The 70,631-nt window shown below is 48.8% G+C and overlaps 10 protein-coding genes across 10 annotated transcripts; 3 read left to right on the top strand and 7 right to left on the bottom strand.

Annotated features, from left to right (window-relative positions):
* Positions 1–10,238: 10,238 nt before the first annotated feature.
* Positions 10,239–11,950, bottom strand: UCRPA7_8420 (putative allantoate permease protein; the record flags this gene model as incomplete). The annotated part of the gene is made up of 10 exons (XM_007920933.1): positions 10,239–10,244; positions 10,304–10,408; positions 10,949–11,048; positions 11,104–11,216; positions 11,335–11,438; positions 11,489–11,509; positions 11,572–11,590; positions 11,643–11,707; positions 11,756–11,828; positions 11,885–11,950. The coding sequence occupies 10 exons, from the start codon at positions 11,948–11,950 to the stop codon at positions 10,239–10,241; spliced, it is 672 nt and encodes a 223-aa protein (XP_007919124.1).
* Positions 11,951–16,440: 4,490 nt separating this feature from the next.
* UCRPA7_8419 (putative beta-lactamase family protein) lies at positions 16,441–17,400 on the top strand (the record flags this gene model as incomplete). The annotated part of the gene is made up of 1 exon (XM_007920932.1): positions 16,441–17,400. One exon carries the CDS (start codon positions 16,441–16,443, stop codon positions 17,398–17,400), a length of 960 nt encoding a protein of 319 aa, XP_007919123.1.
* A 2,739-nt stretch (positions 17,401–20,139) lies between these two features.
* On the bottom strand, positions 20,140–20,451 carry UCRPA7_8418 (putative mfs alpha-glucoside protein; the record flags this gene model as incomplete). The annotated part of the gene is made up of 2 exons (XM_007920931.1): positions 20,140–20,330; positions 20,382–20,451. The coding sequence occupies 2 exons, from the start codon at positions 20,449–20,451 to the stop codon at positions 20,140–20,142; spliced, it is 261 nt and encodes an 86-aa protein (XP_007919122.1).
* Positions 20,452–20,991: 540 nt separating this feature from the next.
* UCRPA7_8417 (putative sugar transporter protein) lies at positions 20,992–22,130 on the bottom strand (the record flags this gene model as incomplete). The annotated part of the gene is made up of 4 exons (XM_007920930.1): positions 20,992–21,363; positions 21,419–21,520; positions 21,570–21,739; positions 21,794–22,130. The coding sequence occupies 4 exons, from the start codon at positions 22,128–22,130 to the stop codon at positions 20,992–20,994; spliced, it is 981 nt and encodes a 326-aa protein (XP_007919121.1).
* A 15,936-nt stretch (positions 22,131–38,066) lies between these two features.
* UCRPA7_8416 (putative fungal specific transcription factor protein) lies at positions 38,067–39,056 on the bottom strand (the record flags this gene model as incomplete). Its single annotated transcript, XM_007920929.1, has 1 exon — positions 38,067–39,056. One exon carries the CDS (start codon positions 39,054–39,056, stop codon positions 38,067–38,069), a length of 990 nt encoding a protein of 329 aa, XP_007919120.1.
* Positions 39,057–39,701: 645 nt separating this feature from the next.
* UCRPA7_8415 (putative kar3 protein) lies at positions 39,702–41,796 on the bottom strand (the record flags this gene model as incomplete). Its single annotated transcript, XM_007920928.1, has 3 exons — positions 39,702–39,755; positions 39,815–41,490; positions 41,550–41,796. The coding sequence occupies 3 exons, from the start codon at positions 41,794–41,796 to the stop codon at positions 39,702–39,704; spliced, it is 1,977 nt and encodes a 658-aa protein (XP_007919119.1).
* A 3,109-nt stretch (positions 41,797–44,905) lies between these two features.
* Positions 44,906–45,964, top strand: UCRPA7_8414 (putative acyltransferase-like protein; the record flags this gene model as incomplete). Its single annotated transcript, XM_007920927.1, has 2 exons — positions 44,906–44,936; positions 45,018–45,964. 2 exons carry the CDS (start codon positions 44,906–44,908, stop codon positions 45,962–45,964), a joined length of 978 nt encoding a protein of 325 aa, XP_007919118.1.
* Positions 45,965–46,338: 374 nt separating this feature from the next.
* Positions 46,339–48,212, bottom strand: UCRPA7_8413 (putative dihydroxy-acid dehydratase protein; the record flags this gene model as incomplete). The annotated part of the gene is made up of 2 exons (XM_007920926.1): positions 46,339–48,067; positions 48,133–48,212. The coding sequence occupies 2 exons, from the start codon at positions 48,210–48,212 to the stop codon at positions 46,339–46,341; spliced, it is 1,809 nt and encodes a 602-aa protein (XP_007919117.1).
* A 622-nt stretch (positions 48,213–48,834) lies between these two features.
* Positions 48,835–49,305, bottom strand: UCRPA7_8412 (putative atp-dependent clp protease proteolytic subunit protein; the record flags this gene model as incomplete). The annotated part of the gene is made up of 1 exon (XM_007920925.1): positions 48,835–49,305. The coding sequence occupies one exon, from the start codon at positions 49,303–49,305 to the stop codon at positions 48,835–48,837; it is 471 nt and encodes a 156-aa protein (XP_007919116.1).
* A 17,609-nt stretch (positions 49,306–66,914) lies between these two features.
* UCRPA7_8411 (putative dna primase large subunit protein) lies at positions 66,915–68,610 on the top strand (the record flags this gene model as incomplete). Its single annotated transcript, XM_007920924.1, has 4 exons — positions 66,915–67,104; positions 67,165–67,712; positions 67,771–68,381; positions 68,445–68,610. 4 exons carry the CDS (start codon positions 66,915–66,917, stop codon positions 68,608–68,610), a joined length of 1,515 nt encoding a protein of 504 aa, XP_007919115.1.
* Positions 68,611–70,631: the final 2,021 nt, after the last annotated feature.

Here is a 70,631-nt window from a genome sequence, read left to right as displayed (position 1 = left end):
GTGGCAAGTAACAAGCTGATTGTTTGGGTCATCGTAGTGGAGCTTCTACTTCTTATCGCCTCTTCGTCTCGTCGTTGTCGTCGTCGTTGATCTCCCTGTTACCCTATTCGGGCTCTATTTCTTTTATTCTTTGCTGTTCCACTCAATGCTCTTGCTGATAATCTTCTCTAATCCTGCTGCGGCTGCTCGGCTTTGTCACGAGATACTCAAGACACGAACTCCCTCGGAGGATCCTGGAGGCTGAGTATCAGCCCGATTCCGAGTACGATTCTGCACTTGACGGTCTTGACCTGTGTGAACAGAACGGTACGACGTGCGAATTCGACCGTTGCTTTGACTGAGGCTGAACGAAATATCGAACAGCTTCTTCGCATCCGAATAATGACAAGTATACCTATGTTTAGGCGGTTGAAGCAATAAATCAGCCTGAAATTGTCTTCTCAATCGACCCCCGATCTGCTCACAGTCACTTCCGATCTCAACAGTTCCTCCACAGGCTTCATAATTCAACATTCAACAATCAAGGAACTTAGTCGTCCCTATTTCTCTCAACCACACACCTCGAGTCATTCGAATTTCCTGTAACAGCCATGACGCCTACCAAGCATATGAACCGGACCATTCCGGTCATCACCCTCGCCGACTGCAATTCTCACATTGACGAGATTACACAGCAAATCTGCCAAAGAAGTTGGCTTATTCTGCGTCATCGATTCGGCACACCGTCATCCTCCATTAGCGAGATGTTCACCTGGTTATCTGCTTCTTCCTGCTCCCAGACTTTGTCAAAGCTATAATCCCTTTTCTCTCAATCTATGATACCGGCTGGGAGAAGAGTACCTTGATTTGACCTTCTACGGGCTGCTGATCAAAAGAAAAATCATATTAATTGCAGTTCAGCGCCAACATGGATGGGGAATGCCATTCCGCCTGGCCACCAACCCTCTGCGCTCAAGTTCATGCATCAGGCCCATACCGTCTCAGAGAGGCTCATGACCTGCTTTGCACACGGCTTAGGCTTGATATCAACTACTTCGTTCTCTCAGATGTCAGGCCAAGGGGATTTGGAGCCATCCGTAAAATAGTCTCTACTCCAGCAGACAGCTTTGGAGACATGCCTTAAGACTGTCTAAGATATCTACGCCTTTGTTAGTTCAGCTGTCAATATCGGGAGATAAAACCTAAGCTCCGGGCTGTGTCGCGACTCCACACCAGGCTCACCCTAGCACAGGTTAAAGCAGCGCCAGCTCAGGTCAGTGCACGATAAAGGCAAATGCTCAGGGCGACTTTCGGGATACGAATAGATCTGTAATAGGTAAGTACCTCGGTATCTGAGGCTGACTGGGTATTTTCTCTCGGTAGTGGGGGTGGGGTAGATTGAAGTATCTCGTACTAACTCTTATTAATTAGGCATATAACCTTCCCCACCTGGGGTAGTTGTGTTTTGAAAAAGCTACGGGAAGGTGGGAAACGTCCGAGCATTTTCAAGCCCACCCCCCGTTGAACAAAAGAAAAAAGTGACCCCCAAGCAGACCATGATCATCTGTGAAACCGGCGTTGCTTCAAGAAATATCGAACCCAACCTATAGAAGAGGACTGCCGTTCCAAAACGATCGTAGAGGCTACCACCTTAATTGTCCGTTGAACTTGCACTTCGCCGCGCTATCGCCTCCGGGCGTACCCCATCAACTATCGTTCGGGACTCTTCGGTCACCCACAAGCGGGGGAAGCTATGGACAAATGATGTGGGGTGACCTGGTTTGCCGCAATGAATGCTCTTGGCTCTGTTCTTCTTGTAGGTGCTTCTCGTAATACCCCACAAAGGATGTGCTACTGACTCTCTGACTCTCGAGAACCCCCGCCCCCACCACTCCTTCTCTTCGCCCCTGAACCCTCGTTTTAGGAAATTGGTCTACATCCACCCTACACTGACAATTCCAATTCAGAAGAAAGCGAACACCTTTATATTCTGGAGCATAGCAAGAGAAGCGGAACAATCAACATAACGATTTCTAGAATTCCGAGGCCACAAATTTATCATGGCCTTTGAGACGTTCGAATATGTTGGAGAACGGTGCCAGGTTCTGTTTGGCGATGGCACACTCAAGAACCTCCCACAGCTACTTGAGAAACTAGATATGAAGAATATCTTGGTGTTGTCAACGCCAGAACAGCTTTCAGTTGCTGAAAAAGTCCAGGATATCATCAGTGAATTACAGGTCAAGATATTCAGCGAGGCTACAATGCATACACCAACCCATATCACAGAGAAAGCCCTTAGAGTCATTGAAGAAACATCGGCAGATGGCATCGTCTCCGTTGGGGGAGGAAGTACGATTGGTTTGGGCAAAGCACTAGCAACACGTACCGGAGTGTTACATGTTTGTATACCCACTACTTATGCAGGTAGCGAGATGACACCGATTCTTGGGGAAACTGAGGCTGGGCGTAAGGTCACAAGACGTGACAGGAGTATTCTCCCGACTGCAGTACTATACGATGTGTCTCTGACGATGACACTTCCTGTTAAGTTAAGTGTGTATAGCGGCATCAATGCGATTGCTCACTCAGGTCAGTATTCGAGTGGACAGAATCGTGTCGCATTTCTTACCATAGAGCACCTTCTCAAGGAACCTTTTTCGGTCCATCCCAAACAACTACTAGCTAAGACTAATAACGACATAGTTGAGGCGCTGTATGCAACGAACAAGAACCCGATAATCGAGCTTATGGCGTGTGAAGGGATACGTGCCCTTTGCGAATCACTTCCAAAATTGAAAGAAGAGCCGGAGAATTTTCAGGCACGATACAATGCCCTCTACGGCGCGTGGCTGTGTGGTTTGTGTCTTGGAAGTGTGAATATGGGGATTCATCACAAACTCTGCCATACCATTGGCGGGTCGTTCAATTTGCCACATGCAGAGACCCATGTTGTCGTTCTACCGCACGCAGTGGCATACAATGCCCCAGCAACGCCAGCAGCGATGAAAAAACTGGCCTCTGTCTTACCAGATGCTAATGGAGATGCAGTACATGGATTGAATGTTTTATATCAACGCCTGGGAATTGATTGTAGTCTCAAGAAGCTTGGTATGCCAGAGGATGGGATTAGCGCCGCAGCAAAGAGTGCTATGGCTAATCCATATACCAGCTGGCGTTCTCTTGAAGAACCTGCCATTCGAGAGCTGATTCGTAGAGCTTGGGCCGGTCAACCCGCAAAGGCTGACTTTTAAAGAAATCATAATTTTTATTTTAAAACTGATGTCTTGGCTGGCGATTAGCACTTTTGCTTTTATTTTCTTCTCAAGCCTTTTACTTTATTTGCTCACTTGTATCAATATGAGCAAAGACTCACTTTACTCGTATTCTTGTGATATTTGATATTCCAAAATAGTTCATCCTGTCTTACTAATATTTGAGTTACCATTAGAGAGAAATATTTTTGGCTTTGAGATCTTTCGCTTCCTTACGACGCACAAAGTGGACAAAGTTTTTCTTTGGAAACTACTGAGACTAGATCCGAGGAATTGAGTTGTTTCGTTGACAGGGAGTAGTAGCTGTCTCCTATTGTTTAGCATTTGAATAACCCTATCTTCGGGCTTCATAGGCTGTCTATTATTATCAGGAATCTGGCTCGAAATGGAATGTACAATCTCGTGCTTGAATTGATTTGTGATAGAATTGCTATTTGGATTTGTATGGTATTGCAGCTTGTACTGAGATGGGTAGACTAAAATGCCAAAGATATCAGATGAGTTACCGGTGCTGTATCGCAGTCTTAGGCTATCTCCTTAGCATTTGCCATCCCCAGACCTGAGTATCGCACGGGTTGGCAGCCTTTGCATATCAATCCTTATGATATCACTTGAGGGTAACCGTCGGCAACAGGAGCAAGTGGATTTGCAGTACACTCACACGTAGCTCTCATCCAAATGTGGGTCGGAAATAAAGTCCTGACCCATGAGGAAGATTGGCTCCCCAGGAATAAATCTGGGGGTGTATCGCGATGGTCCTTCTCGGTGGGTTGATCTCACCATCCCTGTTGGCTTTAGTTTCGAACACTGTGCGCCCAGGACGCGGTGCATGTAAGCTACTTGCCAGTCCCATCGGTCGAGCTTCGGCTAGACGCTTGGGATCTTCTGGAAACAGCGGAAAGTCATATAATTCAAAAATTCTTGCTACATAATTAGATATATTTCATCGTGGGAGATTTCTTTCGTATTATGCCAAGCATCATCTTCTAATTATAGGTGAATGACCACTCAAGTTTCAGGTGCATATAATTTCAACTATAAGTGATATCAATACGCACCAGCGTGCTTATACCATCAGGGGGGTGATGAATCCTGGCAGATAAGCAACAATTAGGTCTACGATCTTAAGATTTGTTGCCGTTGATCAGAATTCCTGGTCGCCCTTATTTCAGTCAACTGGCCAATCAAACCAGAAACCATCATACACTAAATCCAGGAGGATGCGAGGGGCTGTGCAAATGTAAGCAAGACCCAATACGCTCTGCTTATGAAGTTTCCTACAGTAGTGAATAAAACCCACATTGGCGCACCGTCAATTCTTCTACCAAAGACAACAGCCATTTTCCACTTCTGATCTCGAAAGTCGCACGCGAGTTTTCATATCGTACACTAGCCGAGATTTTATTCCCTATCAGTACGATACTGGCCATTAGAAAGACAAGAATGGCGCCCGCAGCCACTCCCCAATTGAGACTGCCGCTGGCTTACAGCCTCTGGTTTACCTGGATCGACCCTGCACTTTCCCTCATCGGTGCATACGGTGGCCTCTTGGAACCCAACCTCCTCCTCATCTCCTACATCCCAGCTACAATTCCGAATCCAGCTGCGGCAGACAAACCATTACCCAATCCGGACGCTGTTGTGAATCCCGCGCACACAATGATCTTTAACCAGCTCGCCGGCTTCTTCATACTGACCTTCCTTTTGAGCGCTTTCATGCTGCGTTCTACCAACGACCTGACCATTTGGAAGTTCTATCAGGGTGCCATCTCTGTGGTTGATATTATCATTCTCGTGGCGACGGGCTTAGAGTACTCTCAACAGGGCCGTCTCGTGCCACTCACCTGGAGACCGGAAGATTGGTTCTCTGTGTTGGTCACCGCTGGATGCGCGATCCTGCGGGTTAGCTTTGTCATAGGCATTGGTCTTGATAAAAAGCGTAAGATGAACTAAGGTGTGAAGGGGGTATAAGCAGTTTTATGATGGTTATGCAAGAGGAAAGCTAGAATTACCAGGGTCGCATAACAAGTATCCGTTCGATGACCTTATTGAAAGGATAAATACTGTATCTTCGCAGTAGTTGAAGCTATTGGAAGCTGCATGTCTATCAAATCATATATCTAAAAACTTTGGGATGATTCTCAAATGAGAAGCGACCTACGGATTTGGTTTGAATGAGAAGGCTAAAGGTGATGAAGGGTCGCTCGATGACGCCTTGGTTACATGTAGTTCAAATTACAAATACAAATGGAGTGATGTCATGAAAGGATTCATTCATTATCAAAGACTAGATCTGGTCACACAGGGGGTTTGAGGTGTCCGAAGTAACTATTCTAGCCAAACAGGTCGAATGCGTGCTAGGTCAGTCACACAGATGGTTATGCTCATAATTCGATGAAGTCGCCCTTAGTATGCACAGAGAAAGCTAAGCTATTTTGAACTAATCTTGATATATCAATCCAATTATTCGTAATGGTTTTGAACCTTTAAGCCCTTGAATTCAAATGCTGTTCCAGCACGCTTGTCCAGTACGGTCTTGAAGTGAACATCCTTTACTCTGGCACGAACATACTCAGTACCAGTAACTATTGGCTTATTGGGGTCCTTGTCCTCTTCTGAGATTAGCCCCAATCTGTCAAGAAGAGGAGAGGGGACAGTTTTCATCAATGTTGAATCGCCTGGGCGGCTGAAATAAAGAAGACCAAGCCGCGGAATGCTGATCTGGTCCTGTGGTGGCTTGACTACGCGATGGACCGTGGATTTGATAAACCCTATAAATGTGATGAGTAACATATTTGAGGCATTTGTTAAGAATACCATTTGAGGGAAATATTTACCATTTGTAAGGAAGGATAAGGTGTCTGCGGCGTTGCAAGTGATTCCTCCATCGACTGGCCGAACATACTTCCATTGACCTTCCGGTGTACGAATTTGAAGTCCTGCAATATGTTGAGAAAATAGAAGTGTTAGGCTTCCGAAGTCAGTATGTCCTCCCTTGTTGTATGCCTGTGCTTTGTCCCATTCTTCGTTACTTCGTACATTGTAAATCATGTACCGAAGGTGATCATCTGAGACTTTGTCGTAGTCATGTGCGTCGGCCAGGTAATTCTCTGGCAGCTCGAGGATTATAGAAATAAGGACAAAAAGTTTTCGGATAACTTTCTCCCACACATCCCTGTGAAAAGTAGATATTTCTTGCCAATTCTCCTCCACAATTTTATGTCGGCCTACACCATCCCACGCCGGTATAGCCTTGGGTATATTCAACTGCATACATTGTTAACGTCATTCATACTTGAAATCTTATGTAAAACTAGTGCCACACACCATCTCAATGTTTTCTTTCACGCCGGTATCACCGACCCAGCGGGAGTTTTCGCGATACCCGAAATACTCGCCTTCCGCAAAATTGCAAGGGTAGGTACGCTTTTCTTCGAGAGGTTCCTTGAAGAATGTATGGCCAATACTGAATTGCCGAAGAACGCGCTTATCGTCGAGGCCAGTGTTGACAACAGACCAAAATCCAACTCTTGTGAGAGCATCGAACAGCTGGTCTGCCAATTCTTGCTTGCCACCTGGTTCATCAAATCGCGAAAGGTCTAATTTGGGTAACTCTGCCCAGTCCAGGTTCTCTGCTGTTTGCTTCGGCCGACTCCATGGTTTTATGAGGTGGATTTTGCCAGTCTGATTTCTGTCATTGGCCTCATCGAGAGCAATAGGTGCCATGATAATGAGCGCCTTTGGGTGAATGTGATAAATAATTAGATGAGAATCCAAATCCCGGATCAGTTTTTCTATTGCACAATAGAGCATAGTACTTTGCCTAGTTGTGCTCTACGAAGCTTCTTGACATGGTACTGACTTCTACATTCGGGCTTCCTTTATTCTGTAGTATCAGGTAACCCCCACAACATCTGAATGAGACTAGTTCCCCACACAAGATATGTCACTTTTTATGTGGAAGCGTGGGGCTCATTGCATATCATCCCGCCAGGCTCTCGTCTGGATTGGTCAGATTGTAAACGCTGATCGGGATTTGTGGTCTATGAGATGTTCATATCTTTGCGTGCTTCATGCGCCCATATTCGTCATTAAATGCGTGCTTATTATCAAACTGATCGCTCTAGCATGAACACGCTTTGGGACTTGGGAATAGTACGGAGTCTATCGTGTTTGGTGATTACTATTTTTAGTACTTTTCACATGTTTCTTCCTAAAACGGCTAATAGGATCTGGTTGATCAAGCAGCGGTAACAAGCTTTCTTCTTTTAGTAGATATTGCCTCCTGTCAACTGCTAGTGCATGTCAACACTTCCCTGGTCCGCACCATGGTTCTTGTGAATATCTAAATATCCCTCTACCATCGCCCCATAAGTTTCAAGTCATAAGGTCTGCTCCCTGTACAATCGTCATCTGATCTGTCGTGGCCTAATGCTTAGCTTCCCCGTAAATTTTGTTATCTGGCAGCTGCCGTAACACAGTACAACATGCCATTACGTACCCCCTGTGAACAACTTATATGGGCATGGTCAATGATTCGTATAGCAGCTAGTAATATTAGTGCTCCTAGAAGGTACGGATTGCTTTGTTAAGGTAGCAATTCCCCAATATGAGGATCGTCCGTAGGTGCCAGCATGTGCATGTAAATACACCACACAACATCCGAACTGCTAGTTCGTCCACTGGCAAAGATCAACTTTAGCCTTATACAATATTTCCCATATTATCGCACACAATATTTGGCTCTTTCAAAGCTTGATAACAATTGCGTCAGACGTAAGATGGCACCCGACAAGGACGAGCTTAGTGTGCTAGCAAACCAAGTTGCCATCTTACGACAAAGTGACTACCCGGAACCTCTATCATCAGAGAATACGACCAATGAGGACCCAGTGGATTCCAATTTTGAAAAGAAACTCATCCGCAAAATTGACTATTGGCTGGTTGGCTTTTACTCCGCCGTTTATATCTTCCGTGTCATCGACTCATCAAACTATGCGAATGCGGCAATCATTAATCTTGAAAATGGCACTGGTATCAAGAAACAACTAGGATTTAGTCCTTCCCAATGGGCATGGACACAATCCATCTTCTCCTATAGCTATATGGTTTTCGAGCCGAGCAACACGCTGCTCCTCAAGACATTCAAACCGTCGAGGTGGATGTTTGTACTCATCTTGTCTTGGGGTGTGTCAGCTTGCTCTTCAGCTGCGGCACAAAACTTCAGCGGCATGATGTGTGTCCGATTTGCTATCGGGCTAGCTGAGGCTGGGTTCTTTCCTGCTGTTCTCTATCATATGGCGTTCTGGTACAAGCCGAAAGAGTTACCAAAACGGGTGGCATTCTTTTATTCTGTTGGACAGCTCTCTAGTGCGCTCAGCGGCTTGTTGGCTTATGCAATTAGCTTTATGGTAAGTTATATGTCAACGTAGGGTGACGGTGTTCTCATCGTGGGAGATTTTGATGACTAAGTCCTGTCGACTTCATCTGGATAGCATGAAAGAAGCAAGCTAACCTCTACTCGAAATAGGACGGGTTTGGTGGTCTAGCTGGATGGAGGTGGCTCTTTCTTCTTGAAGGATTGCCTGCTATTCTCCTGTCTTTTGTTGCACTATTTGGTCTGCCTGATTATCCAGAGACAGCAAGGTTCTTGACAGAAAAGGAACGGCAATTTCTTAATGGCCGGCTTAGCAAAGCCGCTCCATCGGGAAAGAAAGGTCACTGGGATTTCCACTCACTCAAAGGCCTTTTCAAAGATCCGACATTCTATACCTTTTCCGTATATTGGATTTGCCATGGTATTGGCGGTTTCGGCGTAGGTTATGCACTACCAACAGTAATCTATCAACTTGGTTTTACTACGACGGCCAAGTCCCAGCTTATGAATATAGTAAGTCAACACTTGTATGGAGACTTATAGGCAACTCAAACTTGTGGCTTACTCTTCCAGCCACCTTACGTTTCAGCATTTCTGTTTCTTAACACCCTTGGATTTCTCCTACACCGAAAAACTATTCGGCCTTGGACGACAGCTGTAGGAAGTAAGTTGAATTGCTTCTACATAAAAAGTACTGAACAACGGAAAATCGAAAGTGAACTGACATCCATTAGTTGAATCTACCATAATTATTAGCTATATCGTCTTGTTCACGGTGTCCAACCCTGTAGTGAGGTACATATTTCTCATCGTTGCTGTGTCTTGTGCAGGATCTGCCTATCCCGTTATTTGGCCAGAGAGAATCCGGGCATTGGATGGTACTGTTGCTTCTGGCATTGGTATTGGATTTACCAATGCAATGGCTCAATTCAGTGGAATCGCGGGTCCACACGTATACAGTACAGTCTTTGGACCATCATATCACACCTCTTACGGCATATGCCTGAGCTTCCTGGTCGTAGGTATATTGGCTATCCTAACCTCATGGTTTCTGGTTTGGCGGAAGGATAGAAGACTTGGCGGGGTATCCCATAACGAGGCATAAACCCCCTTCACCATGTGCCCAATCTTACTCACATTACTCATAGCCAAATGATCCTGACTGTAACCGATCAGCCCTACACTTCTCAGAACAACATCTTTACAAATGTAGAAAGACACAATATTTGAGATACAAAGACGCTTAGATACTCCATAATTCGAAAAAGTCTATAGTATATTATACTATCCTAAAAAGACTGGTATAGAATACGATGAGAATGTATGGAACAAAATTTTTTGCACCTGATCATGTACACCACAGAGTAAATGTACAACCCTAGAATTTGTCCATCCCCGGCTAAAGATCGAGCAATACCAGAAGGTATCATCTCCGCTGAGGAGTAACTACTTCTTACCAAGGACGAAGAAGAGTACGAATTCTTGCCACCTGTTGGGAGATTGTCCACCATCCAAACATGAAAGAATCTCATGCTGAAAACTCTTGTCTAAGATGTATATGAGTGCTAGGGAAGAATTTACGAAACCTCGAGAGGTTATTTGTTTTGTCACAGCTTGAATGTTTGTCAGCAACCAATGACGGAAAGAAAGTCTAAACACTTGTCTGACATACCACGTATCGGAATCCTGGTAGCTCTATGTCTGTCTTGTCGGCGAATTCGTCTTCAGGAGCATTCTGCAGCTGGCCCTCGGCAAGCTGCTTATCGCGGCGGTCATTCTGTCTCACATAGTATAGGCGCAAGATTACAAGTAGCATAGCTGTAACATGAAGCACAAATGTTTAGCATTATTTTCCTGCAATCGGAGAAAGTCTATAGGTTATTCTCACCCTGAATTCCAATACATATCATGTCTGCAATAAACACAGACCGATAAGCTGGTGTTTCACCAGTCTTGACCATAAATGGCCCAGAGATGTTACCGAGGGCATAGCCCAAGAAGGCATAAGATGAAAGTGTGATGCGCTTAGTGTAGCCAGAGCTGTTCACACCAGGTAGAGCAAGGAGGATGAAAAGAGCCGTAGCGAAAGGAGGAAATAAATATACTATGTGTTGCCAATATTAGAAGACCTTGTTCACACCATATGACATTGAAAGCTACAGAGCTTACCTCCTATCAATAAGCCAGCGACATTTGATCTCGGCAAGACAATCTGGAGCAATAGTCCGATAAATGTTGGCAAAAGCATGCCTATGGCGACATAAATACGCGCATTCGGAAGCCTTTGAGATAGCCAGCCGCCAAAAAATATGCACACCATGTTGATAAAGCCTTGTGGAATATAAATTAGCGTAGACTGCAGGGAATTGAAGCCGAATGACTTGATGACAAGCGTCCCAAACGCGCCAAAGCCACCACTAAAGATGCACGAGTGAGTACATAACTTCAAGTATCAGCAGAAACGTTACTAACTTGAGAACTTCGTTACAGAAAATAATGAGAAAGAGGAGGAGCCCCTGTGGATCCTCGAAAGGATTCAGAGCCTCTCTGACCTGCTTCCATTTGAAATTACGATTCAGAATTCCCTTGAGTATGTTGTCAGCAACTGATACTCAACTGTCTACAAGCTGAATTTGTAATGTTTGGAAATCTTTGAACGCGCTCCGGCAGGTACAAAATATCCAACAGAGATTGCAAACTTACCGTGTTGTTAGTTCGGATCCGGTGGACAGCCAAAACTCGTTCATTCTCGGTCAAGAAACGTGCCTTCATAGGTGAGGTGGGAAGGAAAAAGAATACGAAGGTGCCTAGTGAAGGTCAGTCGGTCAAACATTTCTAAATCAGACAATTAACATACCCCAAATAACGGTGATAAGTCCTTTAAGAGGAACAACAATTAGTATATGTCAAATGAAACAACCTTTCCATGCAATCGCGTACCGTTGAGAATGAAAATCCACTATAGTTCATCAATTAGCATATCATCCAGGAAGCGAAAGTGTAAGACTGACTTTCCACCCTGGTAGACCTGCGTTTACTTGTCCCATACCATACGCAATGACACCACCAATCATAGCTGGTTTTATTAGTTGATTGCTTTGCTAGACAGTTTTCATGGACTTACACCCAAAGCCATTAGCTGCGGCCCAGAATCCAGTCCGCAGCGCTTGCTCCCGTCTTGTGTAGTACATTCCATTCTGTGATGATAGTCAGCTATGATCGTCTCGTTCTCCGGTTATAGGTAATCCCGTACAATTAGCACGAATGTGGGCGTGATGAGAGACTCGATTCCACCTAAAAGAAACCTTAGCGCAGCCATGCTTGCAAAGTTGTGCGCGCCAGCGGCAGCAACCAAAATAACACCCCAAGCCTACACCAAATAGATCTTAGCATCACCTAAGCACCTAGAGCTTATCAGGAACTAGGTTGCCTACCACAATCGCTACACCAATAAATCGGCCGATAGGGAACTTCTGAGATAACAATGTCGTCGGGTACTCGCAGAAAAGATAGCCAAAGTAAAAAAGCGAAGATAGCCACGAGCTATAGAAATTGCATTGGTGATTTGTTTACAAATGATGGAGTTGATAGCGGGCTTACTATTGTTTCCCAACGAGGCCGAGATCAGTCGAGAGAGTGAATGCTGCGGCATATCCCAAAGCGCTTTTGTCAATGCATTGAAGGGCGTACGTGCCGAAGAGAAGGGGCAGAATACGCCAATCAAGCTTGCGAACGATCTTTGCATAGTCCTCTTCTGTCGCACTGGATGCGATCACTCTAACATCGTAATCGCGGAGGAACTTGAGCACTGTGTTAATAGGGCTTATCAATTGCAACCATTTTATCTTTGACTTGCTTACCTTGCCAGCTTCGTCGCCATCTTGAGTGATGTCCTTGTTGAAGCTGTCTTCGACATCCTCGCGAGGTGCCTCGCTCACCCTCATATCATCTTGGCTGCCCATAATTACTAGAGTCAAGGAAATCTGATGTTGTCGCTGGGATTTTCTATAATGGACACACTGCGGTGAAGACAGCAGCGCCAAGATGATTATATTTCTTCTGATTTCGCCAATTCAGGTAACCCCGAAACATACCCTGGCCTAGTTGATCACACCTTTTTCGTGCCGATTATCCAATATCCCACTTCCTCTGGATGTGTACCAAGTGGGCACCACGATAGTCCAACCGTATATCATTTGCTGAAATGTGCTCCGTAATAGTCGACCAATCCTTCCCGGCCAAACTACTGCATCCTTCCATATCTTGCATCGGTATCAATCCTTGATTTCTATTGTATATTTCTAGTGTCATGATGAGACCCCAGGATAATATTTGAACAGCTTCAGTACGCCGGTATCGGTTTTCAGGGGTCATTACCTAGACGGTAGATAACCCATCGCTAGACTGTCGTGATTGGCAGTATTGATTGCGCAAAACAACATTTTCTCGGCTTAGCCAGGAATATTTTGTCTTCAAACAGAGTTGGATTGGACAAACCATACCTGGGACTTTGTTCGATAGATTCTACTGGTCTGTAATAGGCCTTGACTGGGTATTGTGAGGCTCTGCGGCCACCGCGGACTTGGCATACGGGGAAATATAGTGGCTGAACACCGCACACTTAGTTTATGGGCAAATCAGCCAACTGCACTGCCGAGAAGAACCAATCATGACTAGCTTAGGGTCGTCAAGCACTTGGCACGCGCTCGATCTAGAACAGCGGCCGATCGACGTACCGAGAAGCCTGAAGGCAATTGTGGTCGGCGCAGGCATATCCGGTATCAATGCCGCAATCCTTCTTCCAGCAAAAGTACCTGGCCTCGATTTGCGTATATTTGAGCGCGACTCTGATTTGGTATGTTATTTCTTCTACAGCTAGTTAGCACGGACTAAACGTTCACAAAGGGCGGCATCTGGAACCAATGTACATATCCTGGAGTCCGGTGTGACGTTCCTTCTCATGTCTACCAATCGACCTTCTCACCATCGCGGGACTGGTCTGAGCACTACGCCCAAGGAGCTGAGATCAAGGCATACTGGGCTAAAGTTGCCGCCAAACATGACGCCTACCGCCATATTCGATTTAATCATGAAGTTCTCTCGGCAAATTGGAGCGATGGTCAGGCACAATGGCTTGTGACGGTTCGCCGCTCATCGGAAACGTGGATAGAAGAAGCTGATTTCCTTATCATGGCGACGGGTGTTTTCAGCCATCCGCAATTGCCACAGTATCCGGGTATGGAAGACTATGAAGGTCATCTCTGTCATAGCTCTCGCTGGGATCCAGCTTTTGACGCAAACGGCAAGAGAATCGCAATTATCGGCAATGGATCTTCCGGGATGCAGGTCTTGCCCCTACTCCAGCCATTAGTAACACAGCTCGACCACTACGCGCGAAGTCCAGCTTGGATTGCGGGCAATTTCGGTGGTATCGATGGGCAGCCTGGTGAACCCATTCCAGAGAAGCTGCGATCCACGATTGCAGACCCAGAGACATATCTTCAATACCGAAAGAATATAGAAAATAGGTCATTCAAAGGATTTGGCACTATACTAAAGGGTGGCACTCAGTCGCAACAGTCGCGCGCGAAGTTCACAGATCTTATGAAGTCAAGACTAGCTGGCCGTCCTGATCTGTTAGAGGCAATCCTGCCGGATTTCTCCCCAAGTTGTAGGCGACTCACACCTGGGCCCGGCTATCTGGAAGCGCTCATTCAGCCAAATGTTGAATACATCACCACACCAATCGAGAGGTTTACTAAAACTGGTATCCGTACTGTCGATGGGAGGGAGCGTGAGGTCCATGCCATCATCTGCTGCACAGGTTCTGAGAAATCATTTGCACCTCCCTTCCCTATTGTCTCGAGTGGCTTAGACCTCTCATCAGCCTGGAAACCAGGTGGTAGTGTCGGGTTTCCGTATACCTATCTGGGACTCGCAACGCCCGGGTTTCCAAATCTTCTGTTTGTTAACGGACCTCAGTGTGCTAGTGCCACTGGCACGCTACCTTTTGCCACAGAGAACCAAATCACACTGATAGCACGTGTATTGAGGAAGGCGATAAATCAGGACATCCGGACAATGATGCCTACACGACAAGCCACCGATGACTTCCAAGCATATTGCGATGCTTACTTTCCAAAGACAGTATTGAGTGAGGAGTGTAGCTCCTGGTTCAACGGCGGTATTAAAGGCGGGCGTGTTATTGCAAACTGGCCAGGGAGCGGCTTGCACGCGAATGCGGTGCGCCGGGACCCACGGTGGGAAGATTGGGAGTACACATACAAATCTACATCGGGGAACAGATTTGCATACTTTGGCAATGGATGGACACAAAAAGACGTGCAAGTAAATCAGGAGACGCCAGAGGAGATCGATCTGACACCGTATCTGCAACTAGCCTCGGTCACTGGAGGTGTTGATTTGAGGCGGTATCACGAGATGTGGTGCGATATTTGAAGAGGCAAGGAAACCCTTTCCGCATCTCCTAAGTCCCTAGGGTCTTTGTAAGGTGAAGCAATATCCGTAGGGCTAAGGCCAATCGTAATTCACATTACCATACCCTATTTAGCAATAGCAAGTCGAATTAAATTGATGGCAGGATTGCATTCGAAGGATCCGTTCCCAAGGCGTAAAAATGCCAATTCAGCCCCCGCTCCAGGCGCTTCAGCTACAAAGACACAGCGGCACATCGAGCCTAACAAAGTTAGTGTAGTTGTTCGCACGCACTGGGCTTGCGTGGGGCGCACAACAAGCATCAGCCTCAACCCGTGGATGTTCTCCATCGACTTGTTGACTTCTAATTAGTTGACGTCACCAAAAAGGCACACCTGTACACATGTTAAAGTACAAATATAAAAGAGGTAAGCCTCGACAATGTTGGATGAGATCTTCAGAAAGTTAGTCGATCTCAAGACACTTCGTCAATTTTCGTCAACTCTCGACTCTCTTGTCATTGGGAAGTCCATCATGCAGCTTCTCCAGTTTGGTCTCGTTCTTCTCCCGGTTTCTGTCAGTCCGGTCCTTGGTGATTTCGTGGGCCCGAGCTGGCCAGCCCCCACGAGTCTAGCTGATAGCAAGAGTCTCGTTGCTGCCGGATTTAAGAATCTCAGCGCGACTCTCAAAGATTATCTGAATCTTGATGGCACCAATCAAACTGCAATCCCATCTATTCTCGACGGCATTAGCAATTTGACCTTCTCGCTGGGGTTGTTTTCTTTACATGATCCGGCTGCTAGCAAATTACAATTTCACTACACGTCTCCGGAAATAACCAATTCGCCCAATGGAACGCGTAAGGTAGACGCAAATAGCATATACCGTGTTGCGAGTGTCACCAAGGTCTTCACTGTCCTTGCAGGTTTACTCGAGCTGGAGAGCACTGACTGGGATCGGTCCCTTGTTGACGTTTTCCCGCTCTTTGCAGAGTACGCGAACAAGACATCAGGAGAAGACGACCCAATACACACTGTGGAGTGGAATAAAGTCACGCTCGGTGCTCTCGCTGCTCAGATTGCGGGCGTCCCGCGTGATGGGTTTCCAAGCCTTGGTGAAATTCAAGTAAGGGCATACGCTGGCGGCCCAGACCCGACCACAATGGGACTTCCGCCGTACAATCAGACGGACCCATTAGAGAACCCTCCCTGCGCACTCCTTAATACTTCGCAATGTCCTCCAGACATCTACATGCAGAGTGTTGTGAATCGACCACCAAGCTTCCTGCCCTGGACTAGCCCCGGGTATGCCAATAACGGGTTCACCTTGCTCGGTATGGCAATGTCCAAGCTCACGGGCAGAACAATTGACCAGATGTTCCGTGAGAGCATCTTCGAGCCCCTCGGTATGGACTCATCGAATACCACTACGCCACCTTTGTCCGAATGGGATCGCTCCGTGATCCCTGGAGATATTGCAAACTTTGCGATTGATGCCGGCGTCTTTGTGTCATCTGGTGCCGTCTCTTCCACAACGAACGACATGGCCAAGTTCGGAATCTCCATACTGAATTCGACACTACTCGCTGACGACGAAACGCGTCGATGGCTGAAGCCAGTTACTCACACAGCACGCCTTCAATACTCGGTGGGGCGGCCATGGGAGATCCACCGGTACACAAATCCATCGGGCGTTGTTACAGACCTATATACCAAGTCCGGTGACTCTGGTACATATAGTGCTTTCCTGGTTCTGCTGCCTGACTATGGCGCCGGCTTCAGCATTCTCTCGGCTAGCACCATGACAGCGCGCTTCGACATTCTTGCCGGTATCGCGGACATTGTCACTGATATCATAGTACCAGCACTGGTTGCTGAAGCGGCCGTAGAAGCGGCGGAGCGGTTTGCTGGAACATATAGCTCGAGTGAGCGAGGCCTGAACACTTCACTGGTCCTGGCAGTCAATCAGACTGAAAGCGGCGCGCCTGGTCTGGTCATATCTTCGTGGATTAGCAACGGCACGGATGTTCTCGCCACGCTGACTCCCAGCCCTGGTTTCCCGCCTTGGCGGCTGTTGCCATCCATCTCTGACGCAGCTCATGGGAAAGTTGCGTTCCGGCTGGTCAGTGACTTTGATGCCCCAAGCACACAGCCACCCGTCGGACCAGAACTGTTCTCCGGCCGTGGTTTCCTTCTTTCGGATTGGGTGTATGTCGATTCAGCTACGTACGGCGGCATTGGCACGGCGCTGTTCGTATTTGACGTCGACTGCGCTGGGAAGGCGACCGCTGTGAGCCCCGCCGCGTTTCGGGTGACCCTGAAGAGGCGTGCTTAAGATTTCTCGAGTATTAAAGATGTGATGTCCTTTCTTTTAGTGGATTACCTATAATCCTTAGAGTGTTCCATAATGCATCCTCATTTTTAAAAATGATTCGCTCGTGTTCTGTAATTCGCGAGTCTTGCACAGTCGGTGTTCCTCCAGGGCGTGACTAAGATTACGGAGGCGCATGCGATCCTTCTCTATGCTATTCCCAATGTGGCTCGATGTGCCGCTCGTCAGCCTAGCAGTTGATTTAAGGTTGGCGATCTTGCCCCTATAACTCTAGGTGGGCTGTGCTTGAAATTGTACTGCCTCAGTACGTAACGGAAGGTAGGTCCCTTCAGACCATGTCATCTGAGATGGATGAGCACATCGTTCGAAGGACTCAATTTTTTTGCTAATTGCTGTCAAACATCTTCTGCTATACTACATTTCTAACTTGATCAAAATTTTATCGTTCATCAAACTCGCATATCGGGATATCGCACAAAAGAGCTGATAGGGGTGCTATCTTTCATGCGCAACAGAAGAAAGTGGTGTATTGCGGCATCTAGACAACGAATGTGACAGCGTTTCCATTTTAGGTTCATTTGAGGAGTTCGTGTCAAAAGCAGGTCTTGATCAATCTGTAGATCTAACCGTAGCTGGATCTAACTACCAAGGTAGATCTGCCGAGTTCTCGATTAGGTCAAACGCCGCGCGCCGCACTGCATCATGCCTGGGGTCCCCTCCGGCCGTGGCTGCGAAGCCTGTCGCAAACAGAAGAAGAAGGTAACTCCCGCTTCTAGGGCTCGATCTGCTCTCAATCAGACTAGTCATCAAACGCCCATGCTGACTTAATGCGGCAAAGTGCGATCAGGCTCGGCCAAAATGCTCCCGCTGTACGCGTCTGCAGATCCCCTGTGTGGGAGCTGGACAACAGCGTTACAAGTTCCACAATCAGACCCTGACCGGTAGTGGTAGCCGCGCTGAGTCCTGGTCGGCAGCAACTATTCCAGCTCCGGAAGCTCGTGCAAGTGCTGTGGAACTAAGTCCTCCAAGTAGCGACATGACCATGACGACGAGCCAACTAGTCTCGGCACTCGAAGTACTCGATCCGCGCTTTGATCTGACCGTATACGGTGGCTTCTTTCGACTGATACCGCAGCGATTAGGAAACAACAAAGCATTGGACACGGCGGTAGAGGCGGTTACAACTACTCTTCCAATGGTGCAGTCTCGTCATCAGCAATCACCCCAGTCATACGGCAAGTATACAGCAGCACTTAAAGCGCTGAGAGTCTGTCTAGGGGACCCGGCCAATGCGTTATCGGTTGATACAATGTGTGCATTGTATCTGATTGTCGTCTGTCAGGTACGTTTCATCGCTCCTCAGCACTGTATGCCAAGTAAAGAGTGTTAATACGTTTGTATGATAACAGGGGTGGATGGGCAATCTAGATGATCCCCAACCAAGCCACGGAGAAGCCATTGCCCATATGCTGGGGAAAGTTCAATGGAGGATGACTGATAAGTTTGAGACAGACATGCTGAATACCCTATGCGTAGCTGTGGTAAGCCCTCCCAGTCTTGAACATAAACTGGAACAGAAGGAGCTAAGCCTCCGATTTTCTAACTAATACGTAGATACTGGAAAGTTTTGTCAATCCACGAATAAATCTTGATCCCGAGTTATGGGGCCTTCCTGAAACTTTTGGGCCGCGTAGTCCGACCGACGCGCAGTCCACCATGGATAGCCTCAGGAATCGCAATCTAGCCCGCGTCACCACGCTCATCCGCGACCCGGTGACACACCTCCAAGAAATCGAAATCACATACCATCGTGTCCGCGAGGACTCAGCCAAAATGGCAAGAGTCCTTGCTGAGATTCCTGTCGTACAAGCCGCCGATGGAAGACTTACTACTCCGCTTCCGATTCCATCCCGCAGGTTACATATGCGTTGGCAGACAGGATATGGCATCCTTCTTCTTGTAGCAATCATGCTCAACAAAATTCTGCGTTTCTATAGAAGTACTTCAAACGGCTCATCTCTGAGGGAGGAATCTTCCGAATTTGTGGACAGCATTATCGTACTCGCTGAACAGGCATCACAGTACCGGCCCTTAGGCGCAAGCGCGTCGTCCGTGTTTCTTCTCGCTGCGTATGCAGCACTAGATATCGGTGATGAAGAGAAGGCGACTCGCATTCAGGCTTTGCTGGAGGAATATCAGTCAGATTTTAGTCGAACGCGTAACGTCACCTTGGATGAACGTCTGCGCCTCCGGCTTCAGACTTTACAACCTCACTTCTCGTCTACCTCTCCAGTCTGTCCTAGGACGGACCACACGGAACCAAATGACCTAGAACTCATGCGACAGAATTCTCCGAATAAGGCGGATCTTTGTTGTATTCTGTAGCCTGGCGCTGTTGCTCCCATGAGAAACGTTCGTCAGATCTCTTCTACAACACATAACAAGTGGGTATACTCTGGTCGGGGAGCATTATGAACCTTCTAAATTCAGAAATTATCTCTTACAAACCAACTCATATCACCGATTAATATCAAAACTCAAACAATTCTCGTTACAGTCAAGGACAGTCTTATCTTCTCCTATTCACATATCTACTTATGTGTTTCGTATGCAATTCACATATAGACAATGAGCAGCTCCTAGTGTTCGATCGTTTAGAGTAGCCCCCTTACAAGAAACTCACTCAAGTATGTAACATCCTTGCAAATATGGCAATCAAGCCTCTTTCTCCATTTGCGTGCCCTATGCCTCACCTCTGAGCTGCTCTTCGCTATGGCGATTATCAACCGATACCTCAGTTTTGGCGAATTTCCAGGCGGGAATCTTGCGTGCAAAGAGCTCGTCGAGCTCGGCGAAAGACCTGCCTTTGGTCTCGGGAACCATCAACCAGATAAGAATATACACGAGGAAGCCCGTGCCAGCCCAGAAGAAAACTAGATTTTGATTAGTGAGTGATGACTAAATGAGTAAAACAAGGCACTCACCAGTATTACTCATTCCAAGCGCAGGGCTGTTGAGCATGATAGGAGCAATATAAACGTAAATAGTCGCCATGCCCTGAATGAAAAAGATCGCAACGCCAGTTGTCTTCGCACGCAATCTTTGAGTTGATGTTTCTGCTACATAAATATAGCCCATTGGACCTGCGGACAGGTTGTAGCCAATACTCCAGACGCAGCTGGGTCCAGTCAGCAACTGTTGTGGGGCTATTGAGAGACTTTAGACTTACGCAAAGGCGATGAGAACCGGGCCAACAGCTGATCCATCTGTTTTCAATACACCGCCCATAACAAGGAGAGCTGCAATGGCAATCGGGCCACACCATATCATTAGTGCCCGGCGACCGAGTCGCTCAATGAGAGGTACAGCGGCGAACAGCATGACAATATTGACACAGCTGGGCATTGTAAGTAATGAAATCAAAGACTTTGATACTTGATAACCTACTTCGTCGCAACAGTTCCGTTGAATGGGTTCTTCATCCCGGCCATTTTGTAAAAGTAACTTGAGTAGGTAGATATAATAGGCACACCGATAGCCACTTGCCAATGCCAGGGCAAAAAGGAGATGATGAGACGACGCTATTGTGTCTCGTTAGTCATACGTAGACATGCAGTCGTGAATGAATCTTACTCGGTTGGTGCCACGGAACACGTCTAAATAAGAGCCGCCGCCATGGATTGTAGATTCAATCTTCGCGTTTTCAATTTCGAGATGCATCCGCTTGTACTCCATGTCGACATCGTAGCCCGGCACCTTGCCGTTGACTCTGGTCAGGATCTTCTTGCATGGTAATTCGCGGCCCTGGGCGCAGTGCCAGCGAGCTGACTCGGGCAGGAAAACCCAAGCAATAAGAGCCACGCCGCAGAGTGCGAACTGAGACAAGACTGCATGACGCCAGTTCTTCGGTTTATCTTGAGAGACGATATTGAGGGATATGGACGACAGGAATTGGCCAATGGAGTACTGCATTGTTGGTTAGCACGTCTCTGGCTCTTGTCTGCATTGTTGATCGACTCACAAAGAGTTGAACCAGGCTCATCAAAGCACCACGACCACCGGTCGGTGCCATTTCCGATATGTAAACATTTATGCAACATTGCGCAAGACCAATCGAGAATCCCTGTATAATGTCAGCGCTTATAGTGGCTGGTATGTCACGCCGGCCATACATCAAGCAGTCGGGCACCAAGCCAGTGTGTCCAGTGAGTTGATAGCTGCTCCAGAATACAAGCACCAATCATGATGATTTGAACAAGAAGAATCATCCACCTGCGTCCGAGCTTATCTGCAGGATATGAACCAATTGCAGCACCAAACATCGCAGCGACGTTTTTGAGGGCTAATAGAATGCAATGTTAGAAATCTCTTCGGCAAACAAGAAAAGTTGACTTACAACCCCAAAGAGCAAGATACTGAGGGTCGACTACATAAGTACCATCATCTTGTAGGTCGCCAAATGTGTTGATGAAGCCGTCAAGGGCAACAATGCTGCCAGACATTTGAACTTGATACCCGTCCGAGAGTGCTCCCACTGCAGCGAGGACGCACATAAATGAGGCGACCTTGTATTTGCGAAGGCATTGGATGAGGCTCAAGTGCTCCACGGGTGGCAGCTCATTGTGGACGCTCTCGGGTGTCGAGTCAACTTTGTCGCGATTGTCCATGTCTGAACCCGGGTTGTCAACGTGTACCGTGACGGACTTGTCTTCAGGAAAGTGAGTAGCTGTCATCGTGTAGTATCAACAACAATAGAAATAACCGTGCTGATACATCTGCCAACGAGGCTCTGGAGATGAGCCATCATATAGTCCTTGTCAACGCAGCTGCAGTTGAATGTTATCCTGTCTCGTTGTGAATGAAATCAAGAGACCGAGCCGGCTACTAAATTGCTACTTGGGAGATTTTGCCTTGAACCACAACAGAACTGGGGGCGGGGCATGTGGAGACATCGAATGGTTAGTGGTGAAGCGCTACCCAGATGGGGGGCTCGCCCCATATTCGGGGTGTCGTCTAGAAACCGAGTCATGGCTACGATGTCGGGGTTAGCCAAATATTCTCAAATACGGCATACCGAGAATACCCTCCCCCGTGGGGAACGCAAACTGGGGTATGTGGTGTTGTTACAACATATGCGCTGCAATTTTCAAGATTTGTACGAGGGTTGGATCATGAGTCGAGGTCTGGATGCCATAGCCCGCTCAAAGCTACGAATAGTCCTTAGCATCTCACCACGTAAGCAGCCTAGTGACGCATCTAATCGCCGAAAAGAAGCTGCAAATTCATTCTTTCGGTTCATTTCGCCTTGCGTAATATTACTTCTTCTCCATCGGCTAAGAGAGAAGAGTAAAGGACAGTAGCCACCGCCAGTAGCCGGCATCCCTTACTCGCAACAATTCACGAGTTATCAGAATGTCTAAGGGTACACTACGCGTTGGAGACATAACTTTCAAACTTTCCAAAAATAAGCATTTGAAATAGATAATCGTGGACATTTATTTCATTTGTATTAATCGAAACTCTAAAGTAGAATATAGGCTGTCTCTCTGAAAGGGAAATGGCTTGCAAGGTGATGTATCATTGCATCTGTGAGGCTAGTTGTATCAGTCGACCTGCGGTAGCGAGCAGAACTTCCCGTTGTGCACTATGATCTTCTTCGTTAGTACTACTACCGTTTGTGAAGGCAGTGTCAACAGGGGACGATTCTCCCAAGGCCCAATTTGCATTCTCCCGACCGGGTTGTGAATGGCCTTGGGTCGATGTCATTGATTGCAACGGAAAGCCAAAATTGTTTTCAAGAGACGTTGTCCATGCTTGACTGTTGTCCGTGAGACTCTGAAACTGTGCATTCAGTGCTGAGCTATCTGTGCCTGTAAGATCTAACGGGGCAGCAGTGCCTATCAATGCATCAAGATCAGCAGATGGATACGGAGGAAGCATGGAATCCTGAAACTGAACTCTCGGCTGAGTGGGATCCGGGACGTATGGGAAGTAGGCGCTGTTCAATGCGAAGATGTTATTCGCTTCCGCCTGCGGTCCAAACGGCAAACCAGACACTGGTAGGCAACTTGAATCGTCCCAATTTCTATCTAGACGCGTCGGGATTTGATCTTGCATTGGATTTTCTGTTGATTGCTGAGTCTCGTCGCGAATATGTGAATCGTTGAACTCCTCTGAAGCTTGGCCGCTGCTGGTTGAGCTTCGATTAGATTCTTCCTCGGCTTCACCTATTGGCGCTGGAGGCTTCAAATTGTTGGTACTATGTACAGAATGTTAGAGAAGTAACAAAACGATAAATTCCTGTACGCACCATAACATCACTAGCAACTGATTACCAGCGTCACGAACAAATGTCGACACATGCGGCTTCCCTGGCTCTCCCGTCATTCGCAGCGCCAGGCGCAATACAAGGTCTCGTCTGGTGCTCAATCGAAGAATAATGGATGCTGCGAAAGGGAAAATGGCTGAACGGTGACTAGTATGAATAGCCTGAGAAGCCCGCAGAGCTTCTTTGAATATCCTGGTTGACAGAGCAAGAAGAAGCTGTTGCTGATGAGATGTGTTGTAGGATTGAGGACGCTTTCTGGCAATTCGAACAGCTAAGAGAAGCCAGCAGCTGAGTGCATCGTGAGTTAGATGCCAATTCAGACAATTGTCACCGTTCCTTTGACACCAGTCTGAGATCCATTTTTCTGTAAAGGTTTTGATGTGTTCTAACTCCGCATCCAGCGAGATGGAAATGTCTGGTCCTTGTCGATATTGCTCAATTCTTCGACGAACATCTCGCTGCCAGTTTTCAATCGTTAGATTGGCTTACATAAAAGCACCCGACAGATCGACAAACCTCAAATAGAAAAAGGTGATAGAATGCTGCAAGTGATGACATAGAACGTTCTTGACATTGTCGAGTTAACTCTTCAACTTCCGTTTCAGTCAACTCGAATTGACTTAGGTCCATCGATTGGCGGCCGGAGTATGTAAAGAACCTATGATTATCAATCAATCTTAGCAAAAGCCCTCACATTCAATACCACACGTCATGAACATTACCTGTACTCATTGAGTATTATGAAGCCTCTTGTTCGTATATCATTCCATTGCAGCTTCTCAACCTTTTCAGAATTCAGGTCCTTACTTTCGTCATAGTGACGTGGGAGATTTAGCCCAATCTCGGAAGCCATTCTTGGGATCATCGCTGCTCGCATCCATCGCTGTTCATCGACTCGAGCCTTTGGAGAGGTGCCCCAGCGTGACAGAAGCTTTTCACATTAGCCAAGTCTACATGGACTGAGGATACAAAACTTACAATATGCGCCTGTATGATATCAATCGACCTTGCACCTGTTGCGTAAACAACTAGATTGAGCTTTTCCACATAAGCGTGGAGGCGAAGTGCTTCAGAGATCTCTTCCTCTCTACTCTCAGGACGCGTCGCAAGCGCCGTCGAGCCAAGAGCAAGGATCGTAGATGTAAGCAAAGCGGAGCGACCCCGAACGAATGTCAATGAATGTAGACAGGGATCCAATATGGTCCATTGAGGATGGATCATTTCCCAATATCTTGCATGAATTAGCATACCTACCAAAGAAACGTCGTTACTACTCACGCTTGAAAAAGTTCTCTGGCTCTCTCATCCGTGATTAACCCATGATGAATGGGATCAAGTGCGTCTGCTACATCGCACTTCGAGCTAAGTAAGCCATGCTCATAATATCGACTTTGTTCGAGCAGAATCTTCTGCAGCGCCTGTGGGGTCCACTTGCTCAGAAGGCGCGCGTCCTCACTGGGTAACGTGGCAGAGGGTAATGCTGTCGGATGCCTTATCCTCTTCCCATTCCCATCGAGGCTATGAAGATCCCAGCCTCGCTTGGCAAGACCACCTATGAACCACAAAGGCTCTTGAAGCCCTCTTGACTCGGTAGTGCCGTTATCACTCCGGCCGCTCTGAACAGGGAAGTCCCCTAGGATATGCAAAAGTTCCCGTGCAAGTGTATGCCGGTCATTTTGATCGCCTCCATTGATATCCATCATGAGCTTGTGTGGGTTCCAAGGTGTCGCGGTACCAGACCGATTCGAGGGCTTGTGGCATTCACGGCTACGAGTCGTTGTTGGATTTCCTAGTACTCGATCCGCGCCATTTCGACTATCCGTTTTTGCTATCCTATCTGGACAGGTCGATATGGTAGTCTCATCTTGAAAGACAGTTTGAGGTTCCTCTGGCCTAGGTAGAGCGTCCGATCTATGTCTCATGCCTATGGTCTCTGGTGATGCTGATGGCGACGCATGCCTAACCCCATTCAGGAGCTTCTCGAGTGTACGGCGGCTGAGATGTCAGCCAATGTCTATCCTGGTGCTCATGGAACTAAATCTATACTTACTTTTTGCTCCCCCTTATCCTTCCTCGCCGACTGACTGGGAAAAAGCATGACGACGAAGTTTCGAGGCATCGACGGCACTTAGATTCATCGATTTGCAATTCGCATCTCGTTTTGGCCTAATACCGTTCATTTTCAATAATTAGTTCAGTGCACAAATAGTGACCAATACCACCTACCACTCGACAACTGAGAGAAAATGTTAGTCAGCGAAAGGTTGAGAGACACTAAAGGGGCAATACCTTTGACACGCCCGGCTCGAGCGGCGGTGCTGTTCACGTCGGCTTTCAGAACTCTCGGGTGTTACATTCTCTGGCATGGCGATGGCAGATCGCATGGACTAGGGAAATGAGGCGAGACTGGGTGTAAGAAATGCGAGGTAGGAAATGAAAGAGCGCATCCCAGACGTTTTAGTATCCGTTCTAGTAGCCGATTGATATCAGACATCGATGGTGCTCGTGATCGAATATCAGTGGGGCTCTCTGGGCACCGTGGTTTAGTTCTTTTAGGGAAACGCCACCTACTATGAGCCCTCAAAACCGGCAACTAGATTATTAGTGGATTCAGTCAGATTGCCGATGACAGGCCACAAATCGTCTCCGAACCATGGTCTTCTTTGAATGTCATGCGGAGAAATTGCCTTGGTTCGTGATTCGTTCAAACGCCGATATCTAACACGAGAAATCGAAGAGTCAATCGAATGACGCATTCTGAGGAAACGGAGAATGCTCTGGGGAAGCTGAGCTCCCCGCAACCGGAAGCAAGCCACGTGTGGATACATTTATTTCATGTCTTGGGAGGAAGCGTTCAGGGTTCAAAATCTGAGGACTTAGAAGCCCTCGCTAGATCTATAGGCAGAACCGTCTTATCCCCATCACTAATCAACCTTTGTATCAAACACATCCCTGAATTATGTCAAATACCATGACTGAAACACAAATCCCAGTCCCTGTCAACACTTATGATAGTAGATCAGGATTAAATCAGAACTATGAGCACCTCACTCCTGAAGACGTCGACCATTTTCTCACCAAGGGGTGGCTCCGTGTCCCCGGCGCTATCAAGCAGGAGTATATTGATCAATGGCTTCAAGATTTGTGGGTCAGGGTGGACTATGATGAACATGATAAGTCGACCTGGCATACAGACTACCTGCATCTCCCAAGACATCGCGAGGTTCCAGCCGAAGAGTTCGCACCAGAGGCGTGGAACAAGATTATTGAAGTTTGTGGTGGTGAAGACAACATCGATCCCGTGCGTGAGCGATACTATGGCGACGCTTTCATCATCAATTTCGGTAGCGCGGAGAAGACAGCCCAACAAGAGGAAAGTCGACCACAAGATATGGAGGGCTGGCACACAGACGATGACTGGTATCGCATGTTCCTAGACTCAGCCGGGAACGGACTGACTGTAATCCATGTCTTCACTGATATCCCTCGAAGAGGTGGGGGTACCTGGGTCTGCGAAGATGGCATCGAAGGTGATGATCCTTGGTCTTGTACGATGAGAAGTGATGTCAGATAGCTAAATTTGTAAACACAGGTGTTGTGAAGTATCTCTATGATCACCCCGAAGGACTGGATCCCCCCCTACACGGAGCTCATTGCACCCACGTGAAGGATTGTGAGCAATTTTCCACGGTGGTAGCAAAGAAAGGAGATGTAATTCTATTACACGGGCTTCTCCCTCATGTCGCAAGTCCAAACTATCTCCACTATGCTCGCGTCATATCCAACCCACATGTCTCCTTGCATAGTCCGCATAACCTGAACCGTGCCGACGGCAACTATGTGAGTGTTCGTCTTGACTCTATAACGTCTGTCAAGCACTAAGCATATCCCTGTGGTAGACTCTGCTGGAGCAAGTTATTCTCCGCGGCCTCGGCAGAGATTCTGTTCCAGAATTTAAACCCACAAGAGAGCGGAAGTTTTGGTACCCTCGCAATGCCGGCTTCAAGCGTGCAAAAGCAGAGACTGAGCTCCAGAGGATGATCGCAGCAGCAAAGGCCAGAGGTCTAGACGAAAGCGCAGTTGACAGCATATATCTCAAGCGTGGTACAAAAGAGTTTGAAGACTTCGAAAAGCGCAATGGATTTGATAAGGAGGTCAATTCTTTGCTGATGGAACAGCATTCACTGTGAGCTTGAAACCACAAACAAGTGTTGAATTTGAACAATAGCTGATGCTCTGATCAAAAAAAGAAAATAATGATCACGACAGGTAATGATGCAAATGCCTTGCTCTGGGGGCAGGCTCAAGCATCCACAGATCGGACCCTATCAGAATAATCATAGCAGAAAATCAAATCAAGAGGCAGATCAAATGACACTTTCACCTACTTCGGTGTAATGAACAATTTCTTGATAGAATAGCTATGGCACCAACTTGCACAAGCTTCACGGACTAGCGCATGTGCACATATGTTTCGATCAACGTACTGTATCTCGTAACTTTTGACAGAATGTAGACACCAAAATGGCGATAAGGAGCAGACCTTTGGAGCTTTTCTTCACATAGGTTCATCCGTTTGAGGCCGCTGCAACCGGCGTCTTGAATGGTGCGTTGGCGAAAATGTGGGGTCGCAGAAGGCGGTCGGCTAACAGATGGCCCCGGGTGACTTGCAAGGGAATCAGACATCTGGGCATCATGATTGCTCAGCCTCCGACAATAGCTGGATGCGTAACATTACAAAACTCGGACCGAAATTTTGAAGCTTTCCTCATGCTATGATGTTGACTATGATTGGAAATCTTATTATCTGGAGACGCGCATAGACACCAATGAAAACTAGCCCAAGTCTTATAAGTAATTAGGCCCTGGCGCGCTTCGTTACCAAATTTGGCTTCCAATTCAATCCCTGAACAGAGAAATTATGGGCGACGCAAACGTTTTAGAAGCTGGGCAGTGGTGGCGCAAGCCGTTTGGCATGCTTCAGACCAATCTACGTGAGATCGATGCAGATATGAATGTGGATGAAGTTGTCGGTTTCATCGAGCAACATGGGGCCACCGCCTGGCTAATCAGCATTGGTGGTATCCAAGCACAATACAGCACTGGGTTGGCTTTTCAGAGCAAGAACCCAAACCTCGCGCAGCGAAAAAGCGGCGATTTGATTCTGGATGCTATAACTGCGGCTCATTCACGAGGAATGCGCCTCTTGGCGCGAATGGACTTCTCAAAAATCACTGCTCAAACAGCAGCGGAACATCCAGACTGGACATATGTGTCGCCGTCAGGCAATCTACAAGAACACACGGGCGAGCTAGTATCAGTTTGCCCGAGCGGAGGATATTACCAGGACAAGATTTTCGAAATACTCGACGAGGTTACCTCACGTTACAAGCTCGATGGGTTCTTTCTCAACTGGACCAGTATGAACGAGGAGGATTACTATAAGCGCTATCATGGAGTTTGCCATTGCAGCAGTTGCCAAACCCGTTGGCTCGAGTACTCTGGAGGCCTTGACCTCCCCAATGGGCCGAATGATGCCAATTATGCTAAATGGCTTAGTTTTGGGCGAGATGTAATCGATGCGCTTACAGCCCGCATTCGCGCCTTTATTGCCGAGAAACTCCCAGACGCATGTCTCATTCTTGGGAAAACCGCGGATATCATGTTTCACGAAGCTAACAACGCCGTTGGTCGTGAACTATGGCACCACGCGACTTCCGAGATTGTGAGCACTTGGTCTTCATATCGACCTAATGTCCCTACGTTAGTGAATTCAACAACGTTCATGGACATGCCTTACCGCATGGCCAGCGAAGAGCCAGCACATTTTGCTCAATATCTATTACAATGCATTTCTCGAGGTGGCAATCCCTCTACGTACATGATGGGAACACCGGGAAAGATACCATATTTGTGCATGGACATGGGCAAGCAAATCCATAATTTTCACAAAAAATGGACAGCCGTGTATGATGGTATGAGACCGTGTTCCAAGACAGGACTGGTGCGGCCAGACAGGGCACAGATGACAGGCAAACAATTTGAAGAAGGTTTATCTGAATACAGGGGGCTATATGTGGCCATGCAGGAGCTACACATACCATTTGACATCCTCGGGCAAGAACATTTAGATGCAATGGCGGAAAATGGAGGCTTGAAAAGATATAATGTTCTTGTGTTACCTAATCTTGGGAAGCTTGGATCAGAAGCGGTGGCTCTTGACGAGTGGGTGGCAGCTGGTGGTCATCTGGTTGCAACAGGATCAAGCGGTGTTGGAGACGGTGGCGCAATACAACTCAAGTCATTACCAGCCAAGCATCAACGAGCGGTAGTAAGCAAGCGGGAATTACTGTTCTCAACTTACTTCGCACCACCACAGGATCGCTCCATTCACGTCTACCAAGGTCCAATAGTCCCCGTGTATGGCTCTTATCATCTGTTCGAGTGGAAAACTAGCACAGAAGGCAGATATAGAATGCTTGCACGCGCACCTTTTTCGCCACCTGAGAAGGCATATGGAAATATCCAAGTGGACCAACATGGTTCTGCCGTTGGTCATTTTGGGGGCGGCAAGGGAATTAACATTCCCTTTACTGTTGGTCGCGGTTATCGCGAACTTGGATTACGAGCTTTCCGAGACTTCTATGCTATGATACTCAGAGAAGATGGTGGCGCAAAGGAGCCCATTACATGCAACATTGCAGAACAAGTTGAGATGACCTTGCATGTTAATGGACCCAAACTGATCATACATCTCATCAACATGTCTGGTGCTCGGAAACAGAATTTCGGATCGCACCTTCCTATTTCCGACGGTACAATCAAAGTATTTGTAGGAAAGAACATTACGGCACATGCACTATCTATCGACAAAACGTTAGAGGTGAAGGATGGAGAAATCATTCTGCCTGTGCTCGATTTATTTGAAGTGATAGTGATTGAAGGGGTTTAGGTTTTTACCAAGAGTTTTGACAAGAGCCATTATATATGTCGCTCATCGTTTTCACATTATTACGCTTACGCAGACAATTGGCACAAGGCGGGATACATGACATAAAAATCGTGTTAATATTGTCTCAAAGGCAAAGAAAATTGATTGAACTTTGCTTAAAGCTGTCACGTCCATAGGTTACTAGCCTCTGCTTTATCCTCATATCAGTACTGTGAAAAGAAACGCGCATTGTCTTTCTGAGAATATCAAGTATCTTGCTCCTCAAGTAAATAATACGAGTATGTTGTCTTGAAAGCTCATGGCAGTTGCGTTCCAATTCATAGCGTATTTCATATTTATCAATTTGATTGACTGCTCATAACCCCACCTAGAACGAAGTAAAAAAGAATTGGCAGAACGAGAAACAAATAGAACTAGGGATGTAGTACAATCTCAAAGAATAATAAGGAACTCGGCTAATAAGCATGTTCAAGGTCCCATAGAAAAGGTAAACAGCTCCGGTTTCACATCAAACAACTCTTCATCGTCTTCATGATTGAATAGGCCATGCCACGTGGCTGTTAACTCCGGAGGTATGTTCATACTCCAGACCTGCGGTGCTTGAAGAATGAGCCGCATGAGGTGCCTTTTGCGGCCAGCTGCCCGATCATCAATGAAGGCATCACGTGCGTGCATAAGACGAAGGTTATTGAACAAGAGAAGATTCCCAGGGCGAAAGTCTATGGTGGTGGCTTGACGCATAGCAATGCGTTGCAATTCATCAAGTGCAGCTAGTTGTTGAGACGTGATAGGCGGCAAAGCTGCTGGCCGTGGGCGCCCAGGCGTGCCCGTGATGAATGCTCGGGAAAAGTTGGCCATTACTCCTGAGTTAGTGGGAGTTGGGAAGAGCAAAGGCCGTGTGACGCTTCCTTCATCAGAGGACGGGCTGCATGAGAGTGGTGAGCAGGTAGTCAAGAAATTGGGTCAGTCACATACTCCATCTGGACCCAGTCATCGATCAAAGTCGTGGCTAGGTCCGGTCGAGTGAGTACCATCTCGTTGAATACATTCTGGATGTCAGCGAGATAGAAGCGGCCACCTTCAACGCTTCGCGACAATGTATAAAGAGCCACGATGTCGCCTTTGTCAGTATGCATTGGCTGCTCGCATGTCAGGTGATTCTTCAAAAATGCGGTCTTTATTACGAACAATGGTTTTAGTTTGGTTCGCAAGATGGTGCAAGGCCCTGCCTTGACCGGGAGCAACCTCGGTGATGTGTTCTCCGTCTTATTAGCAGCAGCCAATCACAGAATAATTGAGATATACACACGAAGCACAGATTTAGAGCCGTCGGCATAACCAACCATGGCTCTTTTGTATCCAACGTAGCTAGTCAAGCCTGTGAATATGACTACATTCTGATACGGGCTATAATCATTAGGCCGTAGACCTCTTAGAAGGACATAACCATCCCCATCGCAGAGGAGGCTCTTAGCGTTGTTCAACTTGAGTGAGAGAGCTGAGAGAGGAAACGATTTAGGAGAGATCTGATTTAAGGCTAGGCCAGAATCTACAAACGCACAGGTCTGTGAGTCTCTCCATAGGTCTTGTTTCGGTGAGTGTAATTCAAGCTAACCTAGAAATATATGGAGGGCTCCTTCAATTTCATCAACATCTTTTCTATCAAGTTGCCAAACTTTGATTTCGTGCTCAGGGGCTCGAATGGGTGGCCCAGTGAGCCCTGAGAATTTCTTCGTTGCACCCACAGGATAGTAGTCTACCTCGATGAGGTCAGAGGTAGCGATTGGTGCCATGATACACTGCTCAATATTTAAGAGGAGACTGATTTGTGATAGTAATCCTGCGTAGGTCCTCTGGCGGCACGTTGCTAGGACATTTTCGCACCATCTCCTTTTTGTAGACAGTCCGCTCTTCTCACCTCCTAGTCGAATTTTGAGCCGCATCGCCCGTCCATATCGGCAAACGCCTCACACTTATGAGCCTCTGATACCCGGACCTACCTTCCCCAGCAAATAGGAGACGTCTCTCACCCAATAACACCGGAACCAGCCTTAAATGCAGTCTGCAGCCCGTTCGCCATCAAATGAGGCTTCTCAGACGAAGTTCATGATAGGTGGAACCCCGCTTTGTTGTGCAGCAACGATTGAAGCCGCGCAACCCGATCACTGGAGCATCGTTCTGGGCTAATGTGACGATTTGAGCCAATAATTCAAGGAGATGTAATTCCCACGTAAAGACTTCCCCAAGCCCATGACTTGGATTACGGCACCAGATAAGAACAGGGATTTCGATTGGTTAGCCGTGACTTGTTTCTGTACGAAAAGCTTCTAAGCGCGGGATGGTTGTGTGGGAGGTGCATTAGCAGGTATATAGGAGGTGTCGAATAGATTGCGAAATGTCTGGCACGATTGTCTCATCTGGGAAAATGTTGTCTTTCGCGATGCAAACTAGAGCTGGGATCATCGTTGAAGTTCCTTCAGGTAGTTGTATTGGGGAAGAACAGTGACGAAATCCACACCAATGGCGTTCCAGGAGGCTCTTGGGCGGCTTGGCACAAGTAATCTCCTGCTCAAGTTTAGGAGGGTCACACAACAGAGAAAATAAAAAAAAAAGAAGGGTGCATGTGGGGGTAAGCAAATACCTCGTTCGTCAAGAATTGCCCGGACTTTGTTAAGATACTCCACCGCCTTGGCGTCCACATTTGCTATACGCTGAGCCTCATTCTCATCCCAGTTGATGGAAAAGGGTATGTTTCCTTGAGATATTGTATGGAAATGTGCCAGTATGTTTTCTGCTGCTACCCTCCATTGGTCCATCATGGCAAAGCAGAGGTGAGGGAATGATTGACGAGGGTGCTGGAAACAAGTCAGTCTCTCGAAAGATGTCCCGAACACGTTGCAAGATAAGATTACCTTTTTAGAAAAAAGGTCAACCCGTTCTTTTTGATGCTCATAGATATATTCCAGGTTCCATAATATGATAAATGTTGTTAGGTAGATGATGTACCAATTCTCCCTTTTCCTACCAAGTATCTTTTTCTTGAGTTCGGATAAGAGCCTCTTACGCGCTTTGCCCATGATGCCCATCCAAATGGTGGCAATTTGTGCATCAAGCATAACTGGAGTAGGGCGTCGTCCGTAATGTCGCCACCCGGCAGGGTCAACAATCCGAGGTATGCCAAGACTTTCAGCTCGCCCATCATCAGGGATCTTTAGAGTCGTGGAACAAAGCTTAGCGAGAATACAGATGTCGAGAGCGTGATATAGCATCTCTGACTGTTTCTAGAATTAGTGAAAGGCTGTCGAGATCGCTTAATTTGGTGACTTACCCGATTCGCGTGTCTCCTAGCTTCTTTCAAGGTCAGTTTCACTAATTCATCTTGATTGATGTCTAGCTCTTCGAGGAACGAATCCCTGTTCTCATTGAAGTAAGTCTCCAATGCTTTCCTTGTTGGAGAGTAGTGGTTTTTGGCAATAGCATACGAAGGTATGCGGACAACCGACTGGCCATCATTCCACTTCCTTTCAGTGCCATCGCCTGGTAATGGCCTAAACTCCTGGCAAGTGATTTTAATCGTTTTGTTTCTCTTCATTGGAAAGTCTTGATACGCCAGTCCCGAGCTGTAAAATTCGATATGTACTTTGCTATTCGAAGTCCACTCTTTGATATCTCGGACTCCGTTAGGAAGACTTACCCAGCCTATAATTTGTTGGCTTTCTGCACCAAAGGGTGGCGAATCATTGAAACTTACCGGTTCGGAATAGGACCGCATCACTGATTCTTCCTCTGAAGCAAGGTGACCTCCATATTTTGGCTGTGGCCGCAACGAGAATGCAATTTCGACACGGTCTGTAGGCATCGTCTTCATCACATTCATCACACTAGGGTGCGTGTAAGCAACGAGGAAAGCATATGGCGAAAGATAGATCGACCCACTGATTCTCTCATCATTTGACACCGAATACAGGCCGACATCTTCCGCACTGCATTAATTTTGTTTTTCTGGGCACTGCTAAGTTTGCCTCTCTTCTTTGCACCAATATTCATGGTGCCAACATTGTCGTCCGCCTTGGGGCTGTAGTTCATATTTGCCATTGGAATGTCCACGACAACATAGTCCCGGTTGAAGGTAGCTGAGTTGGGTTCATTTTCAGGATCACAACACATTTCTGTGTTCAGAGTTGGCTGACAACAACTGCTAGATCCCTTGTCTGAGGATGCCGGTGTCATGACTTTCGGGAATGTTGCGTTGGAGGAAGTCGATGCGTTTCGAGGAGTGTGAAAGAGATTTTCGCGCGAAGGTACGGCACCATACTGGTTTTCTGGTTCAAATATGCTGCAAAGGGCATCGAGACTTGCGAAATCATTATTATTAGCCCCATTCGACGGGTTTGACATCCGCACAGTATTCTGGATATAGCTATTATCGTTTTCTATTATCCAGGTCCCGGCTTGGTTGAAGTCAATTTGGGGCAGGGTATTATCCTGGTCAGGAAATAGATTCTCGACCAAAGCTTCGCCATCTGGGTACGTCGAAAGTTCATGGAATCCGAAATTTGGGCCTAGGAAAACGTTTGGGTCTTGAAAATCGTCCACACTCTGAACGTTTCTTTGGTATTGTATATCTAGGCTTAGGTCATTTGTTGCGAGCGAATAATTGGCATCCGGTAAATAGCCAAGGTCGAAATCTAGGTTGAGATCTTGAGGGAGATTCTCTTCAAACCCGCCATTTTCAAATGGGAAGACATAATCCGCTTGGCCGGGCATAATGAAGAGGAACGATAAATCGGGATTCTTAGTAAGATAGCAAGGACCCCTGTGTTCCTGTCCGCATCCACTGACCAGTCAGTACTTGGGGATGATAGTGGCCCTGTGATGTGATAACGGTATCTGTGCACACGCCGAACGTATCTGCGGCACCTCTCTAAGACAGGGGTGTAGATGTGGGTGTGGGAGTTTCAAAAGAAGTTAGAGGGCATGGGCCGTCACAGAGTCAGCGGCAAAAGGTCTACGATCCCGTTGTGCAAGCGCTCGGTGTGAGCAGTATGGAGTTGTGCTGATGGAGTATAATCATGGAGACCGATGCTCTTCACCGTCTGATTGTCAAAGTTGCAACCAGGGATAGCATAGAAGAGGTGTTCTCTTTCTCGAAGCCGCAATGATTGTGATTGGTCAATCCAACCGGGTTCTCTGAGGTGTTCAACCGGAGAGTTTGAAAAAGTGACTGCCACGTGACGCCGCCCTGTTGTACGAAATCTGCCTTGCAGCACCGGGACTTCCACTTGACTTACCGAGTGTCCCTGAGCATAAACTCGTAATTGGAGTACATGTTTATTAGCCCCACCGACAAGGCATTATCTTCTACTTTTTTTGCTGGCTGTTCTGCGCCTGAGATGAACCTCTTATTACTAATTTCTACAACCTGACCCTACCCGGCCATTGTAATATTCAAGCATACCCGGCTATTTCGTTCTCATGAACCGGGAATTTTATCAGAGCCCAAAAACTGTGAGCCTCGCCCGTTGACCTTGTCTTTGAGCAATTGTGAAACCCTATAGGTATAAGTATGTTGAGATGGATCCTAATCATCGTGCCCTTATAATTGGGAGCTACATCTGAGCAAAGAAAGCACCCACTCCTCTTACAGGATACCATCAATGACACTGGTGAGAATTAGCACGGCGACTGCTAGACAGACGTCTTCAAAGTCTTCAAGGCGGCTGAGTGAGGAGAGACTGAGGCTCCGTGAGCTGAACAAATTTTGAAGTAAAAGTGCAACTCCTCTGACACCAAATATAGACGACAAAACCACTGGTGCTACATGCCCGTTAGACGAGTTCTTCCGAGGTGATGCTGCCCGAGACCCCTGGACGCCTCTGCAACTACCGCGGCCACCTCTATGGGCGGGGGTCGACCGATCTCGAGCCGGGCTCTTGAAACATCCAACGGAGTTGAGCGATAGAAGCAGAAAGCTGTACCAAAGCACATCTACCTGAAGTACAAACATGATTCTCCGAATCCCGCGCGTGAAACCTCGTAGGGTCAGAAACATATGGTTTGGATATCATAACATCTCCAGGGGACTTATATACGATGATATGCTGAATCTGTCTAAATTCGAGATCGTACATGTTCTTAAATGTTGAATTTTCATGTACTTATCATGTTTGTAATTATGTGTGATCTAGGTTTTAGACAACCAAGTGATGATCAAAGATTCGCCGTCGTTGAATAAATCTGTGTGAACGAACCCATAATATCACCAGTACCTCCTTACTAAAGATCCTATTTCTCATACAAGACTGCCATTATATGTATCTTCTTGAATGTATATCAATGATTGGCCAATCTTGGAATTGGCATCGTACGATACGGCGTATTCACCTGGATAGCATACAATCATCATGGCCGGACAAGATAGCAGCAGTGAAACACGTCTGGATCACTAGGCTTGATCTTGGGTGTGGGTATCTTCTCGATGACCTCAACATTAAAAGGTAGGCCGTCCACAGCAAATCGTGAGGTTGAGTAACTCAGCGAGATCCAGATTCCACCATGCGCCAAGCACCTATGCACTCCACGTGCCATACGTAACAGCGCCTCTCCCCCAGCACACGAGACCGCGTCGACCGTGCTCTTGTCAATGACGAGATCAAACTGCCGTGGTAGGCTTAGCTGCGTGACATCCGCAACCATATATGTCATCCGTACATCGCCAAACGCCCTTTGTTCAGCCTCCCGGCCGCGCTCGATAGCAAGAGGTTCATAGTCTACATTCGTCACGTTCAGAAACCCGCGTGAACGTAGATGAGTCTGGAGATCGCTTGTGCCAAAGCCCAAGTGTAATATCTGGGCGGATTTGGCAAGACCATTGAGGTAAGGCTCCAAGAGCGAGACAAAGGTTGTGGACGGTGTTAGCCACTCGAACGAAGTCTCGGTGGTGAAGCGTTCGTGCCAATATTGCTGCTTGTCGAAGTCCGCTGGCATTGTCTGTCCGAAGACTGAAGGGTGGATGGTTCTGACATTGTGTGTTCAAAATTTTGTTGAGTTAGAAAAACTCCCCGACCGAATACCCACAGCGCGGTCATGTTATCGGTGGGGCTACACTGTTGATGTCAACAAGCGGGCGAGGCGGCTCGACCTAGAGAGAAAACATTCTCGATGTCAATATTATAGGTAGTGTATCTATCAATGCTCATCTACTGATGCCATTGCCAGTCCTGAGAGGCTCTAGGGTAATACAGGTTTTCTCTTTCTCCAGGCGATGCTCCAGCGCCCACGAGGTTGATCCTAGAAAAGTGCGCCCAAAACGCCTGGATCAAAAAAAAAAAAACCGTCCAGACCCAAGTTACTGCATAGTGTTATGCCAGTGCACTTCAATGGTCATGCTTAGACGGCCTCCCAATCCATTGCATCCACCATGAACTCCCACTGTTGCTCCTCAGAACCCCAATCCATGGGCACTGCGTCGCCCGCCTTGGCAGCAGCCTGTTGCTCCTCGAGGACATGTCGCTCAGCAACTGCAAAGGCCCTATCGAAGCCCTCGAATATGGACTCCAGAATTCGCTCGAGATCATAGCTCTCTAGCGGCGTGGCCGCCTTACCGTTCGCCAGCTGAGGAGTATTGCTGCCGCCGCCACTGCTGCCGTTCACAGCACTTGCGTCCTCGACGTCGTCCACGTTCTTCCACCTGTTGCGTAAGTCCTTAGCTCGGCCGAGCTGCCTGCGGACCTCGCCCGTGCCCAGCGCCTCGTGCAGCGGGTTCTCGGCATTGTCGAGCGCCTCGAGCACGTTCGCGTGGTACCTGTGATTGCTGCTGCCGCCGCCGCCGCCGTTCTTCCACGGCGACGGCTCGCTCCTCCTGCTGGTGCCGTTGATGTTGCCACGGAGAACGCCGTAGTTGCGAATGTCCTGCTGCCTCTGCTCCTCGAGCATCATGCGCAGATGCCGCTCTGCAAAGTCTCGCGAGACGGTGATGCCAAAGACGCCGAGGAGATGCACCAGCGCGCGCTCCAGCAGCATGTAGTATTCGAAGAAGTCGAGCTTGAACATCAGCTCTGCCTCGCCCCGGTGCGCAATGTCGACGTCGGTGGGATAGTCCAGGCGGAGGGTGGCTTGTCGGTAGCCGTGGGCGAGGTACGGCAGCTTCCACTTCAGTCGGCGGACGATCTTCGCATAGCGCATGAGCTCCGCGGCTGGGCCGGGAGAACGGGAGCCATTCGTGTAGGCAGCGGCGCCATTGGCATGTCCCGAGGCCGTGGCGCCTGCAGCGGTGGCGGAAGAGAGCGCCGAGGAGGGAGCGGCCGTGGTAGAGAGGCGGCCGGAGGTGGGAACGGAGCTTGACCTAGGCGCCCATCGAGAGTTGGCGAGGCCGGGCATTGTGGATATCGCGTCGGGCTTTAGCTGCTACTGCTCGTTTGTTGGGCAACCCCGGAGGCTCTTGGTCGCATTTGGAAAACATCAAAAGAGAACGAGATACTGAACAGTCAAGGCATGAGATTAAGAGGAGGGCGATCAAATGAAATGCGAAACAATCATCCGAAGTTGTTCATGTTGTTGGTGTTTAGGATCCATGTGAAGTGCCTGTGTTGGCGCTAAATGGAGGCTTAGAGCTGCTAGAAGGCCGGGGTAGGTGGCCCCGGGGCTGCCAACATCAAAGGTCCTCGTTGCTTCCCGAGGCAAACGCCATCTGCCTTACATTTGAGGATACATCGCAGCTTCCCTCGTTCATCGTTTAGCAACCAAAATATCGAGATGATTTATATTGATTTGTGTCTGCCTGTACAGATACTAAATAGAGCCCGACAGACGCGGGCTCATCATGTAAACTCCAACAGTAGTTATGTAGCAGTAGCATCATGCTCATCATGCCTATTCTACTACCAAACAGAGACGCCATCCAAAACGCCAAATGTGTACCAGAACCGTATAAGACAATATTTGCGGTATCATCTTCAAAGCACGCCGTACATTGATTGAAGCATTGCAACGCAAACCTCGTCCGACCGCTCATGAGTCACTAACTCAATCCTTCAACTTCTTCGTCGACTTTGCTGTCCCAATATGGGTATTGTGAACCTATAAGGTTTCTAGTTAGGATTTCATTTCCCGTGTTAATGCGATCGAGCAGAACTTACCTTTGTGGCGAACCGCAAGCTGGTCAAGGTCTCCTTTAGATGGGCCTCTAGCGGGCTGACCATGACAAACATGAGGGTCTTGGAGTTGCCACCCAGAGAGTACTGAAGCAGGTACGTCAACTTTGAGTTGCGGTAAGGAATGTGACCTGAGCCCCTGCCGAGGGCTTCAATCACATCACCAAGGCATGTCAGACTCTTGTTGATGCTCTGGGTTTCCTTCATGCGCTCGCCCTCAGCCTGGGAGTGTTTCAACCGTTCCGAACCGGCAAGATCCACCAGATTCAGCGTACCCTCGCAGCGCTCATGTGTAGCACTGTTCTCACCCACGAGCTTGAGGATGAAGACGCTATGCGACCGTGATGACCGTTCGTTCGCTTTGGTGGCGGCGACAGACCGATTGTTCTGGGCCTGTTGAAGCATTGTCTCCACGGTGTGGGCCGAGTCGAGGATGACACTCTTGCAGTTAATAACGGTAGTTGACTTCCGAGCCTCGTCGTGGCGGATCTCGAGCTTCTTCTTTGCATCAACATCTCTCGCAGGGGTGAGTAGGTCGTGGAGCTCTTCATTGTACACCTCGACGAAGCTGCCCTCCATCGTGTAGGTCCAGGACTTCTCCTTCAGCTTGGTTACTGTCTCGTAGATCATCTGCGTCGCGCGAGGGATCATTCCATCGGGCGAGGACATGGTAAATGTCTTGCCCGAGCCTGTTTGGCCGTAGCAGAAGATGCACACGTTGTACCCATCAAGGGCACTTTGGACGAGCTGCGAAATTTCCCCAAACACCTCTTCATTCTGCACATTCGGAGCAAAAACCCGGTCAAACTCGAAGGGGAATGGTTTGCGGGAAACAACTCCAAGGCTGGTCTTCTCCTCCGGGCCCATGATGTCAATCTGAGCTGACGTCTTCTCATCTGGAAACATAATTCTTGCTTCCTCGCCCTCGGATGAGCCAAGAGCCGGGCGAACACGGCACATAACCCTGATATTGCCCTTGAGCTCTTGATATTTGTTGAAGAGAGCTCGCCGCTCGGTCTCCTCCTTGATGAGCTTCTGCCGCGCCTCCTCAGCAGCATGGACAGCATCCTGCATCCTAGCCTCCATGTCGGCATAGGAGTCAGATTGGGCCTTGCTGTCTGATTCGAGAAACTCGACCTTTGCCTTTGATGCGCGCAAGCGATCTTCCAGCTCCATGTTCAATGTTGTGATTTCAGCAATCCGCTTCTGCAAGCTATTCTTCAACGTGTGTTCGCGGTCAAGATCACCCTTGAGGTCTTCCATCTGTGCTCTTAGCTGGTCCATTTCTCGATCTTTGGCCTGCAAAGCCACATTCAAGCCTTGTTGTTCGGAACCAAGCTTTGCTCTAAGCTCATCAACTTCCCTCGACCTCTGGCTCCGCTCATCCTCGACCTCGGCTCGATAATGCCGCTCCAATGCTTCGAGGGCCTCTCTGTGGTCACGCTGTTGTCGTTCCGTTTCATCCTTCAATTCTCTCCGGAGCTGATCGAGCTCGGTGCGATGATCCCGGGACTTGTCTTCAAGATCGAACCGGAACTGTCTCCTTTCTGTCTCAAGATTTAGGGTTAGTTGTTGAATCTGCATTTTCAACTCTGTCATTTCTGACTGCTGCATTGAATTTCTCTCGCTAAGCTGATCCCGTTCTCGTTCAAGATCGTTTGCTGGAAATAGTTAGTACTAACTGAACGGATTCCAAAGATTGATCCTGTATTGGGCCTACCTCTTGTCTTGGCTAGTCTGATCGCTTCATCCATGGCTGTCCTGTCAGAGAGAGATGTATTCATGACCTCCTTCATGACCTTGAACTGGGTATCGAGTTCGGAGAGGCGCTCGTCAACATCCCATGCTGTGAAGGTGCGTGTGTTAGACTCTTTGGTTAGGAATGACAGACTTATAGAAGGAGATTTGGTAGGAGATCTCGGGGTCTTGGCCGCTGACGCAAGCACGTCCCCAAACTCTTCCATCATTGCCAGAACATGTTGCGCAGTGTGAGGAGGAGTCCCCGGCCGAGCTACTGAGCCGGCCTGAGATTCCTTTGTACGGACAAGGGTTTGTGGTCCGTTCTCACTCCTGTTTCCATGTCTGAGGGTGACGTGCTCTAGGCGACCATTCGACGGGCGAGAATGGGCCGTTGTACGATCTTGAGAGTTTGAAACCACTTGATTTCTTGTGGGGGATGTACTGGTCTGATTATCGTCTTTGATGTTCAACCCTTGCATCCAGACGCTGAGAGAAGAGTCCCTGCTTCTTGGTGCCAGGTGTTGAGAGTCTAGACTCTGTAAAGATGCAGCATTACGAAGCTTTCTAGAATGCAGAGAATGATGACTTGACTGGGTTGAATGGCGGAAAGAAGATGGTGGCATCATACAATTCTGCTGTCTCCCTGTTGTAGCTTCCTCGTCCGTCATATGATTGCCCATAGCGGTATTCGGTCGGGATCGAGTGGTATTTGAGCGACCTCGGATGCCGGTGGGCTGGTTGGACATCGAAGTTTTGGGTCGTGGGAATCCCATGGATGACGGCGGTCGACCCCCGTTCGGACCAACGCTTGTAGAGAAGCTGTTTGTGGACGCATGCCGGGAATGTGGAGCGGCAGTCGAAGGATGTTTCATCTGGGAAGAAGTCATGTTAGCAACAAGTTGTGATTGTATGATTTGATGAGATTTTTCGGAAATAGATAACGGCTTGTCGCGATTCGAGATGCGACGGCAGGAACACAACAAACTTTGACATGCGGTCCATAAGTCGCGATTGAGGTTCCATAGCAAAGGGCGTTTTTGCGAGCCCACAGGACGAACCGCTTCCAGGGCGATGGCTCGACCATTAGCGGCTGGAATTCGAGACTGCTTGAGCAAGAGGCCGAATCGTATGAAGGCGTAGAGCAGAAAGTTGCTGAAGGCGTTGTGTATGCGTCCATGATCGCTTCCGCCGGAAGCTTCTTGACCATGATAAGATGCAACATGTAAATTGAAACACAGCCGACAAGCCAACAATATGAGCGACCGACCACGGTATCTTTATGTACCATGATAAGAGCTATAGCATAGACACAAAACCAAGCCGGTCGAAGTGGCAGGCAATGTATGGAGTCAAACGTGAAATGGCAAGAACCTAAGAGGAAGACATGTGGCGCAAAGGAGGAAGCAACAAACAACCTACCATTGACTGAAGGGAAACGCCTTTGGCCATGGACTTTGGAGCTGGAGTAACGGCTGCAAGTGTCTTGTCCGGATATTCAAGAGCTCTGTCTTTGAGTAGCTTTCGTTTGGGTTCCGGTTGAGGCACTGTTCCACACGTCATGTCAGTAACCGTCGCCTTCGTTGTTCCCTTTTGAGACATTCTTGGGGTTCGCACATGATACTGGCTGCGGCCGTTTGAGGCCTGACTGAGACGGTGGGAGCATTGATGGTGGTGGCCTGGCGTTGCTCTGGGATTCGGTCATTTCGTGAAGACCAGTATTGACGCTGGTGGCAGCGGTAGGGTATCGACTTGGAGGACGCAGGCCAGACGCGCGGAAGCCCTGCTGTCGCGATGAGACTGTCAGCAAATGATCGTCCATACTCTGAAATAGTCGATGTCTCGAGACCACGAGACCCGGTGATTGGGGGCAATGCAAGAAGTTACACGTACCGCGTTCTCCGAATTGCTATCCATGCTAAGAATACGAAAGCGAGGAACGAGATGCAGAAGGAAATAACAAGCGAGGAGCGACGCTCCGGAGGGCGACGAGGCGGACAGAGGCACTATGAAGGCGTGTCTTGGGAGTTGAAGATGACTGAAATGTTAGATACTGTATGGCATTGGCGGCGAGGAAGGGAGTCGTAGTCCCAATCAGGCGTAGGTTGGATCGTTGTCGTGCATCATCGGGGAGCGGGTTTGTTTACTTTGCGACTTGTGCTTGTTTGGGCGTGGACTAAAGGACGCACGCACCACCACCGTATTCTTGTAAGTGGGTTACATAACACACACCCACCTGCACCTGCGTGGCAACCAACAGCAACCCGGCACAGGGCACAGGGCACAGGGGCCCGGGACACTCCACCTCCGCCTGTCATGTCCGGCGTTGTGGGGTCTTGAGAAGCCCGGAGCATACCGCACAGCACTGCTTCGCGAAGGCATTGATCTCCAGTGGCAGAGGTCGGTAGATACCTAATCATACCTACACAAATGCCGTGATCTTATGGCTGAACACTGAACTTCAGGGAATCTCGTCGCATTCTTAGATGATCATTCGCTATCTATCTTGGAGTTTGGAGTTCTTGAATAACTGTACAACCTATATTTAGTTCTACGTGGATAGTTCGACTGGAAACAAGCGCCGATCCATTAACATACAGTAGAAGCCAGGCATGTGAATCTTGGCTCTTCAGAATGGCAGAATGCAATTACAGGACGGACAGGTCCCTGAGGAGCAGAAGACGGCATCATGATGACACCCGGCTGCGTAAAGACATGAAGTGATGTGCCACACGATTGGGACGAATGCAGAGGAACACGCGAATCGCACAGTTACCGTATCGTGAAACGGGCTTGCTGACATAATTGCAGGTGCAGGTGTAGGTGCAGCTGCATGAAGTGTATTAGTACATTAGGAGGTAACGTTATCAAGGCGCAGCCTGACTCGCTGGGCTGCCCTGGGATTCTGTGGCTGAAGGATGCGCACTTACCCGCCACCAACCACATTTTCACATGCTTTCTGGCTGACTGCTGAGCCTGGCTGCCATACCTCGATACTTTTTTTTTGGCTGATGCTCTCTGGCCGCTTTGTGGTTGCTTTTGACAATTGGTCGTGCTGACATCTTCCAATTGTCGCAACATCAGTCAGTGAGGTATCTGCTGCTGGCCCACTTCACCTCACCTAACGCTCAGCAAACCGGTGGAGTGATTCTCCGGTTTTAAGGCTCACGACACAATCTTGGCCGCTGTGTTGTTCCTATCGCCTCCGACTTGCATGTTGAATGGCGTCGTCGTCCAGCCGTCTTTGTCCCTCTGATCCGATGTCTCCGTCACTCTGAAACCAACTGATCTTCAACCTCTTTTGTAACTCGATATCGTCGCATATTTGGTACTTACACGATGGAGAAGTTCTCCCAGTTCCGCGATAGAGGTCTGTCCATCTGTCCCCTCTGCTACCCGACGTATAGCTTCATCATGCATGATCAATGTGACTGACAAGGCAAACGAACAGGCTCCGGCATATCGCCGTTCATCCCCATCAAGACGCCGTCCTCCGCCCTCTCGAAGCTGCCGCACACCTTCCTCTTCCTCTTCCGCCTGCCCTTCTTCCTCACCTATGTGCTGGCCTACTTCCTCGTCCTGCACCACCTGCCCCTGCCGGTCGTCGCCCGCAAATTGCTCCTCTGGGGCATCATGGGCATCCCGGGCATCTGGTGGGTAGACCTGCAGATCGACGGCGTCAAGCGCGGCTCGCTGTCCCAACAGCCCCCGGAGCGCGTCCCCCACCCCCGGTCCGTCATCGCCGCCAGCTTCACCTCCCCCATCGACGCCCTCTACCTCGCCGCCATCTTCGACCCCGTCTTCACCGTCTCCTTCCCGGGCTCCCGCAAGGTCCAGCACATCTCGCTGCTGCGCGCCGTCCTGCTCGCCCTCAGCCCCGCGCAGTTCGCCCCCGCCCCGTCCTCCAACCTGACCGACCTCCGCGCCCTGCTCGACAAGTACCCGGACCGCGTGGTCGCCGTCTTCCCCGAGTGCGGCACCACCAACGGCAAGGGCGTCCTGCCCTTCAGCCCCAGCCTGCTGGCCGTGCCCGCGGACGTCAAGATCTTCCCCGTCAGCATGCGCTACACGCCGCCCGACATCACCACCCCCGTCCCCGGCGCGTACGGCAGCTTCCTGTGGAAGCTGCTCAGCCGCCCGACGCACTGCATCCGCGTCCGCATCGCCGAGGGCACGCTCAACACGTCCAAGGCGACGACGAACGGCGTCAGCGCGCACGTGGACCACGTGCCGAGCATCCTGGGCGCGGAGTCGGCGGGCTCGGACGTCACGGAGGAGGAGCAGCGCGTCCTGGACAGGATAGCGGAGGCGTTGGCCCGGCTGGGGAGAAACAAGAGGGTCGGCCTGACGCTGAAGGACAAGGCAGCGTTTGTCAAGGCGTGGAAGGGCAAGAAATAGATGGAAATTTCGTTGTCAGCCAGCGGGAAGATGTTTAGCTACGTTAACTGCAGAGTGGTGCAGGGCATTTCGAGGCGTATCAGCATTGCGCGGGTCAGGATCTATGTCTTTCAGGGCGGTTTGCGATGCGCGAAATTCATTCCTTCTGCTTTATTAGAGCAATCATCCCAGATTCACACAGGATCTCAACCAAAAAAAAAGGGGGGGTGGAATTGTATCCCAAGCGTAAGTCCTCGCAAGATGGCTTGCGATGAGTAAAGACTCTTTCAATATCAAATCGATTTGCATTGCGCCGTTTTCCGACCCAAGAACTTGAAAGAACAAACAGGTATATACAGTAGACCTCATCTTTCCACCGTGCCAATCCCAAACGCTTAAGCAATCGGGCCATCAGTCACGCAACCCTTGCTAGCGTTGCTGACCAGCGCAGCATATTTCCTTAGAGTGCCCTTCGTTGCTTTCGGCGGGGGCGCCTTCCATGCTTTCCTGCGGGTGTCCAGCTCCTCCTGTGATACCTCCAGATCAACGACACGCCTCTCGGCGTCAATGACGATGTGGTCACCATCCTTGACCAATGCGATCGGACCACCCTCCATGGCCTCGGGAACAACATGGCCGATCAGGAAACCGTGGCTGCCTCCAGAGAAACGCCCATCGGTCAGGAGAGCGACGTCCTTGCCTAGACCGGCTCCCATAATGGCCGAGCTGGGCTTCAACATCTCAGGCATGCCCGGACCGCCCTTGGGTCCCTCGTATCGGATGATGACGACGGTCTTCTCACCCTTCTTCAGTTCACCTTTCTCAAGCGAGGCGATGAAGTCATCTTCCTGGTCATAGACTCTCGCCTTGCCCTTGAAGACCAGACCCTCCTTACCAGTGATCTTGCCGACGGATCCACCTGGGGCCAACGAGCCACGGAGGATTTGGATGTGGCCGGTAGGCTTGAGAGGATTGCTCAGGGGGCGGAAGATGGGCTGGTCAGCTGGGAAGTCGTCGAACTTCTTGAGATTCTCCTTCATAGTCTTGCCAGTGGCGGTGATGCCCTCGCCCTTGATCAGACCCTCCTTGATGAGGAACTTGAGCAGCGCTGGGGTTCCGCCAATCTTGTACAAGTCCTCAAAGACATACTTGCCAGATGGCTTCAGGTCAGCTAATAGAGGGGTGCGGTCCGACACAGCCTGGAAGTCGTCGACAGTCAACTTGATACCGACAGCGTCCGCGATAGCAATCAGATGCAGCACGGCGTTGGTGCTTCCGCCTAGAATGCTGACGACGATCATGGCCTCCTCGAAAGCCTGGCGTGTCATGACGTCCCTGGGCTTGATGTCCTCCTTCAGGAGGTTCTTGATAGCATCTCCGACAGTGGCGCACTCCGCAAGCTTGGCGGCAGAGTCGGCGGGCGTGCTGCTGCTTCCAGGCAAGGTCATACCGAGAGTCTCAATAGCGCTGGCCATGGTGTTGGCAGTATACATTCCACCACAGGCGCCCTTGCCAGGGCAGGCATTCCGGATAATGTTGAAGCGCTCCTCCTCGGTGATCTCTCCGGAGATGTATTGTCCGTAAGCCTGGAAGGCAGAGACAATGTCAATCGACTCGCCCTTCGAGCTGCAGCCGGGTTTGATCGTTCCACCGTAGACCATGATGCTGGGGCGGTTGACACGGCCCATGGCGATCAGCACACCAGGCATGTTCTTGTCGCAACCAGGGATCGAGACATTGGCGTCGTACCATTGGCCGTTCATGACAGTCTCAATACTGTCGGCAATGATCTCTCTGCTCTGGAGCGAGAAGCGCATGCCCGTCGTACCCATGCTGATACCATCCGAGACACCAATGGTGTTGAAGCGGTATGGCACCAGGCCGGCCTTTGCCACGGACTTTTTGATCTCTGCAGACAGATCCATCAAGTGCATGTTGCATGGGTTGCCCTCAAACCAGACAGACGAAATGCCAACCTGCGCCTTGTTCATATCGTCCTCGGACAGACCAGTAGCGTAGAGCATGGCCTGCGAGGCACCCTGGGACTTGGGCTGCGTGATCTTGCCGGAGATTTTGTTCAGCTGTTCGTCGGCATAGCGTGCGGGCGTCGTAGAGAGGAGGCGTCTAGAGCAGTCATGCATGAGTCTTCGTGTTTTCAATTCGGGTCAATTGGGTTTATGAGCACATACGCATGACTCCTGGTGGCCAAGAAGCGGCCAGAGGCCAGGGCCCTCGGGGCTTTGACCCGGAGGAGGGTTGGGAAAGACATTATCTCGATGGGGGATGCACGACAGGACACTGATCAATTGACTGGATTATCGAATGGGGAATTGTGGTCGAGTCGCTACCTCCGCATCGCAACGAGGAGTTTGTTCGAGAGGAGTGTGACTCAGAGGGCGCAGGACGCCCGGGGCTTATTAGGTTTGTTTTCTTGTTTGGGTTCCAGATCACAGGGACAATCACAGGGACACACTCTAGAGAGCTGGAGTTGAGGAAAATTTGGGCGAAGTCGGCCGGCAAATTTCTTTGCTACAGCAGGGACTAAGCTAACAAGCTCTCCACACCCCACCATACCGCAGCTCCCCTCATGAAATAGGAGCTCTCTTATTGGCTGGCCGTTGCTCTCACACCGACTCGCTCAGGTCTATTAGTACACGCGCTGTCATCCCAAGCAAGTACCATGTCTCTTCCATCCGGATATATCGGAGAACATCTGCGCCGTCTATTTTCTTGTGTCGTCTAGTATTGACAATCTTCATCATTTTAAACCGATATAGTCGTATGAGAACAAAGAGCACGGAATTCCGACTTGCAAGTGAGCCCGCGAATCCCGTGGACTATGAGCGATTTAGACTCTTTGGCTGCCCTTCCTCCTTTTGATGCCCAGTCGGTCATGGCTTGAGACTTTTGGCATCCCCATTAGTGGATTTATCGTCGGAAGTAGGTCGCTTAAGTAGGATCTCATCGATAATGCCAGCTTCCTTCGCTTCCGGGGCGGTCAGATACTTGTCGCGTTCCATCATGTCGTTGACCGCCTGTAGGTCGTATTTCTCATAGCCGAACGATTCGTTTAGGTGCCGGCGCACAATGTCGTTCACTTGGCCCCGTATCCTCTGTATTTGATTTGCATAGATTAATATGTCCGACGCCTGTCCCTTCGTGCCGCCCAGCGGCTGGTGTATCATGACCGAACTGTGTGGTAGCGAATACCTCTTGCCCTTCTCGCCTCCGATGAGGAGAATAGCAGCCATTGAGGCAGCTGCACCGACGCAGACCGTCGATACGGGAGATTTGATATATGACATGGTGTCGTAGATGGCTAACCCGGAGCTGACCTCTCCGCCCGGCGAGTTGATGTACATCGTGATCGGCTTGTCGGGGTTGTCTGATTCAAGCCACAGCATCTGTGCCACAATGGCTGCGGAGACTGTATCGTCTATCGGGCCATTGAGGCATATTATTCGTTCCTAAGAGCTGTTAGATGCATCTCCGGGTTTGTTCGAGGAGGTTGGCGAACCTGTAGTAGTTTCGAGAAGATGTCGGCTGCTCCTCTGTCAGTTGAATGATCTCAGCGTGCGATTGAACCGAAACGAACATGTCCTCCAGCCTCCAGCCTGTTCCATTAGTACAATCGACCAAAGTCAAGATAAGCAAGGCGAAACGCACTGTTACTTCTGTGATGTACGGCATGGGTAGCGAGCTTGTGGGTGGTCTAGTGTTTGACGCAGGAGGGAATTGTGAGAACTGGCGCCTTGCCGGGGCTTCAATAGCGCGTAGAGCGCGCCACGCCGCCCTTTGACAATTCATGGCGAAGGATGACTTTGTTTCTGTTGTCAATGCCCAAGCGGCGAAGACAAGAGACGTTGCTGTGGCTAGGCCTGAGCTTGAGGGATGACGTTGAAAGCTTCCCAGGAGCTTGAGCTTTCGTGGGGTTCGGCCCAATTTGCCGGCGCCCCGTCGACGCTCTTTCTCGCTTAATCTGGCGCCGAGACCCTAGACACATCTGATTTTAGTGAGCCTCACAGAGCTTTTGCGTTCTTCACATTGCATATCCCAGCTATGAAGAGAATTGCAGCGCTGCGACGCGCATTCGGGGCCAGATACATTGAACATCTTCAATCCAGGGCCTATTCGGAGACAGCCACAAGTGGCGCTGGGGATAGCAATGGCGTACCGAATACACCATTGCCAAGCTCAACGGGGTTGAAGATCAATGAGCAAAGCAGAACAATTGACACACCTGCTGGGTCATTACCAATCTCACCTCTCATGGACCCATCCTGGCAGAAACAAACCAAGAAATCTAGTAAGCCCAAGTTGAGAGCGAACTCCATTTCAAAGAGCAGGTTCAGACGTCAGCTAGCAAGAAATCCATATGGTATGCGTCCAGTCCGCGGATTCCCATTGACCGGCGTACTAAAACCTATCACAGCTCAAGCCTTATCGACTCCGAGCCGCACTTGCGCCCTCACGGGTGCCGTTCTGCCGCGCTATTTCTTACAAGATTTCAGTCTTGTGCAGCACCCGGAGACCAAGGACCCGTGGTGGCTTCCAAGCAGTCTTGCGGCCGCCCGCTCTCAGCCAAATCACAGCAAGCCGCCTTCTGATGCTGTACCAGAGGAGCCACCGAGCTCAGCTGAAAACGTAGCAACAGCACCTAGTCCAAAAGAGGGTTCGACTCGTCCCCGCGGTCCTTCGGCCTACATTCTATCTCGGCAGGACCTTCTCAAGTCTCTTGTCACGCCAAAATCTACCTACTACAACCAGCAGCGGCGCCTAGGCCGCAAGACAACCTCTGCCCCACTCATCTCCGTTCTCAATCGTGCCACATGGAGTCCCAATATGGACATATTGGTACTGGAGCTGCTCCGTCGGCGCATTGTTGAGGATCTATTGTATCTGTCCGAGAAGTCCGTGGAGGAAAATAGGAAGTATCTCATCAAACTATCTAGTTTGAATGACCTCGAGGGCAAACACGAACCAGGCTGTGTGCTTCATATGGCCTCTACTATCGCATCAGAGGGCGGTAATTTTCAAGACAGTGTTGCTCTTCCTTCCAGTACCATTGAGGGCAAGGACGAGATTCCCTTGCATGATATAACGCAATTACTTGGTACGGAGCATGTGGCCCGCTTGAGGGATGAATCGCCGATGCTAAGTGAGGGATCACTGTTCCTCCTCGGGAGGAGAAGAAGCGCGGAGACTCAATTGAAACTCTGGAAGCTGCAAGGTTATTTGGCGCAACATGAGAATACTCCATAAAGGCATGTCACGAGTGCCGAAGAGGAGGCTTTCCAATGACCCCTAAGTCGTGCATCTTTCGGTGACACCATGTACCACGTTCTACTTTTGTCTCCGATAAATGCGGCAATATCTCACTCCACTGTGCAGCCAAACATGTCAATGCTATCAGCAAAGGTTGAATTCTGTTACGACTCAGCTCTAAGAAGGCTTACATGAGGTAGATCAAAGCCATTAGTCCAGCAATGGCCGTAATGGCCCCAGTTCCCGGGAATGCAGTCACACCGTCCCCTGATACTATGGGAGGTGCTGTGCCATTGGTTCCCGACGGTATTTGTACAGCCCCTTCGAGAACTAGGCTCTCCAAATCACCGCTAATGGTTTCCAACGGAGCCACGAAGGCCATTTGATTCCAGCTAAACTGGGTGTTTCGTCCACCGAAAACAAACACTTCAAATCTGCCTGCGAAGCTAGCATTGAGCCAGACTCTACTCCCGCCCAGGACATCCGTCGCAATCGTGATTTGAATCGGAGTTTCCACCTTCAGTGGCTCGTGCGTTGATGAGGAGACATTCACCCAGATCCTCCCCGGGTGACCAGGATCAAGTTCAAGTGCATCCGGTTCGGAGACTGATCTGAGTGGGTATGACCATCCATCTGATGTGAACACCAGATTGCCGTCACCATCTAAGGACAGCGTGTTGTCCAGCCCAGAAAGTGTAAAAGGGCCTGCAGCAGAAAGCGACAGTGTATAGTTCATTCCCTTGCTTCCGTAACCAAGAGTGACAGTATCACCATCCGTTGACTGACGACTCCAGGATAGTAGGGGCTCCGAGCCATTGGATGCAATAGTACGCTCCAAGTTCGCTCCGGGTATTAGTGCGGAATAGAAATCAACGCTTTCAGATGCTGTATCTGCGGTAATGTTCGCGCCCCTGGCGCCTGTCCACGCCTTTGCACCAACAAGAGCAATGCCTCGACGCATTGCATAATATGCTTCGAGTTGTGTTGACGCGTCCGGGCCATTATCGTTCCAAGCTGCCATGATCGCCCCCTTGTTCTGATTTGTACTATGGCTCAGTTGCATTGTCTTGTTGACCGGATTGAAGTCACTTGGATTCCATTGCCAGCCCTGCACATTGGCAAAATTCAGGACACGGCTCTCGTTGAAGAATTGAGGATACTTAGCTGGCAAGATAGGCATATGGTCGCTTTTGAGGGACATGTACGCCCACCAATCCTCGGAGTTTATAATGTCGTATCCGCCATCAACAAGTTGAATGGGATCAGATTGACCGTATTGCCAGTGTTGAATGAGAATATCCTTTGAGATGCTAACATTTTCTGAAGGCTCAGGAGTTCCCCATATGCGGATCTTCTTTCCTACAGTTTCGTTGATGAAGTTTGACATCTCGTTCACGAAGTTGATATAGTCATCAGCTAAGGCTGCATCATACTCGTCGGCACCAACATGAACCTCCTGTGTTTCAAACCAGGGAAGAAACTCGGACCAAATACTCTTGACGGTAGGGATGGTCTCCGGGTGAGATAAATTGAGTAGATCTCTTTTTGGGAGAGCAAGCTCTGGCTTCCACTTTGTCAAGTATAGGCAATGGCCCGGGGCTTCGATTTCGGGGATCACGGTGACGCCACGACTAGCACAGTGTGCTTGAAAATCTTCAAAGTCCGCTCGCGAAAGAGTCTCGTTCTTACGTGCAATAATGCCATGAAGCGATTCGTCCTCCGGGAGAAGGGAGAATTGAGAGTATACATTCTGCCATGTCTCGTTATGGCCCCGGTTGAGAGGATAGTTGTCGCTCAGGTGATAGTGGAATTCCGACATTTTGAAGAAAGAACCATACGTGCAAAGCTCTTTCAGGAAAGACGGAGAGTACCATTTCCTTCCTGCATCGAGCATGAAGCCTCGAGTTGCATATGCCGGTACATCAACAATACTCCCAGGGACGAGAGGTCCATCTTGCAAAAGAATCATCTGCAATAGAGTGCGAGTACCCCACCACATCCCTCTGGCACTGGCACCGCCGATGAAAGCACCATTGGACTTGATGACGAGCTCATAGCCCTCAGACGATGGATTGCCGTTTTCGTAAGTGAGCTCGGAGACATCACCTGTGAAGTTGCCTAAGAGTATGCCGTTTAGACTGCTATTGTTTGATAGTTGCTCCAAGATCTCAATAGTCCAGTTGGACTTTGTGAGTTCACTGAGATCTTGTCGAAATGTGTTCGCGAACTCGAGTGCTGTGGGCGGTATCAGTGACAGGCCTTCGGCATCTCTAGAGGATGCGAAGGCTCTGTCAATGTAGATTTTCGATGTAGTGGTGAAATCCCACTTAGCCGCTACTGCGCTATTTGATGGTGAGCTTATTGGTGGGAGTAATTGGAGAGCAGAAGCCACAGCAGCACCACTCAGAACACCTAGGGCCCTTAGTAGCATCGTGTTCTCCCTCGTCAAAGCCTGCCAATTTGATGCCGTTTGACATTTCCTCGTCAATCTTCCTTTTCGATGTCTATTTATGCTCGACTCCAAGTCTGTGGTCCCCTCCCTCTACAGAACCCCCAAAATAAGCAAGATCCCCGCATTGCACCGGCCGAATAACGGGCACTTGGCACGAGTGTAACGATAGAAGGGAGGCTAAGGCGCATCATGTAACCATAAAAGACCTGTAACCCCCATTTGACCCCCACTGGCATCGTGGGGTGGTGATCCACAGAGGATAAGGCTTAATTACATTGCAGACTGCAGCACCCGCAATGGGCAAGAATACACCTCAAGACTGTATTCCAGCAACCTTACATGATTTTAAGACTAGGATAACTCAATTGCATCTCCATAAGTTTCGAAAGCGGTTGCAAGGAAGTCACGCAACTTAAGTTAGGAGGGACTATCTAATTAGCAGCGCAAATTCTGATTTGTTCGACGAAGCTTTCATTGTATAGGAAGATGAGCCGCTCCACGAGGCAAGGCAGAGGAAAAAGAGATCCTTCGCCTCGTGTGTTAATCTAGTTTTACTTGCTTTAGAACATAGACTATATTTGAAAAGGGATAGCCGTGCTCACAGACTTGAGGATATGAAGATTGTCCTTCGTACGAATTGTTGTCGTACTGATCATCATCAAGCTCTGGTGTCGGTTCTGCGACATCTGGGTTGTCGTCTGAATAATCTGTAGTAGTTTGAGTTTTGGAAATCCTATTGGCTCCTGAGACTTCACTTACTTGTTGAATCGGGAACCGGCAAGACAGCGGAGGCACCTCTGGGAAGCCTTGGTAGAACGCCATCGTTTTCGGTCAGAGCGTCATTATCTTTGATGATGTTCAGGTTACCAAGCCTTTAAATTTTGACTGAAACACACTTACGACGGCCACAATCTGCTTGGTTATTTACGAGTAAGAGTTCTTGATTGATAGGATATTATAGTGATAGGAGTGATTGATTGTTTACCCCTTGGGCATCAATCAACAGTGACATGTACCAAACTATCAATGAATAGAGGGTCGCATCGCTCACCGACAGCCGTAAGCGCATATAAGGTACTGTGAATAGTTTTGACTAAACCTAAAATTAAGTTCTTAGCGCATGTAGATTGAGCACCCCAGCTTTTCAAGAGAACATTTGCTTCACGTAGTAGCTTTAGCAAATTCTCAAGAGGCACGAGGCTTGTTGAAGTTCCGCCGAGGAGCTTCTCCGCAGACAACCCCATGAGATTCCCCCGCACCAGTTCCGCCGCCCGCATATAGGTCCCGCCAGCTGGTCCTCGCTCCAAGAGACCCTGCTCCACGGCTCCTGACCCCAGTTTAAAGCTAAGTAATTGATTCCTCAGGACTGGATGCATCCGGGCTTGAGACTACTGGAAAGGGCGATTTGAGCTATGTCCCATGGGGCAATGGCCTCGTCGAACCGGAGCCAGCAATCACCGACTCCGAACAAGGGTGAACAGTCACAATCACAGCAAACTGCACAGGTTCCCCGCATGTCACGTCTGTAGGACCGGAACTATGATTGTCAGGTGATACATCATATGCCATCTTTGCTTTAGATATCGTTGCTTCTGGCGTTGGTGAGGCGATTCCGACGACAGTAGTATGGAGCGTCGACGGAAAACATCCAAGGCAGAACGCGTTTGTTCGATCTGTTCGCGGCAATTCAGAAAGGCTGAACACCTAGACCGTCATTTCCGGTCCCACACCAAAGAGAAACCCTTCAGATGCAACTTATGTGATAGGGTCTTCACGCGGCAGTAAGTAGTCAATCCTCGTGGGGAAACCATCCATCCATGTCTTATGAGGTGCCAAACCCCCTTTGGCTGATCAGCTTCAAGAGACACACTTCTCAGGCATTCACGATCCCATCAGACAGACCAGAGAATATGCGACTCATTACAACAGGTGCCGATAGGTAGTACGCCCGCGGTAGGCTCTTTATTGCATGATAGCATCGACAACCTTCGGAGCGGATCCGTGCCGGGACCTGCTGCTGACATGGAAGTGCTACGGACACCCGGCACAGATGCCGTATCGCCAATCGGCTTACATACATCAACCACAGGGGGCACTTCCTGGAGCCAAGCCAGTATAACCACAACCGTCATGGGCGGCCCGCCGACTCCTGTGCTCTCTCATCATCATGAGAGTCTCGATCAGCAACACACCTTACAAACTCCATGGACCGGAGAACTCGATATGCAGTGGGCACAATCCTTTGTTGGAGGCGAATTTGACGTTGGTCTTTTAGGCTTTGCTTCGAACAACCCGCTCGCAGACAGTGCCTTTTCCTCCATCGCTGGTCAATCGGTCTCCAACTTCCCAGAACCCCAACGGTTACCTGGTCAATCACGCTTCGTCCGACCGGCGTCTACTGTGCAAAGAATGTGGCATACTTTCTCTGAACCATTTCCAGAAATCCAGCCTGGTTCAAGCACAGCACAAGATCCCGATCAGATCGATGAATTATACCATACCAAGCTGACACGGAGTCTCTACCCACGAGTTTCGAATGGAGAGTTGCCGTCTGCCACATTTCTCGTAAGCATTTCCCCTGCCCGTTCTTGTTACAGTCTTCACTAATATTGGCCGTGTTTCTTTCAGCGCATGTGTATTCGGGCCTATTTTGCAAACTTCCATCCTATATTTCCCGTCGTACATGCGCCTTCTTTTCGACCTCAAACTCACAACGGATTCCTCTTGCTCTCCATATGTTCCATCGGAAGCTTGTTTTTCGGGTCCTATCGTGCCATATCTCATGGAATCAGCATGTACGAACGGCTCAATAAGATTGTTCTTTATTCTGTACGACAGGAGTCGATTGCTGTCATGGACTATTCTAACGTGTTGACTAGTGGGAAACTCATATCTCAGGTCTTGAGCCATCAAGCCTGCCAGCTCTCCAGGCTGCAGCAATCGGACAGACATTTGGTCTTTTGATGGGAGTGCGTTGATATTCTCCGATAAGCTTTGAAGACAACATGCCTGACCCTCATAAATCAGCGGCCCAAGGATCTCATTCAAGTAGAGTTATTTCACGGATGCCTCGTAGCAGTGAGTTCATGAACCTACTAAAGACCTTCCGATGCTTCCAATGCTCATGTTACATCAGTGGATTAGACGACTTCAATTGTTCGATCTCGAAGACATCGACGATGAGGTTGACACGCTTGAGGGACAGACCCTGGAAGACGCGTGGCAGAAATGGATCGACTGCGAACAAAAAAGACGGTACGTACAATCTTATTTAAAATACTTGGTCTCATGCTCACAACATCAATCTCAGCATCGTTCTTGCAGTGCTCATCCAAGATGCAGAAATAGGAAGGCTGTTTCATCACGATTCACTACTGCGAACACCTCTTGAACGTGTGCCACGAACGTCACCAAATGAAGCTTTCGCAGCCCAGAACGCAATTGCATGGAAGAATGCCATGATGAAGCTTAAACAATCTGGGCGATGTCGTGATAGCCCTTCGGCAATTTCAAGAGCCAATCTCTCCGCAAAGATGGCGATTACTTCGGACATGTTCCCTGATAGTCGAAGCGATTTTGAACTCATCGCTATGCTTGAAATCATTGGGTCTCAAGCCTGTGAGAGTCAGAGAGTAGTCTGCTCTTCAAGAGCGTCACAAATGGTTCTTGAATGCCACAACCTTCTGCTTTCATGGTACAGAAAATATCGACAAGCTACAATTACATATCAGCTACAGACGTCCAGTTTAATGATGCTTTGGCATTCAAACTTCATGCTATTGAATATGAATGTCGACGACTTAGAAAGAGCGTGCGGAAGAGATGGTCGAATTGTCGCCGAAAAAAGACGGCAGAAAGTTGAAGCATGGGCGAGATCTGAGCAGGGCAGAAGATGTATCATACATGCGATACTGGTCCAAAGGCAATTCGAAAATATCCCATTGGGCAAAGAGCCTCCAATACATGCGCCATCGTGCCTTTATCGTTGCGGTATTGTATGGTATTGCTATACCCACTTCGGAGGCGGCGCATGGAGGGATGAACAAACATTCAATAGTTTAGATCTTCCAGAGCTGCAAGCGTTGAACCTAGATGGCAAACAAATTCTCATGGAAGAACTCGTATGCCGGAATGATGGGGGACTGACATCGAGTCCCCTCTTCCGAATTATCGATCTTCTCCATCGCATTAGCCACTGGAAAGTGGCTCAAAGTCTTGCGGCAACTCTTCTGGCATTATCAGAGGAGAATCATGCGGGCCTATAAGTCTAAACAGGAGATAAACATAGGTCACTCTAGCTTCGTACCAGAGACATTCTAGAGAGAGCGAGAGCAATCTTCATACAAACAGTACTCCCCAGCAGACATGCCATCGTTTTCAGTTTCTACCCTGTTTGCTACGAGAAGGTGATACTATTTTCTGCCCCCAAGGGAATCCTGTCCCTGAAGTATTCCTTGTACAATAAGTACATCAAGCGAGAGTAGTCTCGCTTTAGTGATGATAGCGAGCGTGCAAATCCTCAATGGGGGCATCGACCCTGTAGGTCATTGTCTCGCTTTGGTCCGCGAGGAACAAGCACAAAAAGCAACCCAGCAATCCAAATGGAGCAGCAATGATGAACACCACCCGGATACTATCAGCAAATGCCTGTTTGACAGCAGCTGCGCCCGCTCCAATGATAGCGGGAGTCACGCCAGGAATCTGAACCAGAGACGCCGTGTCCTCAGTGAGGAGAGCTCCAACGAAGGCCTGCACCGATGTGGGTGGAAGACCAGCCATAAGTGCCGCCTTGCCGACGTAACTTGGTAGCCTTGATTCAAGGCGCTCTGTGAGAGCCGCGCTGTAGATGGCCGTGAACGCAGCAGCAGCTACCGCACGGCAAGAAATGGCCAAAGAGGTAGCCGTGGCAATAAGCGCATGCGGCGTTCCCAACTGAATACCAGCAATGATGAGGACAAGAGGAGCTCCAAGACCGATGCCTGCCAACCCAGAAAAGACGACAGACTTTGTTGAGTCGCCCGGCTGGAGTGTTGCAAATGCCGCCATTCCTGCAGTAGACACAAGGAACCCAGCTGCCAATGGCACGCGAATCGACTTGGCACGCATCGACCAGAAGCCCCAGCAGACTGTCGCAATACCACCAGCAATCCAGAACGGTTGTTCCCGGGCGGCTAAAAGAAATGTATCTTTCTCATACAGGTTCGTAGTCCTATTGGCCATCAGTCTACGTCCTTCTAACGGTAGGAGTGACAAGACTTACAAAACTGGATAAAATATGATGTAGGCAAAAAGTAGAATGCCTTCTATGAAGATGAGTATAAGGAATATTGCGAAGGAAAGACCGCGTCTCTTGGCACCGCGAAACATGTCGTGATGTGCCATGCCAGTTTTCGTTCCCACCCACTCATAGATACCGAAGGCGATGAGGGTAATAATTCCAACGATCAAGGTAGCTAAGACTCGACGGTCGGTCCATTCGAAGAGGTTCCCTCCCAGATTCAGTCCGACGAGGAACAATGTCAAGCCCGCAGCAAAAAGGAACACGCCAGGCAGATCTAGAGCGCCGATCTTTTGCATGAGGGTCAGATGATCGTATCGAGTATGTCTCTTGGGAGGTCTGTAGCCGACGAAGATGCAAATCGCGGTGACCCCCCAGAACGCCATTTGAATCCACTGAAATACCCTTTTAGTGCCAAAAACAAGAATCAGGTTATAAAGGTAGCCGAACATAGTAATCCCGCCAGCCATTGACTGGATCTCTTCGCGTAAGAGCACCTATCATAAGTGGTCCAGCACAAGCTCCTATACCAGCTGCAACATTGATAAATGCTTGAATGACTATTCGTGTCGACAGTCAGTCTCTCGGCCACCTTCTGTAATTCTAGTGGGAGCTAAATCGTACCTGGTCTCCATTTCCGTGGAAGAATTTCACTTGGAACACAGTATGCCAACGCAGTCGAAGAAAAGCCGACACCAATGAGTGTCTGGGCAGCAATAAGTCTTCCAACGTCCTTCGACCCGGGCGCAATTGCACAACCAACAAAAGACACAGTGGAGCTGACAACCAGAATGAGCTTTCGGGCTTGGAAAGTATCGGAAGCCGAGGAAATGACCGGTGCAAAAACGGCTTGAACCAGAGACAGAGCATTCGGAACCCAAGTCTGCCGTGCTGTGTCGTGAAGACTTTCGCCTATGTTATCCAACTAAACAATAATTAGATACATAATATTCACCAAAATTGAGAAGGTTGACTCACAACAACTGGAGGTCCAAGAAGAGCAAGAATCTGAACAAGGTTCAGGAGAAACATGGCAGCCACAGCAACCCATGTTCGAATATGAATCTCAGGTTCTTCCTCAGCATCATCGTAGACTAGATTGTCGTCAATGGTAGAGGGAGCTTTTTCGCTATTGTCTGCGGTATGTTTATGCACCGGAATCTCGAGATGGTCATGCTCTGTCTTGGTAGCATCAATTGCCCCCGTTTGGGATGAGTTGGTGATATTGGACGTCATGATTCACACTAAGTCCCAGAGAAGTGCCTGTCTCGAAAACTGTAAAACCAGGGTGACAATGGGATGCGTTACGAATGGTGGGATATACAGCCTTCTATACTGACTGGAGGGATCCGGATTCAGTCGCTGCTTTGAGTCTCCCCACAGCACTATGAACCCCATGGGGAGGCTTGGGGATGCTCTAATGAGCCTGTGGGGCTATTGCGTGCGGGGACTATGGATTTGCAACTTCCTTAGGTAGTCAAGGGATTCTAGACAGCGCCACTCAGACTTGCTATGAGTGCCAATCCAAACAAGTCCGGGGAAGGAGACAGGGATAAAAACGCTGTTGGAGGACACGTACAAATATGTTGCGAGACATGCTCCACTCGCGTTGTTCAATTTCACCCTCAAGTTCTATCTAAAGTCCACCGTTAACGGATGATTAAAGTACTTGCAGCAATTCGCCGTGCAAAGAATTTTGATAAGTTGCTTATGATACAACTTCTGAATGGACAATCATCTTATCAACGGTTCACTGCGAATGCACCGAGATCTTGCACCCAGAAAGCCCTATCGTCAACATGCCCAATGCGTTGGTACTATATGGAGAATATTGGGCCTAGCTTCTTGTCCACTACCATACGTCGACAACGCAGCATTAAGTCACTCGACTGGCCTCGTGTACATATGGAGGAGAGAGAATGTGGATGCGATCTAGCTTTGTAAAATGGCCCATTTCAGTCCTTAATTACTGAAGCTAGCGCAGCGTAACTATAACCGAATCGGAGTCTTGAGACTTGATATAGTCCGCGGGTTAACTTCTCAATAGGCCCCACGAAGCCATAAGCCCCACAATCAATTGGGGGTTGGCCACCCTAGCCTTGATTGACTTCTACGCTTCTATCACATGCAATCGTGGTCCAAGAGACATCGTGCAATCCAGCTTTGGCAAGGACCGTATGGTGATTTGTGGCTATCGATGGATTCAGATATCATCTGCACCTTGGGAAGTAATAGTGTCGACAATATTTCAAATAGCCCTGGCCATCATATGTGCTTTTCTCGTGTTTTCAAACGACACATCAAACCTTCCTGTCGAGCGAACCAGTATGTGTACACATGCCACTCGGGGTCATCAGATGCCCATTCAAGATCAAAGCTCCGCAAGATTTGGGGCACAAATTTGCCCATCTCCATTATAGAGATATTCTTCCCGACACACGTCCGAGAGCCATATCCGAACTATTGGTGACATTAATTAGCATCAATTCTTGACTCACGATGAGAGAAATTGAAAACTTACAGTCATGAGGTGCCGGTCCATGAATTTAATCCGCTCCTCGTCGGGTCCTAGCCAGCGTTCTGGTCTAAACTCTATGGCGTCCTCCCCAAAGATAGTGGGATCTCGATGTATTACCGCCGGGTTGATACCCACAATCGTCCCTTCGTTGACATGGACTCCGCAAAAGTCGGCGCCTCCCGCCGGAACGATACGCTCTAAGGGATAGGAGACTCCGGGATGACATCGCATTGCTTCCTTCATGACAGCTTGCCTATACCAGCTGAGTTTAGCTTACGAGCGAAGTGACTTGTTTCCGAGGTGTTAGAGAATTACTTACAGATATGGAAGTTGAAGACACTCTGCGTAAGTAACATAACGCGAGAGTTTGCCCTTTCGATCGGCTTCGTCAATCTCCGCCTGAGCCTTTTGGTAACACCAAGGGTTTTTGACCAAATAATAGAACACTGCACGGAGCGAAATCGCTGTTGTGTCGCTTCCAGCTAACTATGAATTATATTAACTTTGCGATGATTTTCTACTAGAGAAACTAGAGGGTACTCACCAGGTTGTTGGAGAGATGATTGACAAGGTCGGCGTCAGACATTGGATCTCCTTTAATACTCACCTGCCTCAGCCAACACAGAAAGTCAGGACGATCCTCTATGGGAGGATTGCGATCATATTCATCGATACACTCCTCTGTGAACTACCACACAATCAACAAAGAATCAGAAATCACTGGATGAGATGCATATGTACCTTTATTATGGTTCGGAGCGGATCAGGGGCTCTGAAGAAAGGTTGCCATGCCAGAAGTGTGTGCAGCCACTTGCTTCCCATCAACCAAGGATGCAAGCTTGGAACCTGTGAAATCGCTGCTCCAAACACGAGGCCATCACTTATGTCGCCAATCATGTGCTCGACATCCTTTCGCTGCTCCATAAACCCAAAGCGGCGGTGAAAGGTCATGGCCGAAATCACATCGAAGGCATACCATTGAAGCCAGGTACTGAGATCGACCTTCTGGCCTTCAAGTTCTTTCATAGAGTCGATGAAGATATCAGTGCATTCATCAGCAAATGGCTCCATCGCTTTCATAGCGGACATCGAGAATTTAGCGGCAACAGGCCGGCGAAGTGCCTGATGATGGCCTGGATCGCGAACAGAAAACATGCTTGGCATCCAGCCGCTCTTGTAAGCTACATCAAAAAGGCTGTAGAACATTGACTAGAAAGCGTTATCCTATTAGATTCCTTGAACTCGTAATTCGTGCGATCAAACTTGCCTTGTAGTATTTGGTGCCAATGCCATAAATCGAGGTAGTGGCTTTAGGGTCTGATATTGACACCACGCCAGGGGCTGTTCGAACGAGTGGCCCATATCTCTGGTGCAACTCGTGGTAGACATCAGGAGCCTTTCCGTGCCTCAAAACCCACGGTCGCCAAAACACCGTGACTCTCGCCCATTTTGGGCCTGGAATCTTCTTCAGGTCTGACCTGAACACTTGGCGAAGATACTGCAGTAGCTGCCATCCTAGGAAGAGCGATATAGATAGATGCAAGATCGAAACCCATCCGAAAGAAGGAAGGGTATCGATCGGTTGTCGTTCGATTGTGACTGCCATCATGAGCTGCTCCTGGCTCTCGAATGATAGAAAGATTGTATGATGATTAGAACACTATCAAAGCCTAGATAAACTTGTAATCAGTAGTTCTAATCAACAAGTATTCCAGGACGCTACCATACCCATTTGTTAGAGCTCCCCACATCGACGTGGACCCCATGGGGCGAGAATGTGGGGAGAATACAGATAGTTGCCACAGAACCCCGAACCCCAAACCATCGATCATGGTTTACCCATGACAATTACCATTTCACATGTATCTAGAACTTATTGCCAGATAAGTAGAAATCAAGCCTCGGACCATGACATGTGCACAGCATATGAGTTAATCTTACCGAGCACGCTGCCCCCGCATTTTGACAATTCTTGCGTTAATAAATTTTCACCATCCTGCAAACTATGGAAACACCCCAGAGCCGCTCTTGAGAGCCTAAACCCCATAAGCGTTCCGATCTCTTAATATATCATAATTCACCTATCATTTCACCTCAGACCTTCTCGGTGTGTCGTCTGAAGAACATTCTTCTGGGCGGTCAAATCTAGCAGCTTCAAAACACTAATAGCAACTAGCATCATTGTATGCCCAGCACCACATTGGCCATGTGTACTCTGCGCGAGGTCCACTGTTCTTTGAAGATGGCCTTGGTTTCATCACCGTTACTAGAAGTTCGTGTGGAGTCTAAAAAAAATGTGTCTCTATGTGTAGTCAAACACCGATTTTGCAAATGTCCACAACCGCATTCATATCGTATAGATCGCCGTCACTAGTCCAGTCCATTGGTCATAAGCTGAAATAAAATTTGAATTATGCTAGCCCTTCAAATAACTGGTCTATGGACGGGATTGTAGCAGTACCCAGGAGCCAAGCTCGCCTATACTCGTGTACAGCAGTGGCTTCATAATCTTTCCCCGCTGCACGAAGCACCTGTTCAAGATTGACAAGCATTGCTTGAGACCAATTTTCATCATCAGTCACAAAAGCTGCTGTCTTGTAGAGCATCTCTGCGCCCTCTAAGTCTCCCATCACACGTTTCATGTATCCTAGCGCATCACAACGCCATGCCAAAACCCAAGGGCCAAGATGCTGGTACGAATCTAGCAGTATCAGTGCATTCTCAGCCTCTAGGTATTTTTCTTGGTCACATCTGAGAAGACCCAGCACCACCGCATGGCGAATTCGTAAGGTCAAGACTAAGGGTTTCTCCATAAAATCGGGCTGGATTTTGTCCAGTTGGGAACGAAGGCTTGCCTCTCGTGCATCTCGACTCCTCGAGAAGACGATGGAACGGTAATACTCTAGATATATATCCATGAGCAGTTCATTCAAGCCATCTGTTCGTCCTTCGACCTCCGCCATAGACAGCACAAATACCTTCTCCAGTGGCTCAACTTGCTTGGCCAGAAGGAATTTTTGACAATGGTTCCAGATATTGCAGAGTCTATGGTCGCTGCCGAGGAGGTCACGAGTTCGCTGTTGGAGGTGACTGAAGAAAATCTTCAGCAGTTGGTCTAAGAGGTGGCCCGAATCACCATCTTGTCCATCAAGGATGGCGCATAAGCCAGTTGAAATGACCGCAGACAATAGTAGTGGACTTTCTTCTTTCAATATAATGTCAATAGATCGAAATGTAGGGTCAAGAACATCCATCAACGGGATGTCTTCCAAGTTCTTAAGTTGTCGCCAGACTGCCTGGAATGTTGACCGGAGATTGTGCAAAAGCCGAAAGCTTTGGTCACCTCTACCACTATGATAGTTACCAGCTGCGTCAAAGTACCAATGATGCTTTTCAAAACAGTCTTCGATGTAAAGCTGGACATCTGCAAGGAGTTTCTCTGTGTCATTTGAGACATAGAGGTTGCAAATATCAAGTGTTGATGGTGGCGGCAAGGCTGAAAGGAGAATTTGCTGAGCTGTTTCACATGTCGGAATCTCACCTGCCCGGAAACGTCGCATCAAAACCGGATGCTCCCTCACATATCGGTTCAAACGGTTGAAACTAAACCGTTTGCCTGTCATATGAAGGTGAGAGGATTTATTTTTCATCTGGTGCCATTTTTGCCAATAAAGCAGTGCAAGGGCTTCTTCCTGGTTCATTTTCTTGGAAAACCCCCATGCTTTGAGCCGGCTTTTGTACATCTTCTTGCTATTTCCGATTAGCTCCCAGCCACTCAGAGAGTTAAATCGAGGCTAAGCCTTACGTGGCGAAGAATTGGAAGCCTTCCTCCATAAGGGAAATCACCTCTTCCAATTTTCGGTTCTGATCAATGTACAATCGCCTAATGATTTCCTTGTGCGACGACCAAGAATCGGCACTAGCCCAATTTCTTTTAGAATCAAGGGCGATGATCTTGTTCTGGGAGAATGGTGTAGGGGGGTTTGATAGAATCATCATGAGAAAACCAGTAGTATTCGGTGTTGATGTGACACAGAACGCTGTGTAACGCATCAAAATGTCGTGTAACGAGAAGTGGTGTAACGAATCTAACTGCCTCAGGAGGGAGGGCCGATAGAAATAGCTGCCATCGCTGCCCAAGAGGGTGATCCAGAGCCTTGCCTCTGTAAGTTTAAAGAAGTAGGCATCCATCACTTCTGATGTAAGGCACTTTCATCCAAATAGACAAGGATCATCTTGAACCGACGGGGAGCATCCTGCATATGCAGAAAGATATTTCAATGATTAGTTGCATCTCACAAGTAGAAAGGTCCGTGCATATTATTACATCAACATTCGTAACCTGTTACCTGTCTAATTTGAGCTTTGGGGACCCTTGTCCGCCCTTGTTGCCTCCTAGACCGGCCCTACATGATCAAGTCTGTGTCCGTGGTGGCTGTCCCATTCGGACTGTCATGGACGCCTTCCTCAACAGAGATAATGGGCCAGACAGCAGGCCCGAGGAATAAGATTGATAAATGGCTTGCAGTAGTTTGACATCCTTGCCCAGTCATTTATCATTATCCTCACCGGTCAAGATTTGGCTGCGTTACGGGTGTGATGAGGCGAACACTTGCCTCGCAGCCAGTCATAATGAGCTGCCTTTCCTGTCGACTAAAGAATCAGACAACCACTAGAGACTGCAAATAAGTCCATAAAATTTCAGTGTATCCCCTTTGTATATCTTATTAAATCGGTTGGGCGAAGCCCTAATAGCTACGATGGAAGCCCATAGGAATAGGCACTCACATGCCCCACTGGGACACGAGGGACACCCTCTCAATTGGGACGATTCACCACTCTACGTCAGGCATTCGAAAACTCTGCAACCTGTGGCCGATTATGATTCGAGCTTTTGCATGTATTATTTGAGTTTGAGTGAGATCTTTCCTCCGTGGTATCAAGGAGAGATTTTCTAGAAATGTCCTCGACCTAGAGCATCCAACCGGATCCACTTCTGGAGCAAGGAGTCCGGTCCAGTTAAGGTGTCTGCATCGAGCCATAGGGCAGTACCAGTAACCAAGTCTTGGAGAAACGGCCCTTGGCTGTACCGTAAGCTTACATTGCGATGCACAACTGGATTGACTGTGACCGTCCACACACCGGAAATAGCCCATAGAGTTCCATCCGCTCCGAGAGACATCGGATCCGGAGACCCACTTTGGTGTTGTCGGCTGGCCAAGGTCACTAACAGCTGCCTCTAATGCCCCACAAATTTACATCGTATTCATTGGCTGAAGTCGCTACTGGGTCGCGGTTCCCATTAACAGGAAGACGCGTCTACTGGTCTAGTCGCGTCTTCCCATAGTACCTAGTTTACCTAGACACTCACTTCTCAACCACCATCGTGCCCATGATATCCAGAGTCAAGATTGTGCATTGAAGATCCAGCTGTTCTTTGGCATAGTCGACCCCCACCATGATCCGTCAAGATTTCAACCGCATCGATGCCAAGAGGCGCAATGTCCTCGACCATCGCAAGAAGCAGTTCGCTGATCCCGCCTACAAGGCCGCCGATTACCCTCACCGACTGAATTTCTACTCGACGCCTCCGACTGCAGACATCACGCTTGAGCAATTCGAGCAATGGGCTATTGATCGCCTGCGAAGTGCGTTTACTCTGTGATTTAGGAGAGAAACAACACGAAGCTAACGCCTTAAATCTGTAGTTCTCGCCGAATTGGAAGCATGTTCCTTCCGCAATAAGTCACCCGCCGAGACAGCAGCACACATGAAGCCGCTATTGGAGAAATACCTGCCCCTCGAGACGAATAGCTCATCATCTACGCGTCTATTTGCCGAGAGACAAAAGGACCACTACAGCCACTTCATCTTAAGACTGGCATTCGCGTCAACAGAGGATCTACGCCGCCGGTTCACGAGGGTGGAGACGATGCTCTTCCGCCTGCGCTTCAACGCGGACGACATGCGGGAGCGTGCTGCCTTCGTGCAGAGCCTCAACCTAGACTGGGAAGTTGTATCCGAGGAGGAACGAAGAGAATACGCTGCTGAGCTAGCCGCAACAAGCGCGAGTGGCTACGGACGGAAGATGGCGCCGGAAGAAGAGACTTGGTGCAAGGTAGACTGGGAGCGAGTCCCAGACCTGATTGAGGGTCGAAGGGTGTTCCTAAAAGCGGGCAAAGCATATGTTCCCTCAAAGGAGCAGGCGAGCATGGTGATCACCGAGTTCAGCTCAAGATTAGAGCGAGCTCTTGAGGTACGCTTTCCCTACATCGTTGCGAGTGCCTGCAACATGTGCTGACACTAGGCCATAGTTGACTGCTCGCGCTCTGCCACGTCTTGATGAGGATGACCGCCTCACGCCAATCCTTGACCATCTTTCCAAGAACTTCGTCACCCCTGACGCGTCGTACAGCAGTGGTTCCTCTGGCGGGCCGGTAGGCGCCGAGATTACCGCACGCAACATAGATAATCTTTCCAAGCATTTCCCAGCATGCATGTCACATCTACACCGATCCCTCCGAAGGGATGCACATCTCAAGCACTATGGTCGTCTACAATACACACTTTTCTTGAAGGGCATCGGTTTGAACCTCGAGGAGTGCCTCATCTTCTGGAGGCAATCATTCAGCAAGATCACCGACGACACCTTCAACAAGGAATACCGGTACAACGTGAGGCACGTGTACGGTGATGTGGGTGGTGATTCAAACAGGAGAGGTGGCGGATATAGTCCATTCAGCTGTCAGAAGATTCTCACTGAACACCCGCCCGGGCCAGGTGAGGCCCACGGATGCCCATACAGACACTTCAACATGGAGAATCTCACATCTTTACTCCAAGGAATGGGCATCAACGATCGTGGAGTATTACAAGGCGTGAAGGAAGACAAGGACAGCCAGAAGTTCCACATGGCATGCAACCGGTAAGTTCGAATTTACCTGGAACCTCAGATTCTAGCATTTTTGTCGCTAACACAAGCCAACAGTGTCTTCGACCACGTGCACAGGGCTGAGATCAAGCGCGCCAAAGACGAGGGTGTCATGACAGCAGCACAGCTTGAAACTATTGTTCATCCCAACGAGTACTTCAAACGCAGCTACCTGCTGAAGAATTTGGGCAAGAACGGCGACGACGTGAAGATGGAGGAGTAATTGAGTACTTACTGCTGTCATAGCATACAGGTCGCGTTCACGCATAATAGTCCGCGAATGTGTTCGTGCTATACTGTCTGGGTCAAGGTCATGACGGAGTTGTTGGTTGTTTTTCACAAGTAGGGTTCTTGTCGGTTTATGCATAGGTTCACGTCAGCCCAATCATGTTACAAAGGGTATGAGACTCGGAATAAACACGTTCAATCTAATGCAGAGCGTGACAAGTGTGAGAGAACAATTGTGCAGCGCCGTTTGACCGAGATGTTGAACTACTGGGCAGGGGACCTTGCATACTATCCATGGGAAACTGAAAGAGGCCTTTCAGGAAGTTAATTTGGCGCCCAGCGGTCAGTACCTGGGTAACTGCCTAGCTACGGTGGCACTCTGATGACACATCACTCCGGAACAAGCTGCAAAAGGATGTTCTTGCTCAATATTTCACCTTCATTCTCGACCTCTTCTATCATTGCCCGGACCCAACCAGTGGTCACTATACCTGACTTCTTGGAGCCTCCGTCTCACCCTCTCCTTTTCCTCCCTCAACCGTTGCAGCCTCTCGTTCTCCGCAATCGCCGTGTCCAGCTCACGTTCTTCCTCCTCGAGCCTCTAATTTCATCTTCCTGAGTCATCCTAGGATAGCGAATGTGAGACCCAACTCCTCCGGGCGTTGCCATAGTTGCCTAGTTGACTGGCGATGTCAACAGTTGCGGAGGTGTTGTCGGGGAGGTGGGTACGCCTGGAACTGGTGTCGCCGACATTTCGTGAAGGGGGTTTCCATTTGTTGTTGGTAGTGTTGGAGATACATGTTGTCTTGATGAGTTGGAGATCCGCTTGTTGGGTCTTCCGGCCGATATCCATGCGCCGGGCTTGAAGGCAACTCATATCTCTCGTGCCATGGCTGAACATAGGCAACATCCTCTAGCGCATGATATGCCACTTGCTCGAGCACTGGAGTGGCCATCATCTCATGTTTGTTTCATGATGCTTCCAACTCGGGGTTTTCAAACGCGGCGTCGGGAACATGCTAATCCCCATCCTCGTCGCCTTGTGGTAAGTTCTTAGGTCGGTTGTTCCGCTTACTACGCCACAGCCAAAATACGACAGCAAGTATGATCAAGACAGACAGGAGCACGCCAATGGCAATGCAGGATGAGGTGGACGGGTAGGAAACGCAATCGACTATAGGTTATTAGAAACCACATCAGTGACTCAAAGAATAAGGATGCATCTGGTTATGACATACAATAGCAAAGTGGTTAAACATTGTTCTTCCCATGCGGATGCCCACTGGCGTATTTTCGGTGCTTCAAACCTTGGGGCCGGCGGATTGGGACCGGCCCATTACCTCTTTCGGCCAGAGCTCCACAGGGGGCCGGATGCCGCGACTTACTGACTTACACAACTTCGGGGCTACCTACATTGTGATTGGTCATGTTTGTTCAAAGATATCTCTGGCAAAAAACTATTTAAATCAGGTTTCTCCTGCACTATAGCTTGAGGCATGCTATCAACTGAATATTTGGCATCAAATTTATAAAGCTTTTCAAATGACTATGGCTTCACAGTCTTCCCACCTAAATATGGCCTTGGATTGGGAAAGCAAGGTAGCCAAGAAACGCGCCAGTCGCCAGAAGGCTATACCAGAAGCTTGGACTCTATCCTCAAGAGTCCTAGAAGACATTTCGAGGGGTTCGGATTTGTCGAAAACCAATATCGACCTCATCTCACTGGATATTCCCCGGACTTCTGGCATTTTGTCGGAGAGAGAACTTGAAATTACAGAATCGTACAATGTATCGAGTCTGCTTGAAGGGCTTGCCTCAGGTAGATTGACATCTTTTGAAGTGACACTAGCTTTTTCGAAACGAGCAGCCATTGCACAGCAACTAGTAAGTCATATGCGATCAGCCACCACATTGAGGCCTGACATATATCAAGCAACATATCTATTTATACAGGATTGCTGACACACTTTGGAAAGACAAACTGCTTAACGGAGATGTTCTTCGATCAAGCCTTGG

Source organism: Phaeoacremonium minimum (assembly GCF_000392275.1).
Source record: "Phaeoacremonium minimum UCRPA7 unplaced genomic scaffold PA7_03_scaffold_592, whole genome shotgun sequence".
Classification (NCBI taxonomy): Eukaryota; Fungi; Ascomycota; class Sordariomycetes; order Togniniales; family Togniniaceae; genus Phaeoacremonium; species Phaeoacremonium minimum.
This window is presented reverse-complemented; position numbering and strand designations above follow the sequence as displayed.